This window comes from Trematomus bernacchii, unplaced genomic scaffold (genome assembly GCF_902827165.1).
Source record: "Trematomus bernacchii unplaced genomic scaffold, fTreBer1.1, whole genome shotgun sequence".
NCBI lineage: Eukaryota > Metazoa > Chordata > Actinopteri > Perciformes > Nototheniidae > Trematomus > Trematomus bernacchii.
The window spans coordinates 4,108,222-4,180,310 of NW_022987714.1; the positions used below are offsets into that span (position 1 = coordinate 4,108,222).

General features: G+C 39.7%; 1 long non-coding RNA gene across 1 annotated transcript; it reads right to left on the bottom strand.

The window, feature by feature from the left end:
• Nucleotides 1-14,686: 14,686 nt before the first annotated feature.
• On the bottom strand, nucleotides 14,687-57,918 carry LOC117491965. The gene is made up of 4 exons (XR_004556806.1): nucleotides 57,756-57,918; nucleotides 56,455-56,535; nucleotides 42,721-42,815; nucleotides 14,687-14,851 (listed from the first exon to the last, which is right to left on the bottom strand). It is a non-coding gene; the product is annotated as an uncharacterized LOC117491965 (long non-coding RNA).
• Between the last annotated feature and the right edge of the window lie 14,171 nt (nucleotides 57,919-72,089).

A 72,089-nucleotide genomic window follows, 5' to 3' on the forward strand; every position in this document is an offset into this window, starting at 1 on the left:
CCGCTCCGGGGGAATGGTAAAGCTGCACACAAAACTGGGGGAAAAGAACTCCGACAGTCCTACTACTTTTAACACATTGCAAAAAAAATAAAATCTGGAGAAGTTGAGTTAAATGTTGGCTGTGCAATGAGAATTAAACCAGCTTTATGGCAGGTGTACTGAGGCGGCTCTAAGTGGGAACCTACGGACATACAGCAGCTCTGTAATATGATTTAACTGCATGAGTGACTCTGTTGAATTGAAATGCCAATAGATGGCTGATTTTAGTAAGAGAGTAAAATATTGTCAAACTAGGTAACAAGACACTGCTAATGTTGTGATGATTATTTTATACTTTAAATTAGAAGAAATGTGACACAGTTAGTTAGATTTAAAAAATAATTTCACTTCAATAAATAGCCTGTGCAACATCCAGTATGCTAATAATTTAAATCAAGCTGTAATAGCTATCAACATGTATGTTAATAGAGTGGCTTGAAATAGATTTCAACACCCGAGTGTCAGTCTGATCACATTTCTCGAACACGCTCCGAGTGTCTCTTGATAGACAGTGTTTTCACTCCATCCCTTCACATTAATGAGTGGGAAGGCTCTCCTGTGCGTTATTACCTGAAATAATACCATATGGTAAAATGTAAACAACATCTGCATATTCATGTCATAACTTCATCTGTTTAATTAGTTCCAGCAAAGCAGTTTACCCTCTGAGGCCCTCGCTGTCAGAGCAGTGATGGTGGAGCCGTGCCCTGCTGTCGGGCCTGACAGTCCTGCATTGTTCAGTTGACGCTGCTGCCCTGTCTGTTTAATGCCAGGTGCATCTTTACAGGCCACGCATCAGGTGAAGTGAGTTAGGAAGCTTCTTTCACACTGATGCCAAACCTGACATATTCCTCTTTAGCAGGGAGACCCACCAATTATTTAAGGATATTCTATTATGTGTACACACAGCTTGGTTAAAAGCCAAACTTTCACCGTGTGTCACAATCTCTGACATGCCACTGTGAGCATCAATATGTGTGCTGAAATTAATCTGTTTTCCCTCCACACCATCACATCATCAGAGAAATATGCACAGTTCAATTCAATCAAGTGCATAAAATAATAGCCGGCTAGTGTTTAATTTTCTATTTAAATGCTGGCCAAGATTAGACTATATCAACAGACTCTTGCCATGAAATATAATTCATACAGACATACGCTTCAAGAATAGGTTGTCTTTGAAAGTAACACTGCTTCACAATATTTTTCTGCGTTTCATTTGGCAGCCAGTACTTCTGTATGTTATGAAAACAATGCAAGCAGTGCCAGAAAATTCACAATGTTTTTAATGCAATTTCTCTTTGGACACTTGTCCTACAAACAAAGAAGAAATAAATATAAAAAGTGCAATGTGGTATGAGAAGCTTGAGTGGGCATTCTCTAATTAAATTCTCCTTAATCAGACGCTCGTTTGTGCACAAGCATTAATACTTTTGACCCTATGTAGCCTGAACACTAACATGCCTTAGGAAAGAAAAGAAGAGGGAAATGAAAGAGAAAAACATGAAGGAATATCTTATTAGGGGAGTCAGGCATGTTTTGGCCCTCGTTTCTTGATGGCTGCTCTTGGTGTCGCGACCTACTGGCGTCTAGCTAATACGACAGTGTACGCCATGCCATTGTTCTCAATCAATAACTAATTATCAAAGTACTGGCTCCGACTTGTATTGTCCTCTTTGCTTGGAGCCCCTTGTTGTGGACTGAAAGACAGAAAGGGGGAATAAAGGGGAAAGGAGGGTGGCTTTTGGCTGCACAGTGATGCTGCCGCCACAACATCCTCGCTAGCCTTTCAAGATACACTGTGCTGTCAGTTTGAATTACCGTCCCCTACTAATTGATATGAATTAGAACAGAAGAATTATTGTTGCTGCTGAATGTCATAACGATATCCTCAAAGTAATCATGGGAGACAAAAAGAGAACAGCACAAAACACACAAGCAGACCAAAAAAGAAAAGGCAAATTAAGCAGACTCCTGCTAGGGACTTTGCAAACGAGGCTTTAGACAATGGGGTAGGAAAATTAGACTGCTAACAATCTGTATGTTTCATTATTTCAATCTTGTTTGCAAGAATGTACCACCATTTTAACTAAACAGAAATTCTTCCCCCAGGAAAAAAAAGGATAAACTTGTGCTTTATCTGTGAGCCATATCTTCTTCCTTCAACAGGTTCAAACGCAGCACTCTGATACAATGTCCTTTTATCACCTTGTCATTGTTCATTGGTTTTTACAAATGAGCTGACTGAAATAGAGGAACCCAGTAATTCGTACTTGGCAACAGAGGGTGGATTGTGTGCTGGTGCCTGCCTGTCTCTGCGCCTGCTAATGGAGTGGCGAGTCCTGTCATCCCACGTGGCAGCACAGTTCACTTCTCCGCAGCCCTGTCGGTGCCACTGGCACCAGGACTGGGGGCCAGAGCCCCCAAGAGCCCAGGGGGTGGCTGGTGCCCCAATGGCAAGCAGGGGTCAGACTAGTAAAAGTGCAGCCCTCAGGACAGCGAGTCTAATCCCACAGCAAGAGCATGGCAGCTGGAGCGGCCCATCCGCTCAGCCTGTGTAATGATATCACTTGCACTGGATCTGATGTCTGACCTCATTACCAGAGTTTAATTGCGTTGCTAACAGACTTTCAGTTCTTCTTTTCTCTGGCCTCTCTCCGTTTTTGACTGGTATCCAAAAGAATGTTTCTGTTGCTCACAAACTGTTTGTTGTTGCAAACTAAATTAATATCCTTTACATTTTTTTCTGTTTACCATGTGGTCTTAAATAAAAAATTGAGTCTCGGCTAAACTGATTCGATTGAGCGTAATAATGCAACATTTAATATGATTAATTCAGATATACATTTAAGAGCTCTGTTTAAGTTTTAGAAGTTTAAAATTATAATGCACATTCAACCTACCAAATCTGCCACTTCAAATCAGAAACATCTACAAAAAAATGAAAATAAACAACAATTTGAACATACTGCTTTTCAAAATAAAGGACAGGTGGTTTGATAGCGATTCATGTGAGTATTAACAAGCAGTTCATTAAACACCTTTTAAATGTACCTGGAGATTATCACATTTTGCCTATTACAGATTAGTGTGAAAAAGCTTCACTACATATGTAAATGACAATGGTGCTGTTCACACTTTTAATTAGGTAAATATTTTTTTCTTTATTGCACAGTTATAAGTAAGGATTTAAAAGTGACAATTTGACCTTTAGATTTGTGTACTGAGGTTTTCATTTTATATGTGAAAGCTACATGATCTGGATAACTACAGAGACTTGCGCATGACGTCTCAGGGGAAATATTTATTTTCTATTTGAGCAGGCTGTTTTGATGCTTTGGATCCAGAAAATCTGCCCCCCGCCCCAACTTGTTATGAGCCGTGCGACCTGAGAGCTAGCTGTAACCTGCACTCCACCCTGAAGAAAATAACTTTCTTTCATGCCATGATACCACATGAATAATAAAAACAGTCAGCTGTTGTGTAAAAAGGAAGCATGACTGGGGGTGGGGGTCTAGCTATCACCAGCATTCTCCCTCCCACACAAATCAAGAGGTAGTGTCATCTTAGTTTCACTTCACTGTGCCCAAGCAATGGCCCTCAGTAACCTGTACACCCTTAGGAAGCTACCATGGGTCATGAGGAGAGGGCCCCCACAGTTAATGGGGTTGCTCTTCTAAAACATCACAACAAGTAAACAGGGTACTCCATTGTGTATTAAGTGCAGTGAAACTTTGAGTAAAAGTATCATGGTGGGTAAAGGTTACATGAAGAAGGTATCGGAGTGTGTTTGTATGCGTGTGTGTGTGTGTGTGTGTGTGTGTGTGTGTGTGTGTGTGTGTGTGTGTGTGTGTGTGTGTGTGTGTATAAACATCGGTCTGTGTACATGTGCTGTGAGGAAGATGCTCTGCTGTATTGAGCATGCCTCATTACCACCCTTCCCATTTTCTTGGGCTCATATAGTGTAGCAATGTGCCCTTGAAAACAGACCCCAATTAATTCTTTGCATTGTGCATGTGGATAGATTTTCCAATATTCTCATCATGAAAGAGCAATTATAATTCCATGATTCATATGCACACTCCATTTGAAGCAGCTATCCTCGCCCATTGTCAGTTGTCAGAGTAGAGGATAAACCATGAAAAGGCCTAATCCTGCTATGGGCAGCAGGCTTTAATGAGCAGCCTGTCTCAGGCAGAGCCATGTGATACCCTGGCTGGGGCCAGGCCAGTCTAACGTGGAGGTCAGCCCCTAATGGAGGGCTCCATGGCTTCCCCTCTGGAGAAGGGCGGAGCCCACTTAGGCTGACCTGTTAAGTAAAGTTGCTCTCCTCTGACCCTCCAAAAGATGCCTGGATGTGGGAGATTGTCAAAAAAGCTGGAGCACAAACAGCAGTGCTGCCTTCAGGCATAAAGCTCAGTCAAAATGAAAGCGGGAGAAAAAAGAAAACGCCAGCTAAGAACAAGAGACTGGAGCCTGTGAAAGATGTAAATTCAAAGCAAAAGCAGCAGAACTTTAACCTATGAGCGATTATGCAGCAAGTGAAACAGAGCTGCCGCTTGGAATTAGGGGACAATAGGGAGTTCAGGCCAGGGGCATTTAACCAATGGACATCTAGTGTATCAGATCCCAATCTTAATGACATCAGTGACCGAAGCTTTGCAGAAACTCTGATCTCTGGTGGCATGAAGAAATGGTTGCGGCCAGAGGGGATTAGTACAATATATGGAAAAAAATATAAATATGAAGAAAGAAAGGATAATGAAAACAGGTTATGAGAAACCATGAAGAATATTATTGCTGGACTGCACTGAGATGCAGAGGAAGAAAAAGCTGGGCAAATAGTCATGGGATTGCAAAGTCAATAATACGTGCAATCTTCACAGAGAGAAAGCTATAATCAACAAAAATCCATATTGAGGGTGAATGCCAGAGTTTTTCAAAATGTCAGTGGAGTGTGTTTGCAGAAGGGCAGGAATGACAGATGAAGAGTAGGGAGGTGAGTGGCAGGGACACGAGGACAGGCGGACTCTGCGCTGATGAGGTCCTGGACACAGAGACCAGGCAAAGTTCAGCGCCGGGCCAGGAGAGCACTCTGCCTCAGCCTGCTCCCTACAGAAAAGCCAAGAGGAGTCAGCAGTGCTACTGCTATCTAATGGGAACCGACCACTTAAAATTCATAGGTTAACAAGACAGTAGGCAGCCTGGATTACAAAATGGTAGCAAGAGTAATTTTTGAAGACACTTTAAATCGACATTTTTTGCATGATAAAATGACTTTCTCTTTCCTGGTACAGTCCTATAAAATACAATGTTTTGTACTGCTAGACAAAAAAAGAGCAACTTGAAACAGAATGATTGTAAAGGCAGTGCAGCTTTTGTGAATATAAGCACTTAAGTTGAGTCCTTTCAGGGATATAGATATTTCCCATTTTCAACCGACAAAAATGCAGTGAAATGGAGGGACCAATTTTTCTGCCCGATTTCTGTCTGGTAAATCCTTTTCAAACGCAATTCCTATTCTTCTTTTGAGGTCTTTTAAGTCATTATAAATGTTTTCTCCCTTTCTGTCTAGCTGTCTCTCTCTCTCCCTAGCTTTAGTCTTCTTGAATAAAATAAGTGCAGATTTGCTGGAAATCAGTGGCTTTTGTGTGTGGCTGCAGGAGCATGGTGAAATGTTTGGACACTAATACCCATTCATTTCGGTAGCGCCATAAATAAAAGCTGCCAGCTATGCGGCTGCCGTGAAGTGGTATTCTTTGGTGCCCAGCAGGATGTCCTGTTCACATTAGCGCAGCAGGGAAAACTGGCCGGAACAGCCAGACAACTAAATCAAGACATTGTCAACTTCTGACAAAATTGCTATTGGGGAGAGAACTGGTTTTAAGAGGGATGGTGCATGTCTGGTTGTGTGTGCTTGTGTGTGTACTGTATGTGTGTGTCTGTGTTTGTAAGACACAGAGAAACAGAGAGGTATAGCAAGAGAATGAGAGAACAAGAGAGGCATGGGGGAGTTTTATCTTTCCAAAAAGCAGTATATTCTGAAAAATATGTTATGTGTTAAAATTCCTAACAGAGTAACACCATGGGGCTGACATGAATGAGGAAGTGTTGCTAGAATGGCTACGGCACAGTTTGAATCAAGACATAAAACTTAAGCCTTCACAAACACTCATCTCCTGTTGTGTCCCTTCCCTCAATTCATGCCACAATGCTACTAATGATCAATTTTCCAATATAAAGCAGTGTACAAGTTTTATAATTGTGATACCATGTACTGTAGTGTGTTTTCTGAGTTTGATATTCATCTGGAATCCAGGCACTCTATTCTGACTGATTTTAGGATGACAGGGCTTTGGCCTGCAGTCATTTTGGGCCACCTAATTAACAACTGAACATAAGTCTCCTGTTGGTACATATACACTTAAAGTGGACCTATTATGCTATATTGGAAACATATATTGTAGGGCCATACCTATACAAAACATGTCTGTGAAGTTTTTTGCTTAAAATACCAAACAGATCACCCATTGTAGCCATGCCTCATACTGCTCATAACCCTCTTTTGCAGCCCTGTTAGAGAAATGCTGATTTTGGGTCCTTAGCTTGAAAAAAAAAAAAAGAGGAGGCGGAGCTAATGCCTGATCAGAATTCTACCGGAGATAAAGTTAAATTCTGCTGTGATAAAACGCCATCCTGTTTAAACCACTTCAAGGATTATTTCTGAAACAGTATGGAGCTCAAATGCTTTTTCTCTTGCGGGTTTATCGCAAGGTGAGTTCCTTTTTTGATTTCCTGCTTTTTAAACACATGTGCTCTACAGTACAGGTTAGCTCTGAGTGTTAGCGAGGCTTGCTAATGTCAACAAAGACGAGATTACGTCCAAAACACGTCAGGCATTGTTTCTGATAGCAATTTTCTGTGGGTCCGCCGCCGATTTGACGTCAGATCAGCAGCAAATCTGTATCCGCTCGTTGTACCCCTGTTTTTAAAAGATTTGGGTACGGAGGAAAAGAGAGAGGGTTTTATTTTCTGACGCTGCGTGAGTTCCCCGACGCACCGGGGACACATATTTATGTATAAAAGACATCACAAAGTGCATTTTGCATGATAGGTCCCCTTTAACTAATCCCTGGCAACAAAAAAAAAAGATCAGAGGTAAATCTTGGAGCATCTGTGTTAAACTCACACCAGGTCAGGGCTAACAGCACACATGTGACGGGTTGTCATAAAGCATACTCCTTTAAACACAGTCCCATCCCTGGGCTAGTTTGCAGGTGGTCGATTGCCTGGTCTTCACAGAGGTTAGCTCTTAGGGAGTGCTAAAAGCTGAAGGTCTGAAAGGGAGTCCTATCATCAGAGGAGGCCTTAGTGCCAACAAGACCCAGATAATGACAACTCTGACCTCAGTTAAGTACATAACACAGCAAGAGCTCTTGGATGTGCTGCCCAGAACAATGTACGGGGAGAAGGGAAATGCTGCGCCAGGGCCACAGCTGGGCCATACCATGCCAGTGGGCTTGCCGTTTTGATTAGGGGATAGTAAGCCTTTTAACTTAGTTAGATTATAAAGCAAAAAGACAGGGTGGAGTTTCTATTCATATCTTTTTGCCTTATAAAGCCTGCTTGACAATACTGGTTCAACACTTCCCTACAATGGGGAAATGAACCATTACAATGCATGTCAGAGGCCTAATGTGTATTGCAGATTTTACATGGAGGAAAAGATTGAAATAAGGTTTGGCAGTGCCACCGTGAGGTTACGGCTGGATTGCGTGTATCTCGAGGCATCCTGGAGCCCGTCCAGACGGCCTCTCTTTTGGAGTTCTGTGAACTGGAGATGAGAGGAGTGCTCCCTCTTTCTGCAGGCTCTAAGTTGGAGTCTTTGCTGTAGGGTTCAGTGGACCTTGAGAAAACACCAGTGAATCCGTCACCATCAACCCTCCTGGGACAAAGCTGGCTGGCCACTTCTGAAGCTCCAGTGACCCAAGGCTTGAACCCTGCTGCTCTCCATTCCCTGCCCTACGCAGCCACTGGGAATCTATGACCTCAAGTTCATCAGGAATCACACACTTGCATGGCAGCTTCAAAAGCAATGACTGGCTCTGTCATGTTTTTAAACTGTGTTGTGCCCTCCACTGGCACCGTTCAAATTAACTAAATATTGATAAGCGCATTATCTCTGCTATGGATATTATATTTTGAGTAAGCGCAGACATGTCATGGAAAAAATACTTTTTTTTTTTAAACATTTGAGTATCCAAATCCAAAACATATCATGAAAATATGAAAACAGTTATGATTTAATAATAGCTTTCTTACTGCATCCAAGCCCAGATGGCTCTTAATTGGTTGGCAAAGGGAGCAAGAGGTCTTTTTTTGAGGCGTGAGTGTGTGATTGTTGCTGCTGAATTGCTGCTGTGAAAGGCTGCCTGCGTGATGTGGAGATGGAACAGTGTGAGAACAGGTCACACAATGGAGCCACCAGCCTTGAACGCGGGGGGATGTTGGGGGTGCATGGTGTGTGTCTGTTCGGGGGGAAACTAAAGACAGCTTAAGACGAAGAAGTGGAGACATGTAAGGGAGAGTGGACATACAGAAAATATACCAAGACTAAGAAAGTAATTGAGACTTTTATCCAGGGACAATTATTTATTGTATAATGCTGCTCATGTACAGTAGGCATCACAGTACTTAGTCTAAGAAAAGATACACATGAACTAGTGTAAACACGCTTATAACTTCACATTAACTTCAACTGACACCCAGTCCTGTGGGACAACAATTAATATATTATATTAGTAACAATTATACAAGAGTAGCTTCTGCTACCTCTACAAATAAATGTGTCTTATTACTCCCTATGCACATCAATGTTCAACCATCCACCCCCCATACCACTTCTAGCAAAGGATGTGTATTATTGCAAATCAAATTATCTGTATTACACAATTACAATCAAACTTTTCACACCAATTACTACTATTAGGAGGATAATATAGTATAGAACGTTTTCAGTAAACAATTATTACTACAGTAAAAGCGCTGTTAATCTGTCTAATTACAGTGGAACATGCAGACAGTCATTTTACAAAAGTTCCACCCAGAAAGGTTTGGCAGTGTGCCAGGTGTTCACTCTTACAGTAACAACACCATGCTCATCAGGTTAGCTCACAGTATAAGTTTACAGGATCAACCAGCCAGCATGATATGAATGCTAGTGAGAAGCCATAGCTTGAAACGTATTTTATGTGGTGTTTTAAGTGCATTTTGGATGACCAAATAATTCTAACCACACTAGAAAAGGAGTTCTAAATTAGAGCATAACTTGTTTTAGAATACTGTACAAAAAACACACCAAAACTTGACCCCAAAACTGTACACAGTAAATTATTGTTATATCATACATTATATCAAATGTTTTCTCTACCCGACCTTTATTTTGTTTTAAAGAAGTAGAAATGTCTATTTACTAATCTTTTTTATCTTAGTGCATTCTTATATAAGAAACAATACCTTTACTTTAGTTAAAACTATTTAAGTACACTCTCCATCCCTGAAAATTCCATAAAGTAAACTCAAAATATTTCACTTTATTTAAACACCCTGCTGCCTCATCGGCTCTATTATTACACATGTGCCTTGTGGGTAAAATACATTTAACGACGCAGCCTTTGCTTATTAAAACACTGCAGGTCTACAGCCTCTGAGATGGGAGATATAACTAGGAAAGATGAAGACCTAACACTTGTGCAACACCATCTAACAGGATGTCTTCGTGAGCAAGGGGCAAAATTAAGCTGTGTCAGAATGGCAGGCCATGGGAGAGGTTGCGGTAGACATCAAATCACCAGCAGTCCAATGCAGGATCCCATTATCAATGACACTATATGGCTGCCCCCGGCCAAAAGTCCCCTGCACTGCAGAACTTAAGGTGTTGCTTGATTCATTAGTGCCTGTGTCTGAGCCGAGGTGATGGCTCCCTCATTGTCCTGAGAGGGGTGAAAACTGGAATGTCTTTTCTTCCTGTCAACACTATGTCACTTTAATTTCTTTTTCTGACGCCCAGTCTTGACACCTGGAAAGGTTTGACCGAGCATGGTAGCAAGGGATCATAGGAGAGTCCTATTTAAAGGGAGTGGTTGACACTGTTGACATTTTATTCTCCTTTTTCCCTGCAGCCTCACCTTTTCTTGTAAGAATAGAAAAATACATCCCATTAAAAGGTGGATAAGTTTTTCTTTGTTTGAAAGACCAGATAATGATCAGTCATAACTCAGATGTTCTCAAAAAATGTGGCCAGACACTGACACTATCATCTCCCTGTTTGAAACTGATCACAGATGGCCAGGGGAGGGATTCTAGATATTAAAATATCTTTCAGTAATTTATATTAAAGATGCAATCTCACTCAGTATTATTAACACGACTCAGAAGCAGACTTATTCAGGCTATTTCATTCATTCAAATATACTGAACTTACAGCTAAACAAACATGTTATAAAATGTTTGTAATGCACATTAGTCTAGTTTTTGTGTTGAAGTATTTACAGTATGAAGTCCCCCATAATACACTGTTGGAATATAATAGCTGTCAATGGATGCACAGTGCTAATAATGTAATGTGCCCCTCCCTAAGGGAGCTGATCTCCTCATCTGGGTCATGGTGAGTATTAAAAGGGTTAAGGGTGCACAGTAAATTTATTGTGGGTCTTCCAGCACCAATGGGGCAGAGCACTAATGGATGACCTTGGGGTTTGGCTGTTCCAGACTTGAGGAGATCATGTCTCACCACCTCCCTACCACCAGGATGACCCCGGCCCTTTCTGCCCCTGGCCTCAACCTTTAACTCACTGATCTTTGACCAAATTATTAAGCAGACACCTGCTTTCCGGTGTATGGTCAGAGCGGGGGGAGGACTCACTCTGGGTACTCTAATTTGATGTAGATGTGTGGTGCGACAGTATCCATCTCACTAAGGATAAACCCATCTGTTAGACTTCCCAGCAGTGTGACTTTCACTGACGCCTGCATGCAGTGTAATCATTATACTCTTTACACTGCTGTCATATAACTTTATAATTTACGTTAGCCTTGATCATCTTTTTTTAATTAAATAATATTATATTAAATCATACAAATACTATTGATTTATGGCTTTATTACCACATCACAATTTAGCATGTAATTTACAAGGACAGATCCCTGAGTGAGAGGACAAGTAATAAGAGATAAACTTGGTCCACACGGCACTTTGCTAGAAATAAGGTCTTTTTTTGTGTGACATTTGTACAATGTCCCCCAACGTTCAGGTATAGTTCTCCTGGGAAGTACGTAACATATAGAAATGACCAAGGAGAAGCTGAATCCAACCATTTTTTCATTTACGTGTTTCACCCTGAAAGCTCATTATTATCAAATTGAGACAGCGTATTTAATCTATATCTATTTATCTATTTGTACTTAAAAAAGGAAAAGACAATGATTTTTTATTTACATTTTAAAGTACTCTCTTTTTTCCTCTATGGCTAACAAATGGACACACTACCCCTGAGAGTTGAGGTGGGACAGAGAATGTTGCCATTATATCAACTGTGGAATAAATTCCTCCGTCAAGGACACTAAGGTACGGGACCAGCCCCAAAGACTGATAGGGACCTAAGGGACTGGTATGTGTCAAACTTGAGGAAAAAAGGGAGAGAGGAAGAAAGAAAATTGCTGCCATTAAGGTATAGCTTGGAAATGACACTGACCTAGGTCTGCCATCTTGCATTGTCCCACCATCTGCACAAATGTGAACTTTGCCTTTAAATCTTGGCTTCTCAATTAACATGTCCAGCTGGGTGGAGAATTTCGTCAGCTCCCTAATATCATTACTGCCACACCAGACTGTGATATAAATATTAAAAAAGTGCCCAGAGCTCTTTGCTGGCTATGTGAGGGATTCTGCTTCTTGGGTTATAATGAAGTGCACTCACATAGCAGGGTAACTGAAGGAAACGTGGTCTTATTAGGGGTGCTGCAATCTGTAAGACAAAAGGATAACTGTCTCTGGCCACCTTTCTTTGTGAGTTCTTATTCTCTTCTGCTCACGGGGATCTTAAAAACAAGGCAGCACCTATATGGCAAAAAAAACACATTCTCAAATGCTTGACTACGACGGCGGAGGCTCAAGCCTCTTTGAGATATTGTAGTGGTCTCAGACAAAGAGGGTTTAGAAAGCATCAAGTCTTCTTCCAAAACGCAAGCTGTGTGGTCTTTGTGATAGCCCCATTACAGCATGAAGGACTCTTACTTTAGGCTGTATGTCTGTGTGTGTGTGTCTGTCTGTGTTTGCTTGTATGGATAACTGTACTTTCCAGGAAAAGAGATCTTAAGAGGAAGTCTTTGAATGTAGGACATTGGCGCTGTAGCGGTTAATCTCCCCCCACGGCTTTACAGACGGCTGTGGATTTAGGAGTTGGCATCATAACTGACCAGTGCTGTTTGATTAGATAACAGGGGATCTACTGCAGGCATCAATGGTCCACCGTGCTGAAATGAAACAGTTTGCTCTCCGTCCATTCTGCTTAGAACACGATGGGGGTGATTCTTCAGTGGTCTGATGCCACAAGCTGCCAAGCAGTGTCCACCACAGCGATACCACGATTACGGCGATACTACGGACGGCACCAGCTCGTACCAGATGTTGGGAATTAGTCTTCCCTCCGGCTGTCGTGGGTTGTGCCCTGCAGCTCTCCTTGAGACTCACTGTGCAGGATTGCAGGTGCTGATGAGTTGCCAAAAAGGCCATGGAAACATACTTAGGTTTAAAAGAAGTGTTAACTATACTGTCACAACTACTTAACACTGCATTCTGCAATGACCATGTCTTTGCCTTGTTAGGCAGCCACAACGTAGCCAGAGATACAGACTGGCTCATTATGCTTGGTTAACACACTGACCAGTTGAATACCCTTTTGTCTACATGTATTAGAAGTCAAGCTTCACATGGACGAGGACTGAGCGGACAGACTGAGGAGCAGGAGGCTCCACATTAGCTGAAAACCTAGACATTTAGTGTATAAATCTCCAACAAATGGGACCCATTATTCTGTACATCACAGTTGCAAATAAACTCCACAGCTTAACATTTCCTTTGTGTACTATTTGTTCATTGGTCTAGTCTGATCGCTATTGTGGATGAATTTGTTGTTGTAGATTACAACAAAGCCTCTTTCTTTGGCAAAGAATTTCTCTTCAATTTCAGTTGCTGCACAAAATTGCATTCTGTTATTCTGACAGTGAGTAGGAATTGAAATATCTGGCCTGAATTATAAAAACTTTTGTCAGTTTGCTTCTATTTTATTTAGAAACACGATTTCTCCTGCTGTTTGCATTATATTATAGTGTAATATTTCATAGTATAGCATTTAAAGTAAACATTTTAACACCAAAATAATCATAACATATCAAATATTTTTAACCAATGTATAATACAAGTTCTCTGAGGGCTGGTATGGCAGCAGCAGGACTGACTGGTTAAGCTCGACCCTCGCTGTACTGTGGTGGAGGGCCTTTGTCCCCTAAAACGAAATATACTCTGAGTGCATGGGGGTGGATGTCACTTCAGATACTGATGCATTTGGGGTCTGCATGGGGGGAAATAATGTGCAACAATGATATCTTTGATCATTGCTAGAACTCCCCAACACAGGAACTGTGTCGAGTGTGGTTATCATCAACCCATTTCTATTCCCCCAGCACAAATCATTTCATGGCTCCTTCATCCCATGTGCCAGGACTGGGTTTCAAAAGCAATTTCAGCTGAAAAATAAGGTGCTTTTCTTCAATTTTCAAGCCATTTGTATCAGGGTTAGTGTTGTTTACCTAGCGAGTACACTGGTATTTACATACCTCTTTAAAGGAAAAAATGGCCTGTATGATTTATGGACTGCAGCAAGAGCGCAATTTTCTATGTCGTACACCTAATCTGAGAGGGTATGGAGAAAGGTCACATTGACCATACAAATACCATGGCCCTTCCACAGAGAGTGGGTGGATATTCATTCTCTTTAAAAAAAAAATGTCAGTTAGGTCTGATTTATGATATGGATAGCACACCGGGCTCGACAACACCTTTGGTTTTAGACTTGCATCTGGGCCAATGTAGTAGAGAGAATAAGATAGGAAAATAATTTGTCCTATACTACTGTCTTTGATAACACACCTTGCATAAACAATACATCTAGGTAACAATTGTGTTGTTATCGTTATAATGTATTGGTTTCTAGGTTTGTTTTATATCACAATGAAAAGGAGAAAAACAAAAGCAGCAAAGTAATTACAGGGAGCAAAAAGAGACAGTGAGAAACAGAGAGAGAAATCTGTCAGGTGTTAGGATCAATGCCATGTTTCAGACTTGCAACCTTTAGCCTCACTCTTGACTCCAGTGTGATATGATACCATGAGACTGATAGAAATGGAAAATACATTTTCACGTACTTAGCGAACACGATACTGCTATGTGGCCTTGTTTCTTTCCCTTTATTTCCCAAACGCATCTTTCCTCTACAGAGTGTGGTATGAATTTGATCTGCACGACAGGAAAGAATAAACCATTTTTAATCCCGCTTATAATTTATTAAAATATCATTGCTTACAAAGACAGCATCTTGCCTGGGGTGATGTTTATTGCCCACACAAAGTTAATTGTCAATGAGAATACTTTAATTTATTATCCATTAAAACTTGACATTGTCAGCACCCGTTCATTAATATTAATACCGACTCCGTCTTCCATGGTATAGCTGCATGGCAAGGACACTTGTTTCTGCAGGAGAGAATAAAGAGAAGACTCACAAAAAGGTCAGCCAATTCACAGAATTGCTGAAACACTAAGCAAAATAATAAAGGGCAATCAAGATATCATCCCGGGAAAAACCAATCAGTTGAAATGACAGCACCCCAAAACAATGGTGAGGCTGACACAATGTATGCTTTATTTCAGGAGATACATTGTAAGTGGTTTCAATTACTTGATGAGAAAAGAGACAGCAAGGATAACTGCATTTTTCACTAGGTTTAACTACATCTAAAAAGGTTGCAAATGAAGGTCTGCCTTGGAAGCTACATTTCTGCTCTACATGTGTTACTTTTTCTCTTGTACCATGAACACATCTGACTGGGAACAAGTGGATCTATATGATATTAAAAGGGAAAGTATAGAGTGTCAGTTTCCAGATTCAGTTTCATGTTCAGGATTATACGCTCATTATTTACAGTGTGCTCACTCCTTCCATGGGCGGACCAATTTATGGGGAAGCAGGGGATCAAGTTCAGTCCTAATGACAACCCCTCACTGACCTCTCCAGAGAAAACAAATGGAGCCCCAAGGTGATGTTTCAATATCACTAACTACTTGGGTGTCCCAGGGAAAGGAACAGATGTAGCCCTGAGGATGAGGAAGGGGTGAGGTGCAGGTCAAGGTCAACATACGCCAAGGTTAGGGTCAGATAAGCACGGCTGGCTCGGGGTCTTCACATGCCCACAGGCCATAAAAGGGAGGCGTGGACAGAGACTCAAGAGCTATGGATCAAGTGTTATTCCACTGAGGGCCTGAGGGGCGGTTGAGGGCAGGGCCACTAAGGTTCAACACTGTCATATGCCTGGGTTATACTCTTGCTTTAAACCTCATCACCAGTTTGGGGCTGTTGCTGGGAGAACACTTGCTAAATTACTAATGTGTTTACCAGTGAAGAAATCCACCCTGAGTAACGCAAATGTGTGGTGTGAAACAATGTGATAACTATTCCGTTTATTATAATTCGCTGCTATTTCTGGCTAACGCTTTAATGCTAATAAGCCAAACATATTTTATATGTAAAAGGTATGATTTCTTTAATAACAATCATATCATAATTAAGACGACTAGTAGTATTTCAAAAGAAAACGCTACAAAAGTGCAACACCAGTTCTGCTCAACTAACAATGCAAATGCATGTGTGTATGTACTATGTTACAGCAGCCATAAATGATCACTAATTGGAAAAATCTAAATGAATTACTTCAGGTTATTTGTTAAGACTATGAAATGTCAGACTATGCCATTAGTTGCAGTGGGAGATCCCATGGTATTTGGAAATAATAAATTGGCTCTAGCACATTTATTTTTGACTTAATTAATAAGATAACCGAAGTGATTTATTTGATTCCCCAGACTGTACGGCACAATAATAACCTACAGTACGAGGTACATTTGCTAAATGTGTTCAACTAGAGAAGGACAACAGGAACAGAGTGAGACTGCAATTACTGTCACATTCATGGGGAGGTGGATGCTAATAGGGAGATTTTCTGCTCCAGATCAAACCAAATGTAAATGTATCCTGGTGGGTTGTGCTTCCTTTAATTAGAAGGTGCGAGTAGTTTGATAAACTCTTAAAGATTGTGTTCCTCTGGTTGTCAGCTCATTACATGCATGCTCATTCTGCTGCAGTACTATGTAGTATAAATTACACGTTTCCATACATTATACTGCACAGTATTAACAATTATATGCAGTGTGTAGTTATAAGAGGAATATCCATTCAATGTCTCCATTTATCAATTGATTCAAATAAGAATTCAGAAGTAATGAAGAGTTTTGATCCTCTATTCATTCATTATTCATCCTTCTGGTGAAAAACAAAGGATGGCCTTTTATATAATGAGGAGATTAAAGAGGAGAGAAACAAAACAAAATCAATTCAATTCTTCAAAAGCTTTGAAAACATATGTTCAGGATATTTTGGATGGAACTGAAGTTTGGAAAACAAGTATTTTTATATTATAATGTATGCAAGGAAAACAACAAATAGAGTCGTATTAATTATGAATATATCAAACTCCACTCTTCCTTGATACAATATCTACTTTAGAGGTACACTAATGCCACAACACTTTATACAGTATGTGAGAAAGTAAGAAAAGAAACACATTATCTGGTTATGAGAAAAGTTCTAAATGTTTTACTAGAAAGGATATGTCGTCGAATCAAGACAGGTTGTTGCCTTCAACAAGTATGCTTCTTTAATATAATAAGATGCCATTTTGTGAGACTTTATCCATTGTGAAAGTAATAGGATTTTAGAAATGATTCTGATGGCTGAGGGTTAGGCAGATCACTGCACATGCTGTCCGATAAGTAATAATGCAACATCCTGAATATCACAACCAAAAGGGCTCTAATGGAGAAGGACTTCCCTCTCAGAAGAGCATAATGTACATTAGTGTCTGTAGAGAAATGACAATCCCTATTATATTACTTTACAGGACGTAAAAAAAGAAATTGACACATTTTCAGTTCTTCCAAAGGCTTTTATTCGTTATTTGCAGAAGTGTTGAAGTGTGAGGCACCAGTGCCTGAACTTTTGTTTTGCTATAATAATTTTTTTAAAAGCTCTATTATTATAACGTGTTATTATAACAAATATGTTTTTGAATAGAAATACCAAATGAGATTTTTACTGATGGTAAACATTTTTTTTTTTACAACAATGGTATTTCTGTGTTTAGCACCAAAAAGTATGTTGATTGTCATTCAAGAACAATCTATAAACAAGTCACTATGAATTCCTTAGATTTCAAATATCAAACTATTGTATAAACTAAATATTGTAAATATTCAGTACAAAACATGTGAAAAGTAATGGCAGTAATAGCAGTTTTTAAACTCCACTTTAATAGATTACCCTTTTTTTGATAAATGACTGGATGACAGCAATGCCATGGTGCATGGATCCACTGTATTATTAAAAAGTCCTAATCAATTAAATACAAGTTAAGCCTGTACCTCGTTGATTACATATCACTGATGTTGTGTTGAGGTGTGTCATTGTCTCGAACAATTTCTTTATTATGGCTGTTGTTTTAATAAGATCTTAAGAAAGCTGATGACAGTGAGTAAACATTATTAACAGCATGTCAACTGACTGTTGTCATAAAATGCGATAAGCTTAGTTTGTCAACATATAGCGAGCAGAACAGTGAGAGGACATAAGGAATAGATAAGACCACGCGTGGACAGAGAGAGTGGGGACGAGTGAATAGTGGCTGGAGGATAGAGACAGAGATGACTCCAAGAAGGTCACTCCTTTTTTGTAGTCAATAATTGACATTTAAACACGTTTCAAACGTCACTGATAAAATAACGCGAGATAATGGAGAGCGAGCTGCTTACACTGGCATGCAATTATAACCATAATGAGATGCAAAAATGCAAATGTCTTTGTGCATGCTCCAGCCTCCTTTTGTGGGGTGCCGCGGCGTCTGTGGTGGATGATAGATGCCACGCTGGTGGTGGTAGACAGAATGGTGACATGTGGGAGTGGGAGCAAGTAGAGAACAGAACTGGGGCAAATATGCCACACACCCTCACAATAGCAAATCCCATAACTGCCTTAGCTAATGCTTCCCTGAACGCTCTCGAAATCTATACAGTTAATTGCTACTGTACAGATGTTTATTTGTTTTCATTAATGGAGAAATACATGGTTTACAGGCCGTTTGTGGTTATTCTGCAATTCAGAGATCCTAGGATATCAACTTTGCTTTAAATATCTTTATTTCTGCAAAGATACGTTTGTGAAAAAGTAACCTTTAAACAATGTTTTTTAGTTCCTAATGCAGTGAATACAATGAAAGTTTAATATCCTTTAGGCTAAAAGTAAATGACATATCCCTGTCATCCGTTTGTTTCGTCATGCAAGGGCCTTTTTTTAAATTGCATCCTTAATGGAAATTGAAATATACTTATATATTTAGCAGCATTTATTTGTTTTCAACAATTTCAAAGGTTATGTATTGGATGAATGCAGTTGTCTCTGATGCAACTGGGAGCATTATAGACTTTACAAGGCACATACTTGTATAAATACACTGCATAGATGTATAGGCATTTGCTGCTATTTATCCTTTAAAGAAAACGTTCAAATAATGCAAGTACAAATTCCTGTAGCCCTTCCCTCGTTTGTAGGTTCACCCTCTCCAGACCGGTCGCCCACCCCTCTACATCTGGAGGCTGATAAGAATGGAACACAAAACATGCTAGCAGTCATGCTGTTTGTTAGAAGCAATTAATTTCTCCGAGGCCTTCATTCCATTCAGGGTAAGCTTTTGTGCTCTAAATCCCACTATTCTGAGCTTCTCTTGTGCCACGTAGGAGGGTATGAGAGAGTGGAGGATCGGAAAAGAGAGGGAGAGCCAGAGACAGAAGCTTTGGATGACAGATTATCTTGGGCCAGTTAAGCATGTAATTGCTCAAATGAGTTAAAATCCCTTCAAATATCTGTCTCTGCACCTCATCACACCACTTCATACACTCAAATATTTGACAATTGACAAAGATAAACCTAAAAGGGGTCTTCAATAACCAGCTGCCGAGACTTCTTTTGCAGCTAAACGAATAGTATTTGCTAGACTCCTTACACGGGAAAATATGTGTTAATGACTTTCCTGAAACTTTTAGCAAGAGCTACTATGGGTTGCTTATCACAGCAAACTAGTGACGAAACCTTGAAGACCTTCAAACAACTTGAAATGATTAAGGAGTTTTACCATCAACGACACAACAACATATTTATATAATGCTATGGTTGAAGAAGCAGAAGGGATATGTCTTTTTTATATTGTTATATAGAGTAACAGACACAGCAGTCTACAGATTCAAATCTGGAGGATGCCTGCCTTCCTCCTGCCAAGCTTTTTTCAGATAGCCACTGTTGCTCCAGACTAAGGCTGATGGATCCATGCCTTAGAGGGAGAGATGCTGCATGCCAGACTTCTGAGGGTCACTGAATGGACTGTTCTCTTGTGCTTTCATTCTTTTAATTTAATCAGTAGTCTAATCACAGCTTTACACATATTTCCCCAACTGCATAACATCAAAGACCTGGTTTTGAATTGTATTGTCAATGGCTTCTAGAAGCAATTTGACAGGATTAAAAAATGTGATTGTTGCCCACAATATTATGATAGAAATGAATACTTTCTTTCTATGTCAGCAATCGGCGTCTATAAAATATGTACTGGATAAAAACAAAGACATTTTCTGTGCACGTTGGAAAAGTAAATGTGATGAATTTGATGGGCTGGAGTTAGACTTTATGCCAGGTGTATTTGGCCCTTGCCAAATGCCACCCTCAGAGCAGAGAGGGTGTCCTGCATTGCTTCCCTGAATGAATGCTAATGAGGGCGTGTGTGTATGTCTGAATGTTATTCACACCACATCAAACTGGGCCTGCAAAGAGGTGCAAAACTGGAGCTGGCAGCCTCCCAAACCAAAACAACCTGGAAGAATGTCAGACATTACATGTGCCTAGGACACAGTACATGCATGGATTATTGTAGAGAAAAGAATTATGAGCCTATATTAACATTGGCTCAGCTGTCACTAAAAGGTGGAGCTGACTCCTGGAAAACTGTTAATGTTTATATTAGAAAATGCTTAGCTCTTTAATTTTTAAAGCAAAATACCACAAGAAAAATCATTAATGGAAAAAGCAAGAACGTGGTTATAATATTAAGTTTGGGGCCTTTAATGACTAGACGCATTGCTATTTATTTTTTACTTCTGTCAAAGAAAATGTGGTTTGTGTTTTTTTAATTGAAAGTAACTAAATTCTTATTTACATAATCTGAAATACATTTTGAGAAATTACACATCAAGAATGCCCTGCTGTGATGGGTTAGTAGCATTCAAAAGTTGCACACAGGTTTGAGTAACATATTCTGGTTTTAATATAATGTCAAATGCATGAAGCGAAGAGTTTAAACTAAACTTTAACCGGCTTTAACCATGCTTAACGCAGTGCAACACAACATAGATTCACAAACCAATTACGATCATTTAGGACGGTCTACTTTGCCAAGATGAGACGTTCTCTGGATTGGCTTCACCATCGCTGACAGTTGATGGTTAGACAAGGTCACTGGATGTACAAGCTCTCATTTAAAACATAGACACGAGAGCAGAACTGGGGTTAGTTAGGTCTATCAGAGCTGTCAATCAATTAATGACAATTATTGAGCAAGGACGCCCGTGGGAGGTGAGACAGGGAATGAGAATGACCATGAGGGAACAACATCGGGAACGGGACAAATTATGGAGATTGGAAAATAATAACCAAAACTGAATGATATTACCAGCTCATGCAGATCTCTTACTTCCCAGCATGTGTAAAGTGTGTCAATTGAGCACCATGAAAAGGATTTGGACCTTGTTTTACGAATCAACCCACAGACTAAGAAGACATTCAATGACTAATTAGAATACCTATAAAATATCAATGAGTTTTATGAGCTTAACTACATTATGTCAGGTGTCAAATGAGCAATACATTATTTCATTATAAAGAATGTGCATGGTGAACATAAGAGTTCTCCGCATACAACTAGAACCTAGTAAACAGTACTACAAAGAAGGAACAGCTCAGAAGGGACACCTCACATGTGTCACACTGAGAAGGTGCTACTGCTGTGCTCGTACAAAATGAATACAGGACAGAGTCATGCTCAGTTTAAACTAGGAGACAAGAGGGAGAGACGAAAAAAGGAGGGAGGGGAAAGTGTTTTGAAATTCTCCAGCTGGCAGGCTTTAATTTTCCACCATTCTAATTAAAATGCAAATTAAATTTATAATTAGCAACCACAGTATCCGAGAAACCACCTTGTGTGCAGCCTAAACATATGGGGCAACCAGCGGTGGGCAGCACTGTCTCTAGGAGACAACAGAGGTGGGTGGCAGGCCTGGGGAGTGTTTGTCGAGGAGGGAGCTACTGATCACGGGCCGGGCCACTGACACGGGAGCAGCGCTGTTCTTTAACCTGCTCCTCTCAGCTGGGAGCCCTCGAAGCTCTCCAGGCGCACGGAGGCAGGGGAGCACGGCCCAGTTTACTCTGCTGTCACTGCTGGTGTCGCAGGTCACCGCATGTGTCACTGCAGCTAGGCACAAGTGCAGTGACCAGCACTGCCGGGGTCAGCTCCTCCGGATCGAAAGGTTTCGGACCAAAATTAACCTTTGCTGACTCTCAGATAATTAATTTTCCATTGATGGCAATTCTTTGTAAACACAGCACTCAGACATTTCTTTACCCAGCAGCTTTCAGCCGCTGCAACCTCACATGGTGCAGGTGTTTTTCTGGCCTTACAAGTGTAACATTGATCTGAGTGTTTCTATTTGTGGTTAGATAAATAGCGAAGGGCAAAGTACAAAACGAAAAGTTGTAAGAGAGTGCAAAGAGTAAAGCCAACCTGGAAATGTCTGCAGCCACTGTTAAACTTTGCTTTGCTTTGATAAAAGAAAAACGCTTTTTACACAATAATCAGGCAAGTTAATGGCAACAGGCATAAACTGTAGTTGGCCATCTTTTGTTGTCCACCACAAGTCAGAGCCAGGTCACTGTGGGTCAGGGAAAGGCTTTGTCCAAGGTGCCGTGGCTTCTCCACTGACACTGCTGAAGCAGCACCATCAATCATCCATCAGTTGTCACAGCCTGAAGCTGAGGTCAGAACAAATCCATGTCAGAAGAAAAGGCCACATCTTACCATGCGCCTTCGCTCAGCTGGACAGTCTGCCGGTGACACTGTGTTAAGAGACGGCTATCCCACTCTATAGTCCGTCTCTCTGACTGACTGAGTCGATGAGAAGGTCTCATATGACCTCTTCAACACCCCGTACCCTTGTCACCTGAGTTGGACCACCAACTTCCATTACGCAGTTAAGTGTCTTGACTATAAGACAGACTTATCTAGGAAGCTGTCAGGTGAGTTAACTCGCAAAGCTTTGGGTAGACAATTGGATGTGGCCCTGTGTCACAACTGACACCGTTTCCTTTTACATGCTGCTCTCCAAATGACACTCGTTGCTTTGCAGAGTCAAGCATTACCACACTGTCATCAGTAATAACGTGCAGTAACAGCCACTCAAAGATACAGTACGGATAACGATTGCTTTTGTGTACATACAATTTCCTTTTGCTGGATTTTTAAAGTTTCCCTCTTGATAGGCCAAGACAGAACATGGACTGAATGTGTGAGTTGATCATCAGAACACTGGATAAGCTTTTTTATTTAAACACATTGTTGGGATGTGACATCTTCCTGTGCATGTGACTGGGCTGACACAAGATATACACAAAAGAAACCTCTCTGTGAAGATATTCTAACTGCAGTGGTGGACAAAAAAGTCAAAATGATATATGGGTTAACCAAATTGACAGCCACTATTGGACAAAACATGGTTTCTAAATATAATCATCCATTGTTTTCTCCCGTAGAAGAACTGTTCTTGCTAGCTGTTTGGTTGTGCCACCTGTTGCCTTGTTAATCATGCTGAGAAGATACTCATAAATCATAACATTCTTCAATTAATCAAGCTGTCAACTTCTAGGTGAGAGGTCATGCATGGAAGAAACTGAGGTCATCGGTGTGGTGTGAAAGGGCCATGGTTGTGTGGCATCTCTTATTCTTGGGAAGTGTCAGTAGAGGAGCGAATGGAACAAAGGAGAAATCAAAGTCCAGGGGACACGGGAAAGGGGGGTGGGGGAGGAGGCAGGGGGTGCCACACCAGAGCCAAAGAAAAGAACCAGGGTGCAGAGCATAAAGCAAGTCAAATTGACCTGTCATTACATCAAGAGAGCCGCGCCAAGCCGCTACATTATCACACTCACCATACCCTTTTAGATGACAGAGTTCCCGCAACTTACCAGCTTCCTGCAGCACACCATTTGCATAATTAACAAGTCATTCATGTGTCATTCATTTGACTTCTATTCATTTGTACAGCTTCAGATTAAATAGCATGCACTGTATCTGGTAATTTAAACGAGTGTCAAATGAGTATTAGTATAAAAACACAAATTAAAGTCTATTACCGACGTATGTTGAAATTTCAAGACAAAGGATAAAGAAACACATGCAATCATTTGCACAATACCCTTGCATTGTGTGTCTTGCATGAGCCTTTTAAGATATGCTTCAGGTTGACACAGATATGGGAATGCAGGTTCAACAATGGTAGCTTGCAGTAACACTTTGGTAGACATCCAAAATGCCCAATGGCAGAATTGGCATTTTCAGTGAAATTGTTGGCTCAGTAGAGTACAGTACAGACAAAGACAATGTGATGTATTGGTGCAAGAAGTATTCTGATCCTTTTATTAAAATGTAAAGTCAATATTTTAGATAACATAAATAAGCTCATTATGAAGGAAGAATAGAGTATTTTTTAAAATTATGTTAAATTGTCTTCATATTTTAAACAACTGGATTATCAACCCTATGCATTCACATGTAAGCATTATTTTAATTTAGCTGCAGGGTTGAAGTAGAGCTTATTTGAAAGGACTTAGATGTATGTAAAACAATACAAGACAACAAAACAATTGTGTAAATAAACTATAATCATACAATTTACATTTGTAAAGTACCTAGTGACTGCAGCTGTGGGTTTAATGTAATTTAGCAAAGAGTACAATATTCACTCCTGAAATGTAGATGAGTAGAAATATGCATTAACAAAAGGAATACAAAAACACATTGACTGGACTGGATTCAAATAGATTAAATAGCGTGTGCATGATTGCCAAAAGCTATTTATAATCTACACGGTCCCCTATGATATACTCCGCCTTTGACTCCTGTAACTATCTCTGTTTTTTTTTAATCTATTTCACATTGTTGTTATAATATTATTGAAAAAAGCTCAGACATGCCTCAAAGATGATAGTACGTTAAGGTTTGAAGTCTAGAAATAAGGCAATTGTACAACAAAAGTGCAGTTTATTTCTGGTTTATAGAAATATAATGGCTACAAAAATGCATTTACGTGAATTTATGTAGTAAATGTGAGAATAAAAGCACCCTATTCCCAACTCATCACACATGACTTCTGACTGGGGAAATTATTCTTAACATTACCTTCTCCTCCATTTGCCTCATTCATTTGAATAAAAGCATGCCATTTGCAGATACATGCCAATCTTTTCTTGTGCTACACTTCTTAAAAGCAAAGTAAAAGTGCTTTAACCTAACACCCTTAAGCACATGAGGTCCCTCTTCCTGATAATTACAACATCTGTAATTTCCCATCTTAATGTGCTATACATCATGGTTGAACTTTACCGAGCTCAACATGTCAATCTGCTCTATGTGTTTCCCTTTGCATTAGTGAATTTGAATGACATTTAAGTCTCACAAACGCTGTTACCAGCCTGTCACTGCCCACTCACCCACCACCTTCGAATTTGAAAGTGATTTTAGTCATTGATTACTAAGTGTTTAGAGTATGCAAGTGTATCCGGGCATATTTAAAACATCTTTAATGAGTCCATGTTAACACTTAAGTCAATCACTGCTCTTTTGTTTAAATGAGAAAGAAATGGTGCCAGGATTTAAGAGCCACAATGTCTACATACAGTATCAGGGCACACTTGGCATTAATTACGTAAAAAAAGAGAGAGCACTGCTTTAAAAAAAAAAACTTGAGCACAGGTTTTGTAATTTTACAACAAAAAAAAACAATGGTTATGTAGCGTTTATACATTTTAACTATGAAGGGCATTCATGCACCATTGCCAATAGGGCTTTTTAACAGTTTGATTAAATGCTTTAATCAATCACAATCCTGGCCTGTTTATTAATCACTTTATCAAGCAGTTGATGCATTGCTGCCTTTAATGGACTCCATTTATTTTGATTTCTCCTCTCTTCATCTTATCGAAAGGGCCCTCCCAATCTGGACTGATAAAAGGGGGATGCGAGAATGGCTGGCTGTAGTGGCGAGAGCTCAGACAAGCCAGTCCCTTAACTTCATTACAATCACTCTGCGAAGACTTAACCAATTTATTAGTGGCAATATGTGCCCTCAGCAATGGCTAGGTAAACCACAAAGCTTAGCTCAGATAAACAGGCGCCCATTCATTTGTCTCCTCACCTGACACCTCAGTGATGTATGATCCTAATAAGATTAATATCCCCTGGATTTATTCCCTCTTAGTCCCTGCAGGCATCTTTTAATGTTACTCCTCAATGATCTAAGACTGTTTTTCAACTTCCATCTTGTAAAGATGGAGAGTACAAATGTAGCTGTTTGGATAAATACTTCAATCAAGGCTGGATGTAACACTTCAGACATAAATGTTTTACTGCACTGAGACCATGAAGCCCGTTCTTACACTTGAACCTTGAATGAACATTCTTCCCTCCCGTGGAGAGGCTGCTAACAGATTTCTAAAACAGAAGCTTCTCTCACAATTACATTTCAAGTTTCTGTTGTATTCAATAACGCATTAAAGTAGTCATTGAACCTGTCATGTTCTGGTCAGAAATGACCACAATTAGCAAACAATCCATCTCCTTTTAAGCCCCCTCCCAGCCAACCCCCGCCATCCCCCATCCACCACAGCCTCTGGTTTGGATTCACGCAAAGACTTTCTGTCTCATCAATATTTCCCCCTGTCTGCCCTTCAGCTTCTCCTCTTCTCTCTATTGTGCGCTAAAAAGCTATTGTCTGCATCATCTGAAACTCTGTTCGCTGTTACGAGGCAGCGGTGAAAAACATGAGTGCACAGGTTTGGAACACTGAATAGAAAATTGTACTTAAGTGGTCTTCTCTTGCCCATCACCTCTACCCTCTACCCTCCTCCACATGAGAAGGGCTGCTGGGGTGGGCTGGAAGGGGAAGCCAGCAGGGCAACAGCAAACTTGAAAGCAGCCAACATTTGCAGCACTCTTGAAAAACAAGCATTTCACACCTGAAGCCTTTCACGCAGGGCCTCGAGGCATCCCCTTCAAGGCATTTAATTGGCTATTGCTTCAGAGCTCGTTCAACATGCCCATTATGGTGAGGCGACAAGCAGCCAAGTATGTCGAATGAAAAGGGTCCTTCTCCCAGATGGGCCTAGTGGTATTAAAAACTGCCCGATCACTTCTTGCTGTTGACTGGCAGAGGTAATTCAGATGTGTGCACATCTACAAATACTTACAATGAAAAGAGGGAACTGGATAAGAAAGAGTAAAAAGACTGGCCTTCAGCATGCTTTCTAAACTAGTTACAAATATGATAAGATGTAGAGATCATGGTAAAGGAAGCACATACTGTATAGTACTACCTTGTTTTTTTACGACAGATAGCTGCTGCAACAAATGACCCTCAACTTCAGCAGTCCTGTTTATCAATGATGACATTTGAACAAGCTGTGAAATATGTCCTGGGTTGTTGAATACATCAAAATACCCTGCAGCATGCCTCCACACATCAGACACTTTGATCACTTACACTTTTTGAAATGAAGACATGTGTGGCTCCTAAACATATATTTCATGCTTTAATCTCAGCCCTGGGACGTAAGGCTCTAGGATATGATGTTCCACTTTTGTTTGGCAGTTCTACCTCAAAGATATGGTCCTTTTCCTTCCGCTTGCCATCTGCCATCTGAAGTTTCACCCATATCAGCCCGAGGCATTGGAGCCCTCACTGGCAATGTTTTTCAGGGCACCCTGACTCCCCATGGATGGACAGCCTTGGGGGAACCAGATAAAGTAGGTGTTTAGTCTCTGGGCTGCTGATGAGGAAGGGATTGGCTTTGAGCTAGGTTGGGACTCATGGGAAATCTGGCGTGCAAACTAATTACGTTGTGCTGCCAAACTGCCTGTGATTACAAAATGGAGAGGCGGCGAAGGTGGAGCTTAGACTTTATCAATTGCCCTACTATTTTCTTTTTACAAGAAAACAGCTAAAGCTAATGAGATTATTTAACGAGATGTTCTTTTTGAAGAATGACTTGTCTTAATTGTAAAGCAATGCTAAGAGGCACACAAATGTATAGATGTAATTAAATACATAAACAAATCAGATATTTGCAGATTTTTAAAGTTGTTCTACCTAAAATAAATCTGAAGTCTCAGGATGGTTTAATAACAGCTAATACCTAATTACTTCTGTCATGTTTCCCCACCTGCCTGTCACACTTTTGGAAAAGCCACTTAAAAAACAGGTTAGTTCACAAATGATCTGCTATGTTTGTATTAACGCCTCAGCTGGTGGCACAGACGGCCCCTGAAGACACGCACCAGGCAAATCATTAAAGGTACAATGGGCTACTAGTTGACTCCCCTTTAATGCAATAAAACATATTTCCGGCTTAATATCTGACCACACTTAAACAATTGATTACAACTTTTGATGTTTTTTAATTAATTAAAGTTTGGTTAAGATTCTAAAAATATATTTATTTTTCTCAAAGCATAAATTATTTAATTTAAAATTACTTGCCAAGTTACTGATTTATTTCCTGAATTTAAAAGCTGAAAACTCAATATTTAATACTTAATGTTGCTATTGTCTTGGAGAGACATTATATTTTGTATACCTTTTTTGCAAACACTATTCATCAGACCTTCGATGCTGTTAATACTATTTTTTGCAGTATGTATTTTCAAAAACCTTTGTGTTTTCAGGGCGCCGGTGGAAGGTTGCAATAAAGAGCGTAGCGAGGAAGCTTATAATGGGAGATAAATCTTCTGTCGCCTCCATTATTTGTATTACATTATGTTCCATTACCTATGAATGTGCTTAGCAGATGTCTCTATGCATTGTGACTTACATAACTTATATCCTAGTTCCTAACCCATTTATACAGTGGAGCATGTCACCAACTCAGATGAGGAACATTTGTCAAGGATGGAATGACAGCACACAATGAAGCAATATCATCCTTTAAAATAACTTCACTTATTCTTTCTCCCTCACTCATTCCCTCGCTCGCTCTTTTCTCTCTGATAGGAAACTCTGCGTCTTGCGGGTTAAAAGAAAGGAACTGATTTTATAAGGGAACTGTAGGCGCAGTCATGGATCTAATCATCACGGGGGGATGCAGGTAACATCAGTCAGTGACATGGAGCAACATGATATCAGACACGGAATAGATCACTGTCTGTGTGGTATACATAGCACCACTCTTCCTGAGACCTCATCCTTCAAAGGGGCAAACTGGTTGTGGTTAGGGAACTGAACTTGGAACAAGAGGGCTGCAGGTTCAATATCTGCAGTCAGACACTGAGCAAGATACTTAACCTGAGCTGCCTCAATGAACATCCCAACTAATAAATAGACGGCATATAAAATGTCAGCACCGCGCCGGCAGATAGTGGCAGCGCAATAATAACACACAGCGTCTGCTAGGACTCTGCATATTACAACATACACAATCTAGATTTATATAGAGCAGTACGCATCTCCTGAAATATGTGTTTAAAATACATTACAACTTGTACTGAAATAAATACAGATTTTCTGGGGATATTTATCTAATCTCACCTTGTTTTTAATGTTGTCTAATTTGTTTTATGTTTCAGTATTACTCTTAATAGGTTTGATTCTTCATTTATTACAGACAGCGTTTAGTTTTCGTAATTTGTTGAAGCTTTTGTATTTGTTTTTGTTTCTTTCGGGATATCTGTCTTGTTTTAATCTGTTGGGCACTTTGAGCTGTATTTATGCATGAAAATAGTCATATAAATAAATGATATCAACATCTGTTATTGTTATTATTATGTGAATACCTGTCTGATGGTTAAGCCCTTGGGTAAGGTATAGTCTCTTTTCTGTACCTCGGCTCTCAAGTTTCTGTCCAATGTTCACAGAGCAAGGGAAAAAAAATCAATAAACCAACAGGACAACTAGTCTCAGAGGATTTCACTGTGGATTAAGAATAGAGGGGGAAAAGGACAGAACGCAATACTGAGATTGCATTATGACATTATTATCAAAATCCTCATTGATTACTGATGTGTAAAAATAAAAGGTAATCCTACAAGTAGTAATTGAAACGAAATCCAGCAGCTCACTGTTCGACTGGGAATGATAGCCAATGACATGACATTAAGCAACGTGAGACAAGGGGCAGTGGTTTAAGTGATCTGGCAGGCGGTACGATGCCCTCCTGTCAGGATCGATCAGTCCTGCTGAAATTTAGAGCAACACTCTAAATTGGTCTTAATGGTGTGTTTCATCCTCCAGTCTCCTCCACACATTGACATGGAGCCAGTGTCCTTCATCACACCAGGTTCCTGCCCTCCCTTTCAATCTGGGCATACCACTGATCTCTGCTCTCTGAGGAGAGAGAGCAAATCGGGCCAGGGGCACCCACAGCATCGAGTGGCTTACATCCCACCTCGGAGGGTCAGGAAGGTTCCCCTTTTAAGGCGATAAAATAGCTTCTAAAATAAGCAGCAATTTTTTGATCAAAAAACCCTCCTTTAAGCATTTGAATTATCAAATGGCATGGAAGAGCATACATAGAGTCACTAATATGAACTCGCTGTGTATATCGTAGTGGCTTCTGTCTCAGGCTTTAATAGGGCAGACCCATAAGGGGCACAAGAGAAAAAAGAAAAGCCTTCTCTCTATGCCCCTTTCCCACTCTGTTGGAGAGTAATCTGCTTACATCATTAGGCTAAGCTTGCTGAAACAAATTACCAGATGTTGTGTTCCTTTTTCTCTCGTCTTTTTGTCAGCATTTTAAATTACTTTCCGCCATTTTTCCTCACTAGCGCCCCCTCCTCTCGACACCTCTACACAATAAGGCCATTTGCAAATAAAAAAACTGTTGGGAAAAAAGGAAAGTCCCTCCCGCTATTCACAACCCCTATCTGGTTCCGTTCGCTTCCTTCCATTTTCGGCGATCCAGTCATGTAGCGGCTAATAACCTGAACAGAGAGGAAGAAAATACCGGGAAAAAAGGAGAATGAACTGAAGCAATTGAGGTCCCCCACCCGCGGTTGCACTTGGTAGGGATTTTTGAGGGTCTAGTTTAGCTTATCACATTATAACCCATTTAGAGATAAAGACATGTCCCAGTGCTTATTATAACTCTGTAGCATGCTGAGCATGCAAACACATATTTCAATCTGCCTTCCTTTTAGATATTTCTAAGAGCAGATGTAATATTAACTCCAAAGTCAATACAGAAGAATTAGGCAATGTGTGCAATGTCCTTGAAACACATTTTGACTGTAATATTGATATTTACATTTGCAATTATGTTATTATGTTTCTCAAATTTATCAAGAAATAAAGAATATTATTTATTTGAATTTAACATTAACACAATTATTGTAAAAAAAATAAAAAGGTGCTTTGTGCATCAAATAATAGAAGAAAGATCCAAGTGCTCTTAATTACAAATATACTGTTTGTTTTGATTCGGTTCATTAAAAAAGAAAAAATCAAACTGTGACCTAAAATTATTCTTTTATTTTGTGAAAAAAGTGGTGGAAGATATTATCATTATCAATTTGAGAATAATTGCAATGATATGAATAATGCTTTATTGTTTGATTAGTAGATATGATATTTTGTTATGTTTTACATTTTGTATTGCTATCTATTGCTTAAAATCTTACTTGCGGTCTTAAAATAATTACTCTGCTCAAATACACTGTAAATGTACAATTCTTTACAATAATCCTAAATATCTTGCTTTTCAGTAGCAATATTGATAAACTGGAATTCAGTTTTCACAATACAACATGGCCTTGCAATGTATTCGACTTAAAGAAAACGGAGCTCAACAAAGCCGAAAATACTGTCTGCCTGGCCCTGACCTTATTTTCCAGACACATAAAAGAATACATAAATAGATATATACTTTCAAATCAAATTGCTTGTGTATTTACCTCTTATCAACCGCCTGGCAGAAATTGTGATTCATAGCAGTCATTTAGGTGATAATGCACTCATTCACTACACTAACAAACGCATACCTCCTGGTTATCAGCGCGCCGGAGTCGTTGCAAAGCTAGTCGCCAAACAGGAGGCAGAAAACTCAAGATGGTGTTGATTGATAAATTGACAGGTTAATTTTCGGATGGATAATGAGAGTAAGACCCTGAAAGATGGTAGAGAGAAGTCTCGGGCCCTTTGCTCTACCTTGGATGCAGTGCCATCTATCTATTACTGGCAGAACCGCAAGTAGGAGCAGGTACACTCAGGCCCTGCCAAATGTCTGTAGCATCTAGGTTAAACGAGGTCTCAAGCTAAGTATGAGAATATCCTTATTATATTTCTTTAGGACACATTAACCACAGCTTCACAGAAATTATAACTGATAAAATGTGCATCATGGCTTGTTTAACTGTTAAGAAACAAAAACTGCGATGGTTAAAACTTTAGAAATACATTTTCACGTCTGATTCTGCATTCAGATATAATCTTCCACAAATGTATATAATAAAACAAATAATTATAATCAATCCGAATTTAAAAGGCTTTATTTATTGTAAGTTCTACTAACCTTAAAAGTGCATTCAGAAAATGTACAACTTTTCCACATATTTATAGTTGATCAATTCTGAAACTTATTTTTGGCATATGTTAGACAATACCATAGATTATGATTTAGGACAATACTGTCATTTTCTACAGTTGCAATTAGCAAAATTGCATGTGAACGGATTGAAAAGAAAGTAGACAACCCAACTCTGGAGCTTAATTAGAAGACAAACTGTTAGAGTGGAAGGGAGGGTTTAACCAGAGGTTAGAAAGGTTTCTATATCCAACACACATTTCTGTCACTGCAATGTGCCAAGTCTGCAAGCACTCTAATTAAGTCCTCAGCACCTTTACTCTATAGCTATTCCCCATGAATCAGCACACAATGTAATGCTAATCAAATGCCACTATTTTACTTTTCAGGCCTAATGCCCATTATTTCTATCTTGTCTACTGTACCTATTAGTGAATGTGTGTGCATCTTTAGTTAATAAGGCAGAGAAGTGTGGAAGTGATTTGACATTGTAGGTTCAGGGAAAATACTCCACCAATAAATCAAGATGACAAGGACAAAAAATACTGAAATACAATGTCTGAATATGAGCATTTCCATTTTTCCATTTAAACAGAAAATGTATGAAAACTGGAACTCCTTCATCAAATTACAAAACCAGTTTAGTTAACTTCAGAGAAATTGTTTTTGTGGTGACTGAATGCAATTATTTATTTATATTCTAGTACAACAGGACAGAAAGATGACCCAATTTTTTTTTTCATTGGCTCTTGTTTGTACTGAGGCTTCAAGAGACCCTGGTCTCTTTTGGATATGCCTCGATTGAATTTCCTGGCACATCGTTCTCTTTGCTGTCTCCTAATAGTGAGACAGTGGAAAGGAAGTCAAATGTATCTAATAATTAGTCTGAAAAATCTCTTTTATACTGAATTTGTATTATTATTTAAATGGCATAATCTCATGTATTTATTATCAGGTTAAGAGCAGAATTTGTTACACTATACAGACTTTTTTTGTGTGGCAGAGGTTTTTAGTTTTAATCAAAATATGTTTAATATTCTGTCCTGCCCTGAAGAGAACACACAATGAGTAACAATGTGCAAGTAAGACAATAACAAAGTCTCGCTCTCTGTGCTTCAGTGAGGCAGGAGCGGCTCGGTTTAGTTCAATGTTTGATAAAATGACCATGACTATGAGAGAGGAAAACACTCCGTGTTGCCATGGATGCAGGATAGAGAAGAAATATGTTTAGTGTTCTGTAAGCTATACGTTATTATGGGATTGATACCAAAAACAAGATATTTTCCTTTTGATAATAATAATAATAAAAAACATCTGTAAATATAGGGTCTAAACCCTATAGCAATGATTTATTTTAATATTCAATTGTGAAAATAGATTTCAGCTATACTATATAAAAACTCACATCTTGCCTCCATAGATTTCTTTTTTTTTATTTCATAAATGCCTTGATCTAATTTATAATTTAAGGGCGCCATACAAATAAAATCAAAACTTATAAGTACAAACCTATAAAACAACCCATTTAAACCTCAGAACAATTTAAAATTCTGGCATGCACATCTCCAATACTGTTCCACAATCATTTTCTTAAGGTGCATTTTGTCCCGTATTGTTGAGATTGCGAGCAATTGTGATGAGAAGAATACTGGCTTAGGGTGTCATTGAACTGCTGAAAATGCTGCCGATTACCAATAACCACATGGTCACAACTAGGGGTGCCTCACTCCTCCCATTCAATTGAACAGTATTCTGAGCTCTGACAGACACAAGAACGAAAGGCAGGGTGCAGAGGACAAATCTTGGGGGGATTCACCTCATCCGAGACTCCAAAGCACCCAACAGCTTGATCCTGTGTCACTCTGAGGGCAAGGCTTGGCTCTCCCTTGATTTGCCTTTGAAATCTAAACGTTTAATTGTGGTCAATGAAAAGGGTTCAAGCAAATGAATGGTTAAAGAATATGAGCGGAGGGAGGGGCTGTAAAATGAGTATACATAAAAAGTAGGAGGGAGGGAAAAAAATCAAGAGGGAATAATGAAATTAGGGATGGGGCGAGAGAGAAAGAGAAACCAAGGGCTGGAGAACTTGAAGCACTGACCCCTATCGTCCACGGTGAAAAGCAAGAGATTAGAAAGTGTTTCATGCTAATTTCCATGGAGATTTCTGTAATTTCTCAAAAATTACTTCTTCCCGCTTTGATTTGTCCATACTGCCTGGCCCCCTGCTAGTGTTGTCGGGGTGGTCTGCTCTATCATGCCTCTGCTCTCGTGGGCCCCTCGATGGCCCCTCGCTGCGGCCAGCCGTCGTGAGATTACTGAAGCGGCGCTGACGTCTCTATCAGCTCGCGCCACCGTCATGCCCTCTCCCAACCCCCCACCATCACCCAATCCCTTTCCCTCGGCCTGGCTTCCTTTCTGCCCACCCACCACCAACCCGCCCTCAGTGCAAACTCTTATAGATCTGTCAGATGATGGCTTCATCGGTTCGCGCTGCTCCCTGAAAACTCATACCAGTCTTTCTTACACTCCCTCATCAAGTCCTCTCATCCCCTTCTGGAAACCTGCACCACAGCAGAGAAATCTCTAACCCCCCCCTCCCATCGTAGACTGTTTCACCTTTTGCTATCCCTCAGCCTTCTCTCTCTCTGCCTCATCCTAGTTTGTGCTTCTGCCTGCCACATCAAAGGAGAACCAGGGGTCACAGAGCCACAGGCATGGAATATAAATGCAGCCAACTGCGTGGCAGTATGGGAAATCAATCCTCTAAAGATAGCTCCATACACTTCATCAGTCTCAGATACGTATAGTAACATATATACCATTTTGCGGCCTTTTGTGCATTGTATAATGCACAGTGTGTCTCAAGAAAACTGTTTTTTTCTGTTAAATGTTTTCTTTAAAAATAACAATACTGCAATATTGTATGAGAGATATATAATATATGTACATGATTAATTCAAAACTGTATACCTTTTAAATATGTACTTATTACATGTAAAATATGAATGCTCCAACAAAAACCTGAAACTCCCTTTCTTAGCACCACGCTAAGAGCCATATGTGTGTGAGGGGAGTAGGGAAAATAATCCATAAAAAAAAGTTCTGAGAAAAACACTGCAGAAGAAATATGTAAACAACTTTTGTTGAACTCCTGAGCTGCAAATTGACGCCAGCATACACAGGTGACGCTTCCTGCAATTTGTCATAATTTCACCCAACTTTGTCCTAAGCACCTGTGAAGCAGTCTGGCTGTCGAGTGGATGGTGGCAAGAAAAATGCGGCCGAATTATAAAAAAAGAGACATGACACGGAGCAGCAGCAAAGCCATTGTTATGAATTCTATAAGTCTTGAGGGATGAATGGGAAAACTAGTGCGATTGCCAGACACTGAGGTCTGCGGCGCAGTTCGATGTCTCCGTGTGGGGGCGACTGGCTCTGGTTGCTTAGCATTAGTATTAGATAAACACTCTGTCGGAAGATGTCAACGTCTCCATTAATGCCAGAGCTGCCACACAGGCTGTGCTTGAGTGACACAGTGTTTTGTGGAGTGTGACAGGGGTTGTAAATGCTAACTCTCTCTGGCTGCATCTCACAAGCCTGCTGGAGCCAAACCCCGGCGACACCTGGGAGCGCAGAGACACTACACTTTGACACTCTATGGAAAGGACACATGTTGTCCTCTTGTCCTCATCTCTGGGACATCATAGCATTAACTGTAACAATCCAATTTAATTCCGACTTATTAAAAATAAATCAAATAATGAATTCAGTGTGTAATTGCTTTTTTTTTCCAAATTGAAAGCTTATTCAGTTTTTTGTTGACTTAATTTTAATTTAATAAACACTGAGTTTGAGACATTTTATAATTCATAAGTAGAAGACAAAGGGCTTAAAAATCTCTGCTCACTAATCACTCTGTACCAACCACGAGCAGATTAGCCTCATCTGGAAGTGTGGCTACCCCAAAAGGCTTTTCCATCGTCTTTACAACCACAATATGGAAGCTGTGTGTTCAGCACAAGTCTAATGCACTTAAAGCATGCCACAAGTACACATACCCAGCCACACAATGAGCAGGATATGGGTTTTTCCATGCTTTCACAATCGGACAGAGGAGTTTTCCAGTCACTTATTATGCAGGCAGAAGAATTCCAGTCAAAAATATTATTTTATTTTTGTTGTAAAAACAGGTTGAAATCTTATTTCCAGGAATGATCAATGATAAATGATTGAATTAGAGTAGCTATGTGTATAAATGTAATATGAAGATGTCGGGAACAAAAGATGTATAAACAGAAACTAAATGACCTTACAGGAATGAAGTGCAAATGCTAAGCTACGTATGATACATTTTTTAAAGTATGTAATCTCTAAACCTGTACAACATTTCTAAAAGATCATGACTACAAGTTGATGTGTGTAAGGGGAAAAAAAGGTAGTAGCGGAGCAATATGAACCAAACTGCAGTTGTTTATAAAGTTCATAGTATATTTCATCTTTTCCTCCAATACATTTTGCAGCCGGAAAGGTTGACATTTTTATCAGTCTGAGAAAACAGCAGGGAGAATTAAACTGCCTTGAGCTCAATAATAGTGGCCATGCAGGAGCTGCAGAGCTGTGGAGGCTGGAGGGCTGGACAGTGTACTGTGCTCTTCCCCCTAATGCCCTGTCCATTGATCTTTCCCGTAACTACAGCTCCCCACAGAAACCCACACAATCTGTGCAGAGGAGTGCTCCTAGGCACCCCCCACTTCAAAGGTGCATATTTACTCTTAGAAATTTAGAGAAAGTGCAGCTGTGGATGCATCTTCCAACCTCAATCAATGATAGGGCTGGTCCTCCTGACCCCCCCCTGCTGGCTAATAAAGTGCTTCTTAGGCTTGGTGGTTTCTCTGGAAGCCTTGTGGGGTTGGTTCAAACTAGCACTTAGGTTTGTTTCCATTGTCTCTTCTCGAAAATTGATTTTTAGAGAAATACTTATCTTGTTGCCCAACAAAGTTCCAGAGTGAATTACTGTAGACAGTATTTTGTCCCTGATTTTATTATTTTATTTTGTGGCATTTAATAAGCAAAATAAACACATAAGAAGTAAATGACCATCCTCTGCAGAGCCCGATTATAAAATGAGGCTGAACCACATGAAAACAAAGTTTTAGCACTTTTTGTTTTTTTGTTTTGGCAGAAAACTTTTACATTGCTGAATAATGGTTCATTTAGAGGAGACATACAAAATGATTTGGTTTTTGTGTGTATCCTGACATATTTCGCACTATTAAAAGCTGCAGTGCCCTGAAAATTAGAATAGAAAAGCTTCATTTAGAAATTACAAAAAAAATTACAGCAAACATTGCTACAATCAATTTAATTAGCACTTTTTCAAAGAATCTACATATGCATAATATCTGCTTAAGATGCTCCGTTTTCCTGTCTTTCACTAAAATATTTCATGATGGGATGCACATTATCATAATTGTCATTCCCAATCTTCAAAAACAAATGTGTATTAAGACAGTAGCTAAAATAGTACTTCTGTTGAAAATCAGACAATCAAAAATATTTTGTAATTAAGCACTGCGATATTCTAATTACCGATAATTCAAGCTACTCCATGCTGCTTCCTGTCCCCTCTCTGCAACAATTAGACAAATATATGTCAGCTGTGATTTTTCTTTTATTTCACTTTAAAGTGGCGCTGTGGGGGATTTATTTAAAAACATTGACATTTATAACTCTTCCCTCAAGAACCGCATTCATTCTCTCCTCAGCAGGAAAAGCTACGTTTTAAGTGGCAGGAATAAAGGTCTGAAGTGATTTGCATATCTGAACAACAACGCAAAAACTTTCTTTTGACAATGTAGTATTCGCTGCACTTAAATTACAATTTTAACTGCATAAAAAGTTTAACTTATACCCAGGAAATAATGTATCTTACAATGACATTCATGACTTGATACACATAATTATGCATGATGAGCTACAGTAGGCTGAAAAATAGTGACCTTGTGACAGGATTGTCTGACATTCATCATCTCATCGACACGTATGTGAATGCCTGCCTCACAGGCATTTTCTTATAGCGTTGATTGCATTCCTCAAGTCTTCCACAATGGTGTTAGCTCAGAAAGCAGCAGAAAAATACTTGTTTCAATGTCATTAATCCTAACTTGTTTGGACTCCTCACGTTGACTCTCCCACACATCTCCTTTTCTCCCTTTTTTCTCTCTCAGGCACATACTTCTGCTCTCACTCTCTCTGCCGCGCTAACATGTTGACAGCAGTTTGTTAGTAGGTATCAGTTTTCAGAGAGCAGGCTGAGAGGGATGTGGTAATCATCTCTATCTCCGGCTGCTTGGCAGCGTTCCCCTCGGCATGCTGGCAGACACTTGCCATTGAGCAGCTGTCAGGCAGAAAGGGTGTGGGATGTGGGCTCAAGCTACACAGGTCACGGTCATTTCTTTCCAAAAGCCACTGAAGCTAAAACCTTAAGTGGCATTTGAGCTACCTGCACTGTCAGTTCTGACACTCACAACACTAACAAGGAGACCACCGGTAGAGAGTCAAACTCGATTATGCCTCCCTGGTGGATTTACTTAATATAGCTAAGCTACGGTCTGACTTTTTTCTATTAGAGGAAGAGAACACATGCTTTAATCATTATGAGAGCTATTCTGCAGGTACGTGAAGTAGAATGTACAGCTATATCTGAAGAGTGTGAAAATAAAAATGTCCCAGTAATTAATATAAAAGATACAAGTAAAAACATGTAACTCTAAACCACAATGAGAAAGTAATTTAATCAGTTCTAATATATTTAAAAAAATATCAGTATCATTTAGATGGTTAGTTTATATGGTGAAAGGGGATATAATAGCACTGACATTTTTGAACTGTTTACCAGTCCTTCTAAAAACAAAAAAAACAGGATATATACAGAAAAGTTATTTAACTAAGAAATACATAGGGGTTTAGTTTTAGTCAGAATAAGTAAGATTAGAGTTGTTAAGCAGTGAGTGCATTTTTCTTACATTTATAACTGCTATTTTTCTGTAGTAGTAATTCTGGTTGAAATGTGGTTATTGCTATCTCTTAATAAATGGCTGTACATAACGTGTATTTATGGTAAATGTAGTAAACTGATTAACTGCCAGTTGAAAGACAATAGTAAAATAAAAAAGGAATTCAATTACATTTCAAAAATCATTGTTATTCCTCAAAGATGGACTTTATGCTACTTTGTTACATGCCAGGGTAACAGTCACGCGCTTCATCATAACAATTATTCTGCAGTCATTCAAGGCTGTCTTTATTTCACGAACCAGAGCCCCTTAGTTTATGCTGAATTATTTAGAAACAAAACTAATCAGCAAAAAAAACCATCAAGTTCTACAAAAAGGTTAGAACTTTAAACAAAAATGCTTTGAAAAGTAGTGTGAATTCCACGGCTGCTGCAAACTGAATTGTGCTTTACAAGTTGCAGGCTCTCACAACCTGGACCTGTGATCTTTAGAGTGATACCCTCAAGTTCATAGCAACAAATACACTCAATCACTCAGGGAGATCCTTAGTCTCTCTGTTGGCCAATTACTGCTTTTAAAAAGCCTAGGGCTTCCAGGAAACTTTGACTCCTGGAAATAAAGACCAATCTGAGAGAGAAACAATGCAGCTATTAAAATCTTTATAATTCTGTAAATCACAAGTGATTTGTTTTGCCCCATGGCTTGTTCCGATACATCCTTGCTGCTATTGCAAAGGGCACGAGGTGACGGCAATTGAGGAGAGCAAGCTTATTTTTACAACTAAGCTTGGAAAAAAGGGAAGCCTTTTTTCTTCTTCTTTTTGAGTGCAGAAGGCAAAGATCTCCTCTGTGTCATAATTGCCTGAAGTTAGAGAGTAAAGGCTCTGGACTCCTGATGTTACTGTGGGCCTTTCATCAGGGGGGTTGGAGTCAGAGCTGCTTTAAAAGATCAGGCTCTCTGGAGGATCACACTCTGTTTTTATTTATGTAATAAAATATTTTTAAAAGAGAGAAAATGATCATCACTTATCTACCGCTGCATTACATGTTTCCCTGACTGGTGCCGTCATAGTTGGCGTTTGCTGTTTTTGTTGATGATTAAGGCTCCCATTATTCAAAGCAGATTTACATTTTCTCAATTATTTCATTGTTGAACTTCCATATAAAGTATGCTATGCAGATTAATTTTGAGGATGGATTCTGAAATTAGCCCGCTTATTCAAATAAAGTGGAAGCTAAAAGTGGTAGAGAGGATCATGCAATTATGAGTAAAATCACTCCAATTAAACACTGCCATGTTAACTTTTAGAGAGCACACACTCCACATAATATAATTACAAATTGGGAGGAAAAAATTGAAAAGAAAACACCAACATTATAGAATGAGGCATTTACAGTTGATGGATTCTCAAAAAGCTCTTCTATCCTCTGGTGCTCAGGGTTAAGAACGGCTCTCCTCTGCTGCTGCAACGCTCTCCTTTCCCAACGGCATCCCTCCCCTTTCAGGAGAGCGAGGCCCTCTGGTACTACACAAGGGCCCTGACTGAGGACGCTTTGATACTTCAGCCTCTGATCACAAGAGTATCCTTATAGCGCCCAGTTGATGGACGAATGGGTCATAGGAAGGATGTCCAAACCATAAATCAGACAACAGGGGTGACAGCACACCAAATAGGTGAATTGTCCTTGGGTTCGCGGTGCTGGCGGCATCCCTTGTGTCCCAGAGTCACACCACCCTTTTTATTATTTGGGAGCAAGTCAAACGGATGCCCCACCAGCCATTCTGCCCTCCCCCTCGTGTGTTTCCCTTAGTCTTGGAGCCTGGACCCTGCTATGAACTGTTTCCAGAGTCAGTTACTGGTGTAATTGAAAGTGCTTTGTCATCGCTTTCAGCCAAACACTGATGGATGTGAAGTTGAATGAGGTTTGGGTTTTAGTTATACGAGTGAGCCTGTGTGAGATTTATCACCAGAGGCTTAAGAGGCTACAAGGGACCATTAAAGCACCACCGCCGTCTACATCACAGTGAACTGTTCATTATTATTCATTAAAAATAAAAGGCCTTTAATATGTCTACTTTCCCCCATGTGAAAGAATAACATTGTACATACATGTTTTTGATGACTGTTGGAAAAACGGTTAAGTTGCCCAGTTTTTTTTTTGTCTGGCTCAATTAAATTTTGGATTTTAAAAATTGTAGCAGCACATACAAAAGTAAGCTGGCCTATGAATTCATAAGAAAGGAATATATAGTTCAGCACTTTTTCAAAGTTTAAGCAATATCAAAGCTCAAGAATGTCTCTTTCTTTGATGTGAATTGTATTAATCTTTGTCCTTTATAGCTTTGCACTTTCAAAACCCACTATAGTGATTTGAATAATACATATTCTCTTAATTTGAGGTCTGTTATGTTAAACATATATCCTTAATGTAAATATCTGCTAAACCCACCAGCGGTTATAATATATTTTCATAATTAGTGTAGTCTAGTGAAACCTATGAAACAATTTAATTTCAATTCTATATCGACATCCACACGCAAAGCGTGGGAGGTGTGCTAGTTCTCATTGTCTCCCACTTATTATAGGCTGCCCCCAGCTGCCTGGGCTGTGAGGGCCTGGATCCTGGCTCACGTCCAGCTCGGCTCTGATCTGGGCCTCTTTGTGATTTGAGGAGTATAGAGCTTTGCTGGGCTGCTGTCCTAGAGCCATGTTGGAATGCAAGAGCAGTGGTTGAGGTGCAGAGGGAAGTGACCTCACTGTGTGATGCGAGCAAGAGTACGGGGCAAGAGTTACACACTGAGGTTGGTTGGATTATAAATAAAGTAGCGTGCGGTTTGTGTGCTGCAGCCGGGAAATAGGGGAAGGTGAATACCAGTGCTCACAGCTCAGTTGTAAATGGTGCCCTTATCCTAACACTGGTTCAAGGCTGCCAAGATAGCATAGCCAAAAAAATAGGAACATTTAATAGAAAAATATTTTCCAATTTCTGCATGTTCTCAAAGACGTTGCTGTTCCATTGTGTATTTATGAGTTTTCTCAACATTTTATTGTCAGATTAAGGTTTGTTAATATCAATTTCTGCCATCTTAATAAATAGCGTTACATATTTCTTGGGGAAGGTAAGTCACAAGCAAATGGAAGGAGATGCTTGTGTTTTTTTTATTGTTTATGTTTCCTGTGTTCAGTCTCCTTTCTTGTTAGCATTACACATGTTAAGAATAAATAACAGATGCATCTAATGCTCAAACTAGTTTTTAATGATGAATACAGTAAATGTGGTGACATTTTACTAGAGCCCATGGTGTAGACTGCTGTGTGTTGAGGGATACTTTTGACTGACCTGTCTGGGGCTGGTGTTCATGCCGGTCGTCTTGTGGTGGACACGAGGGAACGGGAGGGAACAAAAGACCAAGACCTTGCCACAGGCACAAACACCTGGGAGGAGAGACAAAGGCAACTTCACTTTAACAGGAAACACAGTGTCCAGGGTAAACAGTGCTTAACTAGGCGCATCAACATTGTGTGAAACTTAATATGACTTCCAGGACATCCTGGAGACGCATGAGACCCCAGTGGTACTGCTCTTATAGTTTTCTGCTTGTTTTGGCACACATTTGTTAGCACCAGATGAATTCATTGTTCAGTTGGCTTAACTTTTTATTCCTCACAGGCTAAATTGAACACTCTCACATCTTTAATGTAGGTGCTATTTTTAAGATAAAGGCTAATGTTTAGTGTGGATAAATCTCTCTAGAAGAAATCAATAGATACGCTGTTGCGGATAGTCAAATTAGCATGGTAAATGAACATTAACTTGCAGATGGTTTGGTATGGGGCATCGCTGTGGCTCCTAACAAACAATTGATTAACTTGTAAATTCTCATTGCCCAGCTGTTATTCAGGCTGTTTACCATACATAAAAGAGGGGGAGTAGAGAAAGGATCCAGATGCTTTGAGTGCTGCAGAAAGGCAATCTGTCATTGTTCTCAACTAACACTGATGGATGCTGCTTTGAATGGGGATTGGTTTTAGTTAAACATGACAAAGTGAGGGATGACACGCCATTGGTCACAAAGGTCTGGAGGTCCAGAAACGCCTCAGCAGTTGCTTTTTTCAGCCAAGACAACCTCTTGTTCATGTATCAGCTGCCAATAAAAGGAAGAAGTTGTCGGGGCAGGCTTTCAGGTTTGTTTGTTTTGCGGAGTGTTCACGTTGAAGTTGAGAAATGGGAAAATGAACAAAACTTTCACGCAGAGTTTCACAAGATGGCCAGCCAGTATGATTCAAGCATGATTTACTTTCTTTCCATCTCCAACATGACTCATTTATTACTATTTATATGACCTGGAAAGCAGTATGATTCCACAGGGTCACAAAGTCTCACATTTGGAATATAAGAAATCTACTTTGTATTGAGCTTCAGTCAAAGTTGATGAGTGCAGTTCACGACACAGAAACAAAGCTGGTGTCTATATCTAGTAGTATCTGTAAACAGCCCAAAATATTCTAACCTTTTCGAGAACAAATCAACTGTTAAAATCAACAGTGTGTGAATAAACTAGAACACATTTTTTTTTGTAAAAAATGGAAATGTGTCAAACTACTTAGCTCTAAAAAGTAGACTCCAACACATTCATGGAATTGAACCATGTACATTGGCAGCAAACCAAACCAAAAGTTTTGACATCAGGTTTAAACATTAAATGCAGACATCTAAGTGTAGTTATACAGCAGGATATAACATTTTTTAAAGGCTTGATGTGTTTAGGGGATATTGCTGTCAGCGGACAGGAGCATGGGATGAGAAACTCGGAGTTAACCAGACTTCAGTGTCAGATTGTGAATGGTCCAGTAAACCCTGCTTCTCCCTGACCCAAAAATAACTAAGGGTGATGTAAAATGCATATGGGCTGCTCTTCCAGCTGCAGAAGATCACATGCATGTTCTCAGTAAAAGATGACATCAGAGATCTGGCAAGAACAAAACACGTCTTTCTTTACACAAAATGGTGTGTGTGGGGGAGGGGGGTCTACATGAGGACCACTGAGGGACAGTTTAAGTAAAGACTTCTGCAAAACTCATCAGTCGTTTTCAAATATGGTTGAGGTAAAAATCCACTCTAAAACATTGACTCCTTTCATCTTCTATCATTGAACTTTCACTTTTCCCCACGCAAGACAGCTATCCCATAAGCTAGCAAAGAGGGGCAAGACTTCATGGTTCTCATTAAAACTAGTCAGCAAAAGTCCTCTCTGCCACACACAACCACACACAACGGCATACAGTTATACTGTATACATACAGATGGTCTTCTGAAGATGGTCTCAAACCAAATAACGTCAACAACTTCCAAAGTAGTTCCTCAAAGAATAAGCCTTTCACACAGCATGCAATGGTTTATGGCTTATTAATATAAAGAAATTATAAAGTTGCTGCCCTTTAAAACTAACCCAATGGAATATCTGAAAATGCTTTAAAAAAAGGTTTTAATAAGGACATACAAATCCCTACTCTTGTGGTGTTTAGAACATTCTATACATTTAACTAATACTGAAAATGTAGTTTAAGTTATGATGATGAACAATTCTCAACCAAATATAGACAGATTTTAACAAGAAAATCACCTTTTTCATTAAAATAAAAGACAACCTTTTTTTGGTCAGTTGCCTAGCAATCGTACTCAATCTCCCACATCGAAAATAACTGAAAAATGTCATAATGCAATCAGATGTAATCATTATAAAACATAGCTCCCAAACCTAACAACAAGCCTAGGTTGATGTTTAAACCCTCAATTAGTAACTACATCGATCAAAATGAAATTTGTCACATGACAGCAACTGAGTGATCAGATTTACACTTGTTTGCTTCCTGTAAACCTCAAAACAGCATTACGAAATGTCAAGAAAAAAATAGAAGTATTTTAGACAAAATGCTCAATGAGTCACAATTAGCAAGCGATGCATTAGGAATAATTTGCTGTAATAGCACAAGCAATTATGCCTATGGCCTACGGCTGAATACACATTTTAAGTGCAATATAGACATAACAAACAACAAACTTCCTAAAGGAACATGATAATGGTTCCAATTCAGGACCTAGATGAGATTGTATTTATGTTATATCGCCATCTGATATTCTCAGAAACGTTTATTTTATATACAAATGATATACAGTAAATAATATGTTTTATTTTCAATGAACACAGGACAATTCAAACATTACAAAATAATATATCCCTGTAAACCACAGACATGCATTTTACAGGGATCATAGCACAAGGTCAGCCATCATACATCACATACATCACCTTGCTCAAGGGCACCCTGTTCATGCCCAGTAGGTGAACTGGCACCTCTACAGCTAGTAGTCCATACTCCATACTCCATACGGGGACTTAAACAGCCAACCTCTAATTCTGAATAATGGTGAAAACTGGATCTTCATTGCAACAGAGGCCAAATGCAAAGACAGCGTCAAGTCAAGACCATTTAATGTATATAGCCATGTATGACACATTTTTATACTTAGACCCTTATAGGTACACAACAACACAATTCCCTATTGTGGGAGCCTTCCCTGTCACACATGGGGTGTTTGATTTGAGGAGAACCAGTATGATTCCAGTCACTATATGAGGCAGAATGTCAGATCAGCATGTTTTTGTGATGTTGCTTTTAGTTCTCTAATGTGAGTCCATGCGGCCAGACTGCTCACAGACTTGGCCGCTGGCTGAAGCCAATTGTCGGAGTTAGGCAGCAGAACACAAGACTCCCCACTTGGAAAAAGGAGGAGAAAACAGTGGAGGAGTTTTAGCAGTCAGCCCTCAGACAGGAAGACTCTAGAGAAAACACCAGAAAGCCATTAACTAACCACAGTATTATGGTGATCTATTTGCTGGAATGGGCTACAGACAGCTAATGAACAAGCCTCCGTTACCCACCCACCCACCCACCCACCCCCCCCCTCTCTCAGACCTCCACACACGTATCGCACATACACACACAGAGAAGCAATGCTGAAAGAGCTCTTGCTTGTACAAAACAGCGTGACAGATCAATGCCTGATTCCTAAATCAAGGGAAAAGGTTATTCTCTGTCTCACTGGGATTCCACTTACTATCCCCCTATATCTAAGACACTCCCATACCCATTTAAACCAAACAAGTCCAGAACCCCCCAAACAATGCACCCACATCTCCTAATTAAGAGCGAGGCGGTGGGGCTTTTTGTGTCTGTGGTTATGCTTGCAATGTTAGTGTCTGGAGTGTGAAAACAGATCTGATGGACTGGTGCCCTCAGCTCTCCCTGATCAGGCTCCAGCAGGTATCCCCCATGATTGACAGCCCACAGGTCAGCAGCCCATCTCTCAGTCTGTTAGAGGGTGGGCGGTAAAGAGATTTGGAATGCCTGGGACCCTGATTGCTTTATTGCTCGCCTGTCAGAACCATTGTACAGCTCTGTATTATTAGGGCTCGCCATCTCTCACCGAAGGTGTCGCGTCTCAGCTCTGCATAAAGAATCACCACTCCATTCAAAATCCTCTTTCTTTTTGGCTGAAAGGAAGAAAGCACAGATTTTTCCACAGAGTCCCATGTATTGGTTTGTCAGATAATGCAACACAAGTGTCTCCAGGGAATGGTTGGGATAGCACAGCTTTACACTCGAATGAAGATTTTAGATCCGATTTGGCAAAAATGTATCACACCGATACCAACAATAGCAATTATACAGGAATTTATCTGATGTTTCTGATTATGCAAATATTTGTTTTAGGTTTGTTGCTACTGCAGTGTCCACACCCCTAAAAGAAAGAAAGAAGAATAAAGAAAAAAGTAAGCTTCTTTATTTTTCATTTTTCTTTACTGATGTTTGTGTTGGTGAGACCTAAAAAGGTATTGCCTAAGTAGAAACAGACAAACAACGCATATCAATGCACATATCAAAAATAATGGGGAATTTAACATAACACTTTTTTGTACACTATAAAGCAACTTGTGCTTGACGTAGTTAGACTTTTGAACTGATGGCGACCACAAGAGCTAAAACAAATGAACCTGTGCTTTAGGAAATTGTGATTGGAAAGTATTTTCTACTATATTATCTACAAATCCAGAAAAATATACAACAGATTAATTTATAATTAAATAATAAGCTGAAGCCCCAACACAATTGATTATGCACATTTGAAATGTATTGACTGTCATCACAACCAAAGCAACAGCTTTGACTCAACACATTTCTTTACCAAAATGTTGCAGACTCAAGTGGTGATTTCAGTCCAGTAGTGATTTTATTGTGTTGTTACTTGCTGAAGGAAAGACTGAGTTTGACAAATCGATATGATAATATTCTAATCCAATTAACATGTAACCTTTTCCTGTTTGGTCATATATATATTTATAGAATTACTAGCAGGAGAATAACCAAATACCAATGTACAGTATAGACTTTGTATCTATGTCTTGAATTTAAATGGTAATATTCGCAAAGGAGAACTTTTTTAAATCAAGTGGGTTAATGTTGTGAAAGAACTTCCTTCTCTATAGTTCATTCCCACTGGAACAAAGAGCCTCCTCCAAAGATACAATGGCCCAGTCAAAAATGTCTCTACTCAAATCCCCAGCTGATTTATTTCTTGTTATTCCCCAAACCGAGATGACAGACTGGCAGGTTGTTGAAGGTCATCAGAGCAGTGGCTCCTGGTCCCCTGGAGCCCAGGTGATGGCCGGGCCACATCCCCAAGTGCTCTTGCTGCTCCAGGCCACAGCAGAGACAAGCCCACTGGGGTGACACGTTGCCGTCTCCATGGAGATGAGGCGACAGGCTGGCCTCGGCTCCGGCTCACACCTTTATGGTCAGCGACTAGGCGTCTCTAAGGAGGCTGCCCTGCCTAACAGCAGTTGCACACAAGTTGTGATCGTCCCCCACTTCCACTCCAAAACCCTTCGTCCTATCTTTTTGTTTTCTTCTTTAAAGCGTGTGCAAGCTGAGAGCTGGACGGCGCCCTCGCCCTCCCATCTCCCCCCAACAGTCCAACCCTCCAACCCTCCTTGCCCTGGCAGTGCTACCCTTGTGAGGCCTGCTGGGAACAGTGGTGAGATGTTAGATTAGACGTTCAAGTCTGGGCAGGACCTGAGAGGCGATGCAACGCGAAGGGACTGCCCACTCCGTCTATGGCTCATGCTCCATTGTGGTTTTAACCGAGGGTGTGAAAGCTTCATTCCCAAATGCTGTCTCCTTTAAGATCCTCTCACAATTGGCTGCTGAAGTAAACTGGCTTGACAATCTCAGTTCAGTGTCCCTGTTAATATACGTTGTCATGTCTCATTAGACCGAGGATGTTTGACAGATAGCTGAATATCAGATGCATACTTTTAAATGTATTCATCACTGACGAGCAGCTTTCATGTTGGAGATCAAATTGATTTTTAAAGCGTTATTGGTACTTGTTGTGTATGTGTGTCCTAATCTGAGAAATGAATGATAACCTCTTCATCACTCTACCCCCTGAGTGTTCTTACTGGAAGCCATATTGATTTTGTTAGTCTGAGAGTTCTTGCATTGCCTGGCCTTTACCTCAGGGACAAATCTAATTGTTTATCTCTGGACAGACTTCTGCCTTTACTCCCTTCTGTCTCATTATGTGCCAAGATTTGTCAAGTCAAGTCTCTCCACACTCTCAAATCTCGCTTTACAACATGTCGTGCTGCAGAACACTACAGATGGCTTACTTATCAACAGACCCTCCCACATGGAATGTTACAAACATGACAGCACAACACACTTGCAAAAATATACACACACTGACATACAATGTAATCACACTCTGGAGACACAATTACACACACTGATACACAAAACATGAGTCACTTTTGGTTAAGGAACACTGATTGTCTGGGATCTACAATAAACTGCACAAGAACACTATTACTTTAGTTACTCTTTTTTTGTACTAATGTATTAGTTAGGACAATACTATATAGATCACCGATTGCAGAATACAATTAATACAAATTATTGAAAATCCTTTCTATTTCAGATGCAAACTAGTAGTTCAAGCAATTGAGTCATTGGACAAATGCTCAGTAGTTTTATTTTGCATTACATGATGTCAGACAACTGCAATTATATATATATATATATATATATATATATATATATATATATATATATATATATGAATGAATAAATGACTAAAGCTACTGAATACATCAGCACCGTTCCAATTTGGTTATCGTACTCCTGATTTTACATTTCAAGCGCTATTTCTGAAAAAGGCAGTGAAAATGAAAAGTACAATTCCTATCTCGGTGAGTCAGCTAAAGTATAGAAGCATACACCAGAAGGTCTTAAACACTTTGCTGGAAATGCCATACTCAAACGTTGGTCGTTCCTTACTAATCGACAACCATGTGCAAAATTACCAAGTGAGTGAACCAAAGACAATGGAAAATAGTTTGTATATATATATGATCAATATTTCCAAATAGTGCATCACATTAGTGTTTGGTTTTGACTACAGACTAAAATATTACTTTTTTAAATTGTAACTTAAGTTCGAGTCCCACAGTCATTTCAAATGTTTCAGATGGGGATAATTTGTCAGAAAACCATCTTATCTAAAGAAAATTCTCTTACAGTTAAAAACATTTTTTTTAAATAAAGAAGTACTCATTTTAATAACAAATTATATTTCTGAACAGTGAATAAACTTAACATTAAGTCAATATTATGATAAAATATTTTTGTGATTTAAGCGACTACTTTTTTATTCTTATTATCTTTGCCTTCTCGCCAGCTCTCCAAACTCTGTCAGGCCATTGGAAGCCCTTGGTCAGGTTTTATCAGTGAGTTAACTCCAGCGAAGTAGGCCAGATCGATAAGAACATTCTCAGAAAGGAGCGGGAGCAGAGAGAGTTAGAGGCGCGGGGGAGAGAGGCGCGAGAGAGAGGCAGGGAGCAATCAGAGAGCTATGGATGTGTGTGCCTTCAGGAGTGGATCGATGCTCTGACAGGAGCCCTGCTTTGTTCTCGCACAGTGCTCAGATGTTAGGCGTGCTTAACATGATTGCTTAAAGGTTTTTGTTTGCCTACTTGTGTTTTTGTTTGTCATTTTGCTCTACTTATTGTATATCCTGCTGTCCCTTTTGTCAAGTTAGATAGGTGGCTAGGTTGCCTATCTTTGGTCTCATTGTTCCTTACACATTGATTTCTTTTTTTCCTTCTTTTTTCTTAAAATCAGCAGGGGTTTTAACTTTTTAGCATTTATTCTTTCAATTTCTAAAACATTTCTGGGCATGGTTAATGGCAAAGTCCATACAGTTACTAAGGAAAACATAGCTAAAAAACTGTTCTGAATAAGCACTTTCTAAAAAAATGTAATTACCTACAACCTAAAGCATGCTTTTAAACCTAAAAAAAGTGTGGAATTGAGCATTAAGAGAGACAACGGTGCCCTTCTTTCTTTATCTATGAGGACTGTTTGCTTTAGACAAATTGGTATTTGACATCCCTTGTCATGTCTTTGGGTCCAAGGAATTTTTCATTAATACAAAGCTGCATTCTTTATCCTTACACCGCATGGCCACCCAAACCGAGTTAAGCACTTTGCCTCGCTAAATACTCTGCCAAGAATTACTTCTAACAAGAACTTGGGTGTGCCTGCTTCTTCACAGAAAGGTGATGACCGCAAAGGACAAGTAGGTGTCAATAGATCCGCTCTTAGCGCCTATGGGGCGTTGAGACGCATGAGCTCTTTTCCAAGATAGCACAGATGCGCCCCTTGTCTGAGCACAGCCCTGTCTCATTGTACTTTGGCCTCCCAACCCTGCCATTGCAAGACCTCTATTGCATCGGCTGCATGAGAGGGTCTCATTAGGACAGACAAACGAAAACCGGGGTCAAGGTATATAAAGGTAGCTACAGCTAAGGAGCATGCCTTTAAGATGAGTTGGGAGCTCTACCGCATCCTAAGGCCACCCCGGCAGACCTCTGGCCCTCCCCATCATGACCTCCAATATCTACCATTATTTGATGAAGCAGAGCTTGATAATTATTTTTGCGTGGTTGAAGAAGGGGGCACAGTGTGAAAGGATAGTCTCACTCTAAGGGAAAGGATAGTAGGGCATGACAGAAAAAAAGAAAAAAGAACTCACAAAAAAAAGATCAAAAGCAGGCCTTTCGCTTTTCATGCCTCAGAGGCTCCAAAGAGGATAAGGAACAATTGGGCCCTGGGTATCCTGTCCTCTCTGGCAATTAGACTCAGCTGATGAAGTGAAAGGGATGAATGGCAGGGTTCAAGGCCTTCTCTAGAATTCACACAACAGGGTGTGTTTTTACCTTCTTCTCCTTTATCTTTATCTCCCTTTAGAGTGGCAGAAATGCAGCTGAAATATTTCCAGATGAAGACAATGTGATTCAAGGTGCCAACTCTAAAGCACGGGGGCTGATGAGATTGAGGAGGTGTGAGAGGAGCTAAGGGGGACAAACAGACGTGCATGCAATAATCTGTGCACACACAGACACACACATTCTTAAGACCAGCACAAAGAGATGGTCCTATGTTGTCACAAGATATTTTTATCTTAACTAGCCTGGAATGCTAAATGTTTATCAGCATCATCATCAACTCGTACACGTTGCACTGCAGGTAGTGTATAGCATTCATTAGGAGGAAGCAGATGCTCTTGACATATGGACAATTTTCATGCAGGTAGTGCTCAATGTGTTCAGAAACATACCTGATTGGTTTGTCTTTTAACAACTTAACAAACGTTTTCAATTCAATTTACGGCTATTTAGTTTCGCTAAAGAGCATGATCTTCAATATAAAAATAAAACATATGTCCAATTACATAATAAAAATGTAAAACATCAGACTGCTCTTACAGTAAAAGTAGTTTCAAACGTTGTATTTCCGATGTCCAATGTTGTGGTAGGTTGTCTTTAAATGTATTGTATACCACTGCTATGGATTGTACCTGTCACAAAATGTTCCAAACAATATAGTAGATACAGAAAACAAAAATTGAAATTCCAGCAGCTTGACTGATCAATAGTTAAAAAATGTTGCAAGAACTGATTATGCGACCCTTAGCATCAAGCATATTCCACAGAAATCTGATCCCCTCATATTTCCACTTATAGACCTTGTATATTGTGCATGAGCTGCATTAGTCTATCAAGATGTATGCAATGCAGACCAATTCATCAAGAGTAGCATACAAATTACTTATTAAACTACAGTATCAACAGTTTAAATAAAACTCCATTTAATCTTCGGATGTGTGTTCGCAAGATTAAACAAAGTCAGTCAAATCTTAAAGATAATTAAGTGAACTGAGAGTAAAAAATACATACTAGGCAGTCTGTTTTAAGATGCTACAAACAGACATGCCTCACATGAACTGTTATTAGAAACATCAAACTTCATTCAAGTGCCATATTTTAAACAAACCCACCTGGTATAAATCCAAAGGTATGTTGTAAAAATTAAAACAATTTCCCTTTAACAGTGAATTATTCCAGCAGTGTAGATTTATGCTGCTCTAATATGAAATGCATAAACTTACAGAACACTTGCTGCCATTAAGTTATCATATATTTCACAGAAAATGTCTAACGGTGCCCATGCCAGTAAAAGGGGCCCGAGGCTCGAACGATACTGCCACACTGCACTAAAACCTTAAGATGATTAGTGATATTCTTAAAACCTAGCCCACTGATAATGTGTTTAAAGAAGCGATACGGATTTTCCAAGCTTTCAGTTCAAAGTCTGAGAAGCATGGGGTCAGAATGCCAATGGGCTAAACAAAGAGTCGCCAAAATGGGCTTTGGGGGATTTGAAACTTAGGCCCCTGAACCCCTTTGATCAAAACAGAGCTACTGCCATAGAAATACTGAGCATCAAGTGCCTGGGACTGTGTCACAGCCAAATAATAGTAAGTTATGAGACACTAACAGATACAATAATAGTATAGCGGAATTCTAACAAGTATAAAAACCAAATTGTATAATAATACTCAAGGTTTGATCAACATCTAGAACAATTGAAGGTAGTTCTTGAAACTGGTCTTAACAGATGGCCCTCAGCAGGGACAGGGGCCAACACTAAACTTAGCATACAACATAATAGTTATTGTTGTTTGTATCAAAGTCAACTGTATGAGCAGCAAAGCCTATTCTTTACAAGAAATACACAGTAGTAACTTGGAGTTGTTTAGATGGTTCAATTCCCAATCAATTTTAGCATAAGGTTTGATCAAACCCATTCTGATTTCAATTTAAAACTAATGACATATCTAGTCAAAATAGTGTATTGAAAGAGTTTTTCTCCACAAAGGATGTTATGTACTAACTAGAATTATTCAACTGGCTAATTAGTTACATTTTGATTCTCAGCGAGTGTCCTGTATTAGTCAGTGTATTTGGTGAAACAAACAAGGATACAAATGTTTCTACTGCAACAGAGTTTCGATCTTGAGAAATTAAGTAGGCATGTTTTCCTTTTTTTCCCTTCAAATTGTTACCAAAGTGACGATAAGGCTAACAATGTGACAGAGTATATATATAGCTATATCTAGATTAAATTGGAAAATAATTTAAAATCTAAATCAATCAAAAACCCAATTATGGGTGTTTATCATCTTCTTGTCAGTTATAGCGTAACACCTCTATGAAGCTACATCAACAGCTGATTAGTGCTGGGGACAGCCATAATGACAATAGCAACATATGATGGGGAATACGATCTAACTGAGTGAATTCCAATTAGCCTATGTAAAGTATTGCAGTGTTACTGGTGTTTTACAGCAACAACACACACACCACAGTAAAGTTAGACTGCCTGCAGATACAACTAGAGGACATAAAAGAGCAGTATCTATATAACAACTGTATGTGAAAGACAAAGAAGAGTGCATCAATGTAATTCCATAAGTGTGTCATTATTTTGTGAAAGATAATAACATCAGTCTGATTAAAAATCAATCTATGGCCCTATATATAAGCATATATAGGATTAGTGTGCTACTACTTGGTATGTTCCTGTAACACTATGTTAAGCCTTTCAGCTGTGGTTTTTATTTAATTAAACACTCACCTTTAATGCCTTCTCTAGCTGTTCATGTTTACTGCCTCTTTGACTTCAGAGACATGAAGCATCTTCAGCTGTAGACAATTATACTCATCAGAAGAACATAGGGCCAAAATGTAATATGATACAATCATTTTGGTTAAGAAATTGACTTTAATCTAATATCAAAATAGTAACAGATTTATAAAATGTAACGTGATTATTTGACTGACACTTGCAATTCTAGGTAAAGTGAACTTCCATGTAATGTTTATAAGCATTAATAAAATGTGCCTTCTACAATCAATAGTATTTAAAGTGATCCTCTGTGAATGGAGGACATTTTCCCCAGGATCTATTATTAACAAAAAGCCATGTCATTTTTTTGCCTATTACCACTGACGGATCTCTTCTGATGACACAAAGAGATGGGACACGCAAAATATAATGGGCATCTTGTTTTAATTGTTCAAATGTTCTCTCTTTTTTTTAAGGTGACAGGGCCATTACTCGAAAGTCACCACTTATCAGCAGTATCACTGAGGATTAATGGTTTCACTTGTGCTAGTAAGAAATGTTTAAGTTGTCCCGATTATCAGTGCAGAGAAAAAGAATAATGGTTGTTTGTCATTGTGTTAAGCAGTGAGAGAGAGTAATCTAACAAAACACTCAGTTACGAACGTGATTAACCCTGTCTGGGGAAACTGAATGGGGTGTTTTCTGGATGGTCTACAGCAGTCAAACCACTGTCTAAAACCAATGCTTGTCTTCGAAGAACAGTGTGTTAAACAGATTCATAGTTTAATTATTTACCAGCAGCTATAATATTGTGTTCAAGCCAAAACTACGTTCTTTAAAGGTTATAAATGCAACAAAAATAACAGTTTCTGCACTCAAAAAAGGGGAAAAGCTAGCCTTGTACATCGATTATATTCTTTGAAACTTCATGTAATATTCTCTATAGTATTGGTTTTGTGCAAATTCAGACTGACCGGGTAAAATGACTGTGACCTACAGACCATGGAGAGATGAAAAGGGTCTCCTCTTTACATACAGTACTGTATAGGAACACATTTTCTAAAGCATGAGAAAACAGGGTTGGATAATCATGACTAGTCAATCAATAACCAGCCAACGGTAAAAGAAGACCCAACCAAAAGAGGGAAAAAAATTGACCTTAATATTACACTAGAATGGCTAAACCTTTACGTAATGTGGCAATAAAACGAATAGTCCATTACAATGGCAAAATCCAGATTTTAAATTTAAATTGAGAATTTAGTTTGTTTGCAACAACAGCAATTACCACCACCATAGCTGACATACTAACCATTTAACACATTTGTCTGGTGAAGGATTTCTTTTCCAGCACTGCAGTCCCTGAAGCTTTTGTACTGGTTGTGCAGGCTTGTTCCTACTCGAGTAATCTCCTACATTATTTTCCTTGTCTGTCACCTTTATAGTATCTATTAGCCACTCTCTACTATCTGTTTGTGGGGCATTTTCTCTTCCTTTTCCCCATGAATGTTTTATATATTGGAGGGAGAATGATTGTTCTTTGCAATGAGGCCAGCGCATGGCCTCAGTAAGACAAATTGCTCCAGAACGTCTAAATGGCAGTCAATGATAACTCATTGTAAGGAGAGTAAGTGACTTCCAATGGAGTGGATAGGGGACAGAGAATAATGGCAGAGCACAGGTGAAAAATAGATGTTTGGCTCGGTGTAATTACTCCATTAGGGGGCTCTCTGTTAATCTACCAAACCACAGCAAGTGTTTTTACAGCGATGAGGAGGTGACGGGAGAAAATGACTGCAACTGGACAGAGAGGAGCCCCGCTACCTCCCCAATCACAACACACACTATGAAGTGTTTACTAATGGACAAATGTACTCTCAGTCAGCGCTCTCTGCAGCATCCCACGAGCTACTCCAGTTACAAGTAAGTGTGGTGATAGATGTATTGACAAAGTTCATCATTGAGCTGACATATTAATTACCTGCAATATAGTCCCATGCGTTCAGAGTGCTTTAACCTCCTCCGTCTCACTTGTGTACTGGGAGATGGATCAGCAGCGGGCCTGTTAAACATGAAAATCTGGGTTAGAACAAAAAAAAAGGGGACAAAGGAAAACCCACCCGCTGGAAATCAACTCCCCCATTGTGCTGATTTCCAGACAAACATAATGGTAACAATTTTTTGACCATTTGGTGTCTGCTGTTTCCGCCTGTGGCAATCTAAACAAAAGAAGTCTTGGAAAAAAAAGGCCCAATATGGTCTAAGAGTTTATTCTGACCACACAATCTGTTTTTTTAAGTCAACTTTTAAAACACTGCTATGAGCAGTGCCCACAGCTTTATCACTGAAGCTCAGATTGACCTTGTATTCACCTTTATACTATTTCCCATCTGTTTAGGTTCCACCCTAGAATCCATCCCAGTTGGCTGTAGGCCCACTTTGCATTGGGCTTTCTCAGTTGAACCCTGAACAAAACGCTGTAGGAGCAAAAGACTCTCTATTCGGCCTATTTCAGAGGCATTTCTGCTTGCATCTTAGCATTTCTTTCAACACCCCACAAGCTAACGTGTACTTTCTATGCTATTTCCCTCATGTGCAACATAAAGACATTTAGCCTCCTTTTACTGCAGCTTTTCACTTGAATCAAATCATTACAGTCCTCCAGCATATTGCAGAGTTAACAAAAGGGTTAAAAAGATGTGTTAATGTTGTCAATTCTGCAACTTAGGTAGGCTGAAACCAACATACTGTATAGTGAGACTGATAAGTAAAACACCAACCAATAAACAAAATAAAGTGATTCAATTTGCAGAAAATGTGTCCTTTCTAGTTGATTTAAATTGATCCAACACTTTCATTTAACTTAGATTAGAGTTACAAGTGAATTGAGTCTGTAGCCTACACATTTATCTACATGCTGGGTTATAGCTCTGCTGATCCAAATGCTCACAGCGGCTCATTAGAGGGGAGAACTGACCTTCAACTAGCTTAAAAAAAAAACGTTGAAAGCTATCAGCGGGCAGGTGTACATGGCTGGAAACATACAAAGGCTCCAATAGGGGGGAAAACAAGGTGTCCAGCTGGACAATTTTCACTGCCCCAAAAGCTACAGGTTGCGGTAAGGGGACTTCAAATGCTAAGGACAGTGAGAGGTGCCATTATCACTCAGTGCTGAAAACGAGCACGGTGACCCGATTAAAGCGAGAATTTCTGGGTCACGGTCTTGTTTTTCAATGCTTAATTTGTCTATCGATAGTGACACGGTCCGTGGCTTGCACCTACCTGTAATATTATCTTTCTAAAAGTCGTGGTTCAGACAGGGCCCTTGTCATTGTAACCCAACCCGGAGTGAGTGAGCGGATTGGCCTGCAGCGTGTTGCAGGAGGAAGCACAGCCGGCTCTGTGAGCATGTCGCGGGCTGCGGCGCCGCTCAGTGGCCGCTCCGACTCTACAGGAGCTCCTTCCGCTGGAGCTTTCAGTCACTCATCATCCGGGCATGCACATACACACAAACTTTTATCAAGTTTCCAAATGCTAAACTTTTGAAAAAATATATTCATTTATTTATTTAGCTTTGGTTTTAAATTGTATAGGGCATATAATTAAAGGAAAACATGTAATTTATAAAAAGCTATAATTTTTCTTGAGACATTTTGGATAGATAGATAGATAGATACGTTATTATATTAATCAATTATAAATAATTTTGCATGCTGAGATGACACTGTAGCTTTTCCTAAACGTTGCTCCATGGTCTGTATTGTTTGTGGACATGGAGAATTGAACCTGCATGCATGCAACATTTCTGGAAAATTAATTAAAATGTGACTTTAGTCTTTGAACCATATATACATTAAATAAAAGCACTGTTTTTTTTTCCTAAGGTGCAACTTGAATATGCAGGAATACTATGGACTTATTATACATTATACTTCACCTAAGCTGAAAACGGTTAGCTTGTTTCCGTGGCCTTTGGTGTACAGCAACAAACAAGTTCATACTGTCTGTGGTCCAGCCTTCTCAGGGCTTCCTTTGCATCAGACGCTCTGCCCTTCATCTCATGCTAATGTAGTACAAAAAAGATATCTAGCTTTAAAGACATGGCAGTCAGTTAAAAAAGGCTGTGCTTAGTGTTTGAAGCCATAAATGTGACAGAAGACTTCAAGAGGAAGACCCAAGACTGGCAGTCTAAAGATGAGTGAGAGGCGGACAGGCAACATGTTTTTTTTCCCATCCAGAGGGATATTCTGTGGCCAAGCTTGATTATTAGAGATGAAGGACAGGCTGAGAGGATGTGGGATTGTTAAATCCTTGAATCCTTTCACCAAAGCCCCCTCTATAACATTCTTCGGCACTCCATCTCTTTGCATTTATGGTGCACCCTTGATTTCCCTCTCTTTTCCTTTTAAAGACTGTATGAAATTCAGATTGCCTGATGATATGCAAAGCAGAGAAATATGGAAATATCATTTTGATTTTTTTTAAATAATGTTAGTATACGAATTTGTATGAAATATCCTCAAACCAAATGGACCTTGGACAGTATGACTGAAACCATGTTGGCAAACATTCACAGGCTCATCACACCAATAACTAATCACTACACTCTATATGTAGACAGCGCTTCAACTGTCTGTGGTGTTATGTGAAACCCTGGCTGTGGATTCAAAACCTCTGCTCCCCGAGCTTGGAGAGGCTGTGCTTCATTTGATGCCCTGTCCATTATTGCCAGCATATTTGAAAAGTGCTAAGCCTTGAAACGAGTCCCATATTATTTCAGGCCGGACTGAATATTTCACGGCAGGGGGCAGAAAATGAGACCTTCCCTCAAGAGACTGCCTGCAGTGCATTCTACTTGGTGCAGCAATCGCAAGGTCTCATACTGTGCAAAACACACTTGAACAAACAATTATATATTTATCTGCCACAGATTTTTTCTTCATTTTTTATGTATGGGTTGTATGGGAACTGGGAAGGAAATGCAAAATGGTAGAATACTGTAAATATGGAGAGTCCTCTAGTTTTGTGCTTGCTAAGATTGGTATCAGCACACACACATCAGGGTACAGTGAGTAATCAGCCACCCATAAAATAAGGTGTTTTATCACCACCTTAGGAGCAGGAACACAATCCAGGGAAACTGGAGATCCCTTTGAGTTACACCCAGAGTATAACAGCAGCAGGCTAAAAACAGGAAGCTAACCAGATTGATTCTTGAATCACCAGTGCCTGCTTGAAATTGGATCCTGGTCTTGTGAGATTAGCCAACGACATTGTCTGTGTTCTGCTGCATGATTCCATAAATGTGTAAGAGAGGACACAGCGGATTCAGTTTTCTGGTAACAATGCTGTCTTTTGACTGATTCAGGAGCATGCTGTTGAAGTAGCTTCAGTGGCAGCGTAGCTTGCAGGCACATCATTCATGGGTTCAAGAGTGACAGGACAAGGAAAGTTCCAGAGAAAGCTATCACCCTTGTTATAAGAGAAAAATAACTTATAGTAAGGAACATAATGTGTGTTAAAGTCACCCACTCAAACTGCCCACTGTATATTTATACATTATCGCTGTTTGTATCATTGTTGCAGAATTATTTTTATTTGGCTATCAATCATAACACTACAGTACAAATACAGATATGCATTATGGTAAATAAAAAAGGCAATTTGGTTTATTTTATCTGACTGAATATTCTTTCCTCATTGACATTTGATTTTGATTATCCACCTTTGAATAATACAATTGTTATCCAACAAAAATAGCCATCCATTACAATTTAAAGTTGACATATAAAATATGGTTCAATTCTATTTTATAATATTGGACAAACTACTCAATTTGCACCTAAAGGTAGATTTTGCTAGAGGAAAAAAGTCAAACAACAAAGCTTTGCCTAATCATTGAAACTTCAGCTGGCAGTGACCTTTTGAAAGGATCCATATCTCTGTTCCTGGAAGAAATGATGTGGATGGCAAGCAGTTGTGTCCTTTGTGTTTTGTGGAGATATTGAGTGTTTGAAGTGTTAACACTGACACTAAGCCTTTGGGGCGAGCAGGCGAAGGAAACATGTCACACAATAGGATAGGACTTGGATCTTTGCGTCCCCTTTTCTGACCTCTGACCATTATTGGTTTTCAGGGTTGCTGCAGCCCCGGCTCCTTAGGGGCAGTGTCCGCCTTGATCATATCATCCCAATGTACAAAGTATTACTTTGCTAGTAATTGGACCCTTGAATAAAATATCCTGACTCAGTTCATACAGTAAGTGCCATTTTATTCAAAGTGCTCCCTTTTATTTATTTTGTCTAGAAGGTTTACATCCTACAATTTGTTTTGATGTGGTTCTCTGGATAAAGCATTGCATTTAAAGTATGTGAATTCAATCTAATGTAAATGTAATCTTAATGAGACACTGTCAACAACATATTGTATACATGCTCCATAAGTTACTGTACAAACCTTTAGTGAAATTGTAAAATTACACATTCTGTCTTTATTCAAAGGCTTCTTTATCCAGCCTGCTTTATCCTCATGGTGACTTGGCTGTCTATTAGGCATTTGCTGTCATGGAGACCTTTGTTAATGAATCTTTGAATTTTGGTTGACAATGTTTTTGTGTGATCTCGACATATTTTATGCCTCCAGTAGCTTGGCTGACATAATCCATTGAGGCCACACATAAAACAGTGTGCCATCTGCACCTGGAGCATGGCTATCAGCTCTGTTTCCCCCCCTCACACTGCCTTTGCTTGAGCTTTCTCCTGCCTGTGTGTAGCCTGACCCTGCTCTTCCTGTTCCAGGCTACAGAAGGCAAACCAAAGGCTGCTTTCAAGGGGGACTGTCTGCTCAAATCAAGTCAGAGGCCTTTTAGAATCGGTTCAGAGATCATAGCAAGTAGAAGTCAGGGAAGAGGATGACCCTCTCCTCGAGGCTTGATCGGATCTTGGCCCAGTCAAACCCAGCAGGGCTCAGTCTCTGGACAGCTTCGTCTCTGCAGGCTTTGACTCTGTGATAGTGCAAATGAAAGAGGGCACCAAGAGAGCAGCAGTTCTGATGTGTCAGGCTCAATGTCCTGGCAGTCTCGCAGAGCAAAGTGGGCAAAGCAAAGGACACCGCCAGCAGGCACAGGGCCAGAACAAGACCCCTATATTGTGTGACATGTCATCTAATGGCTGTCCTTTTGTTTTACATTTATGCATCTGAGAAAATTTGGGGCCAATGACATACAGTAGGGCACAATGTATAAGACAAAAAGCAAATGTAGGCAGGCTTTTTCAATAGCAGTAATGAACATAATTTACAAACAATTTACATAATTGTTTTATTGTATTACAGTTTTAATTTAATCCTCTTTGTAAGCAGTTACAAACACAATTACCTTACCTTATTTATATCCAAAAGTAACTGTTGGTTTAGCCTACACCCCTCTTACCTCCATCAGAAATATTTTAACTTACTTTTGTTCAACCTCTACTTAAAACCAGGCATTCAACAACACTTTCTTACATGAAAAACATATATTTTTTCGAAGGTCTCTTGCATATTTTGAGATTCAACAATTATGTCAGATGTCAGAAAACTTGTGTAAAAAACCGAATTGTTTTCTGTAAACATGGCTACATATTGGATAGAGAGAGCTAGTTGTGTCTTGTTGACACACAGGATTATTCACCCTGTGTTTCTGACCCTTCTCTACTTGACTTGGGCTCCCCCTACTCCCACCTCCACAGATCTCAGCATTCATTAAGATTACGTATTTACTTTAAGCCCACCGCCTCTTTGCATAATGGCAAGCAGGTTCCTCCGGCTGGCACAGTGTGTTTCAAGTGCTCTGTGAGGATAGGACTGCATTTTAAACACGATGTGTCTTGCCTCGAAGTTGACCTTGTACAAAAAGCCCAGTGATCTCATTCTTCGCTTCAGTAGAAAGCTGCTGATTCTCTCTGTTATAGTGTTGCTCCTGTAAGAAAGGAGCCCTGTATGGCCTGCATATCACTGCAGGCTACTTCTAGACTCCTTCCCCTCTCTCTTTTCACCAGAAAGGGAGGGCAGGGAAAATGGCTCAATTCATATTGCTTTGATATGGAAATCTGAGGTTAATTCCTCTCTCCAAAAGGAGTCATTTACCAACAGAAAATATAATCCAGCTAAATGCAGGAAAGGAGAGCAGGCATTGTAAACAGCAACGTGGCGAGACTTATCTCCAGTTATTATTTTACAGTGATAGCAAACCTGATAAAGCTATCGTTTACATTTGGAGCCTGCTGATCATGTATCACGGTTAATATTGTATAGTGTTAGTAGTCACGGTTCCTTGTGTCAACCACATTTCCCACAAGGCAATGGAAGTAAGTGGATATCATCCAGTTCCCAATGGATGTAACTTTATCTCAGACTTACTTAAGACCAGTGAACTTTCAGGTCAGCCGAGGTCACAGAAGTACCCTCTACACATTGAGGCCACATTGCTCTGTCCACTCATATAGATCATAATGATTAGATTAAATCGCCTTGAGCTTTGCCATGGCCCTTGGCAGCTTTACTTGGCAAAACTATCTATTATAGAACAAAGGACACGCACTGTGTGAGAGGAAAGTTAGTAACTGTTTTAAAATATCTCCACAAAGAATAGCACTTAAATGTTATGTCTGAAGAGTACATAGAGTAGCCTCAGTGTAAAGCAGTTAGGATAAGACTTTTATGAAGAGCTTTTCCAATGCCTATCATTGCTGGTACCATTTTATCCATGGCTTTATGTGACTGAAAGCATTTATAACACTGACACCCAACAGTTACTTTGATACTGTGCCTGTCAGTCTTAGGCATCGCCAAGCTGTCCTATGCAACTCGGGGTTATGAAGGTTAATATTGCCTAGTGCTCAAGATTCAAATGATGACAGGATGGGTTCATTGATGAATGACTGATAGTTGACCCCATATTTCACTTGTCATTTTGTCCACTAAAGCTTTCTCAGACAAGGTTTGTCAGAAGAGGTTTGCAGCTTAACCCTCAGTTGTCTCCATCCTCCCTCACTGTCTGCTCCACAGCTGATGACTCAGTTCCTTATCACCACTCATCGTCAAATCGGATTAAAACTGGATTTGCTACAGTCTTAACGCGTCTTCAAATAAGACATATGTTATCGTCTGCCTGTGCACTTAGTTTGCTATTTATAAATGTCTGTTATTACTTTTCAGTTTCAGCTGAGTTATTTATATAAATGTTATTTGGCCACATGCAATTAAATAAAATTGACATCAGGTTATTCACAAGACTATTACTAGGAAGTTTCAACAAACAATGCTCAAGCATACAAACACATTTAAACCAAAGGAACATTAGGCAAACATTCAATGTTTCATATGTTCCTTGAAGCACTTCAAAAATAAATACAAAACAAACAATGAGCTGTATTTGGAATTATGTTCCGTATCTTTCAGATCGTTATTTTGGTTAACTTTTTGATTCCCCCTTACCCATGCCATCAATTTTAAAAACGTGCGAAGTTTGGAAGGGCAGTCAGACCAAATGTGCTTAGCTACCAACTGGTGAGTATATTTGAACATTTAGCAGATAATTGCTGAACAATTATTTGATAATAAGTCAAATCTTTAGATATGTCCCTTTTCTATAATGTTCATTTGTTAGTTGCTTTGAAAATAACGAAGAAACATATTATTTAATACCTATCTATCAAAAGCAAGGTTATATTTAAGGTCAGGTGGTGTGATGTCTTGTCTCTTAATAATGACCTTTAGAGATTGACACTTTTAGGCTACAATACATGCATTTCCTTTGTACTGTCACATGCTATATTGCCAGATGGCTTTCAAATAGTAACCTCGTCTGCCCGTGGTAGTCTCATGATATGCCCCAGCTTTGTTGAGGTCTTGATACCCACATCTTGCCCCTGGGTTTTGCTCTTTCAGGATTCCAGCTGGAGGACACATTGGTGAAACCTTGCAGTGATGAGGGCAATATGTCAGCAGTCTGAAGCTCTTCAAGTCATAGCATAGCTGGACACGAGTAATAAGTTGCATTAACTGTAGTTCAGGAGTCAAAGAGTCAGAGGACGAAGGGTATAAACATATGCTCTAGATCTAAAAGGTCAATGAATACAAAATAATTTGATCCAAGTGTGCACAGACGTTTGGGGTCCGTGTTAGTCTGTAATAATATAGTATTTTTTGTTAAGGCTCTGTCAAATATTTAACTAAAGATAATGTGAATGTTCAAATGAAGTAATCAAAATGACGATAACGAATTATGAACATGTCTACATCATAAATGTAAATATATCTGAGTCACATGAGGTAGTCTTTACTTGCCTTTAAAAGAGTAAATTACACCTATACAATTAATATTGTATTACCAATCAAGGTGTTATGTTCTTTAACACAGGACACTGAGGGGTTAATTTCCCAAAGCATGATTTTTGTATCCACTAGTTTCAGGATACAAAGTATGGAACACATCAGACTTTATTTGTCCTTTATACTACTTGGTTACACAATATATTTATTAGTGCTTTGGGTAAGATAGTGTGCTATTTGTTATTTCTTGCTTTCTGGCCCAACAAATATCCCTCCTCATTGTTGATATTGTAAATGTACCCATCATACAAAGAGTCTCCTGATTATAGTACATTTATAATTCCGAGCTAAACATCACTACTATTTCAACCTTCATAGGACTGAGCGTACTGGAGCAGGCACGATGTCCCTGTTAGGTCTCCCTCCTGCCTAGCCTCGGCACCACTGCACCGTACAGCCATTAACCACCATTACCAGGCGGGGCCATTTCATGGTCAAAGAGCATTTTAGTGTTAGCTCTCCCTGGGGCGACGGAATCAGCCAAGTGAGTTTCAATCCTGCACCGCGACATATGCTATGTTTTACATTTTCCCCTTTTTCTCGTTCTATCTTTTGCCTTTACATCTCCCTGTTGTGCACTTTGACTCTGCAAGTGTGACTCAATGTAAGTCAACTATACATGATCAATGGCATGTATGTCTGCAGTGAACTGTGAACTGTACAAACAATGAAGAACTTTGCAACACATCCCTTAATGCATTTTACAGTAATGACGTAATGTTGAGAGCATTCAGAGAATAGCTTTACAACCTCACTACCACAGAATGGACTGAAGAGCTTACGGTATTTATAAGACGATTGACAAACATTATGTGAAGACCAAATGTATTCTAATGTTGTGAAACAACAGTTATCTATTGTAAATGTAGTTGTATCATTATTGGCTGAAACCACTAATGGGGCTCGATAGACTAACTTCTCTTTGCATCACTGCACAATAAAACGTTAATGCTCTGACTATTAGGATGACATTTTCAACCCTGTTCAACTCTTCATCCATTGAATATTCAGCAATGGGTGGAAAGGCAGGGCATTCATTAGAGGGCTGTGAGCACAGAGTTGGAAAAGTTAGTAGGTTATCGTCTTCAAAAGGTTTCCTGACGGTCAGGATGTGAGGGTTCAGTTTCCATATGACAATTAAAAATTGTAACAATTAGATTTTGCCATGCCAAAATCAAAAGCCTTTCTTCAGTGTCATTTTCTAACAGTCCCTGCTTAACAACCAGGTGGTGTAATTAATAAGACAACTGTTGCAAAGGGTGACTAAGTAATAAGGTGAGTTTCAGTATTGCCCTGTACAAGTGGTTCTTCATATGGAACATAAAGTATTCGGGGGCTTGGATGTTGACCTCAGTCTTTTCAAATTCTTTGCACCTGATATCTAATAGCATACAGATTATTTTATGGCTGCGGTCATTTATCAGACATCAGTGCCAACAATTCACTGTGCAGTGAGAGCCAAGCATTTCTGAAATTAGACAATAGGATGACAACTTGAGTAGGTGAGCTGCCGACTGAAGCTGATGGTTTGTCAAAAGAAGAGCCTTTCATCTGAACTACCAAAGACTCTAGACTCTCGTGTCCTGGGTCACTGTCTGAAATTGACATTTCTCTTTGAAGGCAATGGAGCCCTGACGAGATCTTCCCTGTCCCTTTGCTAGAAGGTGGTCATTTGGCCCAACATTCCTGAACCTGTACCCATGCCAAGTATAGTAGGTATATTAAACCTGCTATACTGCAGACTGCCTATCACCTAAAAGAGTCAGGACCAAATTATGGATTGAATGGATTCTTGCTGTGAAATAACATGGTGGACCAAATCACTCTTTCCCTCTGGAAATATCTTTGAAAAAACAGAGACGAAGAGCCTTAAACTAAAGCAGGTTAGAAAATCCCTGTTCTGATCAGGGAGGAAATGGATGTGGAATGTAGACCTTTTGCTGTCTGTTGAGTTCCTCTAGGAGACAATGTCATGGCAAGGACACTGGGCAGTGGTAGACTACATCATGTTGGAAGACTTCTCTGGTCAAAAGTAGAGGCCAAAAAGACAATTTCTATGCAATCAAGGCAACATCTTGACTATAGTTCTATCTAACAGTATCAAATGTGTAACATCCAAAAGCAGTAGAAATGGGCCTTCTGCAGGAATCATGGAAACAATTCCACTTGTCTTGTAACATTAAATCATTCGACCTAATGGTGGAGGTGAACAGACCAGTGGTCATAAAGTCATCCGAAAAATTCAAGTGTAGTTATGTGGTGGCCTATAGAACTTTTCCAAAGTCAGACTGAAGAGTTCATGTCAAACTTGGAATACATTTTTTCTGATGATTGAACTTACACGGTATTATTATGGAATAGCAATTCATTATTAAATACACATCTTCAAACACCTTCCTAATGTTACGCTGAGTGTATATTTATTCTACCTTGCGACAGCACATGGGTCCAAATGCTGTCTGTGTAGGTACCAGAAATCCCCTCGAGTGAAGACTGAAACATCTGGAAATCTTCAGAAATGAAGTAATCAAAGTTGACGTCAAGCTGGTCTATAAAGTTTGTTCACGAGATCTAGCAATCTGGTGCAACATCGGTATGGAGAGTGAAGAAACATTTTTATTAACAAATATCAGTGACTTGTAGTAGTCATGTAGAGCAGTGGAACATAGCAGGCAGCTGTTGCGAGCAGACCCCACTTATAAGTGTTGTGCACGGACTGTCGCTGCCATCTGGCCATTACCAGTGAAGGTGAGGTGATCTAAAATGCAAACATTAGGCTCAACCTTAATGCTTGAACAAGTTAAGGATCAAACTCATTCTAACTACCTACTGACCTATCCTTGACACTTAGAGGCTTATTCTGGGACACAGAAACCTTGAATTCAGTAGAGGTCAGGACAGTGACGTTCCAGACTATATTTTGACGGACAGTAAAGGGGGGGAAAGGGTTTCGGTACAGAAAGACAGCTATAGCAATATTCCCCTGTGCTTTGAAGGCAACCTGCTGATTGACGTTGGCAGAAGATGCCAATGCCACTGGGTGATTCTTGGGATGAGAGCGAGAGACACCACCCACTGTCAAGTTGTACACCAGCTCAATAGTCCACCGAGCACTGACAGTCACCACAGCTGTACATTTTACGCTACCTGAAGCCCAATAATTAGCATTTCTTTTTGAGCAATGGGAAAAAATAACAAACAGAACATGCACCCCCAGACTCGCATAAGCAACTGTGTACACACACGCACACAAGGATGCACCACACACACATAGATTGCACTCAGCACATTCATAGAATTTCTTGGTAATTTATTTATTTTTTGTGAGATGGAGCCCAGGATGAAATTAATTGTGCAGGTTTTGTATTAATTTGTGTCAATGTTACACTTGTCAGCTTGAAGTTGACAAGAGGAGCCATATTCTTGGTGTACAGTAGGAATCCAACATGCTGGTTCTGCCTCCTGCTGCTGGCGGATGACACTCAGGGAGAGATCATTCTTGCTCAGTAGGAAGTTTCCTCTCAGTTGAACTAGCCAGCTGTTAGTTTATCAAAACTTGACTGTTTGACATATGTTGTATCAATGTTGTAGAAAATCACTCCAATAACAAATTAGTTTTCCCCAACTGTATCTGCCCTTGTGATTTGTTTTATTTGCACAGGATATTTTCGAACTACTCTCTGTACATTTTCAGCTTTCCCTTAATTTAGAAAATGATATTGTGTTGCTGGACGAAATGGCTGCTTGTGTTGTGTATTTTGTCCTAGAGGCAGACGTAGCAGGACGAATCAGCAGGCCTTAGGACAAACCTCCCTGTCACCAGAGATGGAGAGCCTGGCCAACTGTGTTGACTGATTGTTAGCATTAGTGGCTGTGAGTGTGATTAATATGCCTGCCCCTCACATAGCACTCTGGAAAAAGAGAGGTGTAGCTTAAAACTGAACAGGGGTGGCCACATTTCACGCTTTTAAAGAAGATAATGCATAACCTGAGCGTGGCCGGCTGTACGTGGCAGGATGGATGGCTCCGAGAGACCAGGTGCTGTTGCATTAATTCCTCCACCCTAAATCAGAGGGAGGATGTGCTGGCCTAATGAGCTTGTTGTGTGGGATGCTGTGAGTGCTGCTGAGACGCTGTGAGAACACACTGTGCTCCAGCTTAGTGAATTTGAGACTGCCATAATTGCTGCATTGTGATGGTGATTTTCTTCTTCCGCATCTAAAGCAGCCCTTAGCATCTGCTTGTTTGCCTGGGCCTCCTGTCTGCGGCGGTCATAGCACTCCCTCTGCTTCGACACACTGGGCCTGTAGCACTCACCAAACATTTGGGCTCTAATTTGAGAAGATTAGGTCCCCATGCTGATAAGTCAAACATTGCATCACAGCCTTTCTGCTGTGTTATGAAAGGGTGTCACTATGCTCTTGCACTGCTGACTAAAGGATGTGCATGTTTGGGGCATCAGTGCCAGCATGCAATACTGCTTGTTGTCGGTTAAGCAGAAGGGTTTTTATACCAAAAGAAACCCCATATACATATATAGCTTGTTAACAGAGGGTTTAATTACCTGTGCCAATATGTTAAACCTAACCCTATATGTATTTTAGGATCCCAAACTAAATATAAACTGCATCTAGCCAGTCTTGCATTGAGCACCAGACAGGACATGATGAAATGCCACCTTCAGTTTTCCATTTCTGTGTGTGTGAAGGCCATGAGATGGCTAAGCGATTAACCGCTCTGCTCACTCAACATCTGTAAGAGGTTCATCTGTGCAGCAGAGATCCATGGCTCGGGCACTCCCTCTGTGCCCCTATGGAAAAAGAGGCCTGCCAGAATGAGGAATGATAGCTTAGGCCCTGATTATTAGGATTAATTGTCTTTTAGTCATGCGGTGGAGCAGGAGTGCCAGGGTAAAGCAAGGTGGAAATAATGAGGGCCAGCCAGCAGTCGTCATGTTTTCTTTAGAAGCGGCCTTCACAAAACAGTTTCTGTAAGGTGCTTCACTCTATCAACACTATTACGATTAGAGTTACCATGAAGTCAAAATAATATGTGAAATGCTTTTGAATGGATAGTTTATGAAATACTCTGATAAACTGTTTACTTTTTAAAATAAAACATTGCATTAGAAAGAATACCGGTGCTCTGTGGCCTGTGAAAACACACCTGCCCAGTTAGATGTGTCTTACATAATAAATGTTTTGTTCATAAATCTCTAGTATTGATCTTCGCCTTATGAGACTATTTTTTAGTTTCACCAAAATCATTAAACTTAAATATCTTGAAAATAAGTGATTATTTTGGGCCAAATTTAGACAAAAAAAAACGACAAAAAAAAGTGGTTGTATATATAACTATAAGACTCCTGTAAAATGTTACTCTTCTCTTTTAACGGACAGCTGAAAGTAGTTCATATATTTCTTTGCTTAGCTCTATACCCCAAGACTGTTTGGATATCTTGAGATGTGTTTTAGTCTTATTCATAAGTATGATTATAAAGCTACAGTATTACTTGTGTTTTCACTGAAGCTATAGCGGTTGCTGCATGTCCTCAATATGAACAAGAGCTGATTTCCAGGAGAGTTGCAAAGAGATGCCTCGTCAACGACAAATTGTCTAAACACCTGTCACTTCCTGGCGTATTCATTCATCATTATTAGATAATAAGTAGGGAATAGCCCCTGAAAACCTCTATTACCTTTATGTACTCTGCAGGAGTGTGCCACAGATAACAGATGAGGCTGGATTTCATGTAAAATTAAATTACTTTTTTTCATTTTGGGCACAATTAATGGGTTTTAGAAGCAGCGAGGCTTAGAGCATTTAGGGATGTGTCCTATCAACTCGTCCTGGGGATTAACCTATCTACTTTGCATTGGCCTCTGAGCGCATGCAAGCAATGCTAATCTGTATACAACCAGACAAGCCCCCTTCAATAACTTTCAAAAACTTCTACATTGATGATGGAATATCTGTCAGCTGGTTGTCATTAATTTTGCACATGATTAAGCGTGCATTTACGACACTTGTCAAGAAGAAGTTCTTTTTTTTTCACAGAACCTTCTGGGAGTCTGAATCTTTTTCAACCACCTATATTTAGCGAATCTGAGGCTGGTGTAACATCTGAGTAAAACATAATAGATCTATGATTTACTTTGCATGATCTTTCATTGAAAAGCCTTACATTCTGTATTATTTATTATTATTTACATTGTTATAAAAACAGCTTGTTCTCTGCATGGCTTATATTTCACCTTCAGCCTGGATACTGTACAGTATGTCCCACTGAGGGAGGTACATTTTTGTCCATGTGTACTCACAGTTGTATGTTTTATGCTTAAAAGCACAGCTGGGTCACCACTAGCTTCCCCATGGCCTTAACTGTGACAACACAGCAACTGAATAAAAGTCATAGGAGAAATGCCTTTGATTGTGGAATACCCTTCCAAATCTTACATAGCCTTGGGTAAAAACATGGAAAAACCACACAGAGGTACAGTACAGCACAATAGAGGCGCTCAACATGAACTAATCAGTGTTTTGGGAATATATAAGTCTCTTTGACTTTCAAAGGCAGTCAAGGGAGGAAAAGAGTTTCCAAGTTGTTTGTCATCTAAACAAATCTTCCCTGCAGCATTTTTTCCTACTTCCAATAATAGTGACTGGTTCAAATGCCAAATTATGCTTTGCTCTGACATATTGCCCACACCATGTGGTGTATGTGTGTGTTTGTATATGAGCTTGAGTATATGTCTTTGTACGTGTGTCATAATGTGTGTGTTTGTGTGTGTGTGTGCCCGCTGTTTGTATGCATTACTGTACGTGTTAGTGGAGGTGGCTGGTGGCGTTGTACCAACTAGTCACGGACCTGGAGGATTATATTTACCATTTCAAAGATTCCTGTGTTTCTAAAGTTTACACACATACATGCACACACTCACACACACATACAATCACCCACCCACACACTGCTTCCCCAGCTTGTCAACGTGCAACGTGGGCTGTGGAGGCTTGTGCGAACAGATGGGAGGAACCAGCATAAAATAAAGTTAAACTAGAACAGAATGACTATGCAAGTGGCGTGGCCGCCCTTTGTTTGCTAGGAAGGTGATCCTCAGCAGCTGGGGATGATGGAACGCATGATTAAAATTACCAGAGGGAATGATTAATATCTCCTTAAAGCACACACTTCCAGCATATCAATCATCTCATTACACTGGAAAAGTTAATTGTGTGAGGGGAGGG